This window comes from Saccopteryx leptura, chromosome 1 (assembly GCF_036850995.1).
Source record: "Saccopteryx leptura isolate mSacLep1 chromosome 1, mSacLep1_pri_phased_curated, whole genome shotgun sequence".
Classification (NCBI taxonomy): domain Eukaryota; kingdom Metazoa; phylum Chordata; class Mammalia; order Chiroptera; family Emballonuridae; genus Saccopteryx; species Saccopteryx leptura.
In genome coordinates, this window is record NC_089503.1 from 290,175,531 (window position 1) to 290,236,478 (window position 60,948).

Sequence of the window (60,948 nt, forward strand, 5' to 3'; positions counted from 1 at the left end):
TGGCAGACAAGTTTAACTGAGAATTTGCAAGGGTGTGTGTGGGTGCGGGGCTGCCAGAAGGGGTGGGTCTAAATTTGGTTGAGCCTCCCTTATAAATCTACAGCCTCCTAAATCCTCAGTTTTTGCTAGATTGGGATTTTTGGCTCCTGTTACTGGGAAGATGACTCCCTTTATCCCATCTTTTTGATATTTTGGTATTTGGAGATCTTTTTATTTCCCTAAGCTCTTCTATCTAGGTATTTAAGCCTGGGACTTTCTTACAGTTTTGCTCTTTGGGTTTTTCCCCCTCTCTCCTTGTATCCAGCAACATGAGTGTGGGTTCGGCTTGTCCCCAAAATGGACTCTGCCCTGGAGCATTTAATTCTAGGGAATCTTCACCAGTGCCCAAGATTTATGAGCCTGGAGAAAACTATGCATCCTTGGGAATATCTGCTGAGAAACGTCGCACGGAGACTGGTAAGAAAAAAATGGAATTCTTGAAAACCTGAATTCCTTAAGGGGGGGGGTGTGTGATAAAGGTCATCCTTTTTCCACTTGAGCCAGTACAGCCCATTAATAGAAGCAGGTATCCATTATCTACACTGCTCACAAAAATTAGGGGATCAGGGAACATGCAGATACTCCAGTACTTTCAGCCTTTTGTATAAGTGCATTTTCACTAATGAAATGAAAGTTGGTTTTGCATGTCAGTGCATAATCAAACAACTTCCTTTGACTTGTCATTTGCTTTTCTGATGTTCTTGTTTAATAAAAATCAAATGCTGCTTTTTTATCACTTTATATAATTTTGAAATATCCCCTAATTTTTGTGAGCAGTATATTAATTCTCAAGACACCTCATTATTTTTTTGGGGGTGACAGAGACAGACGGACAGCTAGGGACAGACAGACAGGATGGGAGAAAGATGAGAAGCATCAATTCTTTGTTGCAGTTCCTTAGTTGTTTATTGATTGCTTTCTCATATGTGCCTTGACCGGAGCGGGGAGGGGGGCTACAGCAGATGGAGTGACCCCTTGCTTAGGCCAGTGACTTTGGGCTCAAGCTGGTGAACTTTGCTCAAATCAGATGAGCCCGGGCTCAAGCTGGCGACCTTGGGGTTTCAAACCTGGGTCCTCTGCGATGCTCTATCCACTACGCCACCACCTGGTCAGGCTCATTATTTTCTTAGTGGCACATGCCCTTTCACGAATGTCCCAGTTGATAGACTCCCACATGTGCCCCTAATGGTGATGCTTTACCCATCTGGGGCATTGCTCCCTTGCAACTGGAGCCATTTTTTAGCGCCAGAGGTGAGGCCAAGGAGTCTTCCTCAGCACCAGGGGCGAACTCACTCCAATCGAGTCCTGGCTGAAGGAGGGGAGGAGAGAGAAAGAAAAAAGCAAGACGGGAAGGGGTAGAGAAGCAGATAGGTGCTTCTCCTATGTGCCCTGACCCGGAATAGAACCCAGGACATCCACATGCCAGGCTCTACCACTGAGCCAACTGACCAGGGCCTAATGTATAAATCTTAATGCTGTTCCTGACACATAGTAACAGTAAATATCGCTAAGCCAGAAGTGATAACATCACAGCTTGGAGGGTGGGGTAAGGTGTTGGTGGTGAGTGGCCCCTTGCTGGTCAGTCTCTACCAGAAATGCCACAAATGGTATGAATAATTACAGGGGTTTCACCTTGTTGAAATGTTTGATCTTTCTACAACAGTAGCAGTTCATTCGCTTTTCTCCCCTTTGGATGTATGGGTGTTAATGGAAAGCTGTGTGAGCTCATGCTCAGATCTCCTAAATATCAAGGAGAAGCATTCACTCCGCTTTATGGTAGATAATTCCAGAAAGTTTAATCTGCTGACAGCCCTAGTGGCTAGAACTCGGAATTAAAAACCAGTTTGGCTTCAAAGCCTGTACTCCACTCCAGTGTTTAGGCTTCTAACCAACTGGCCCGGTCTGTGGTAGTACAGTGGATAGAGTGTCAACCTGGAACTTTGAAGTTGCTGGTTCTAAACCCTGGGCTTGCCTGGTCAAGGCACATACCACAAGCAATTGATCAATGTACAACTAGAGTGAAGCAATTATTAGCTGATGCATCTCGCTCCCATCCCTCTCTCCTCTGTCTGTAAAATCAATAAATAATTTCTTAAAAATAATTGTGGGTGTGGGTCATGCTTTGGGATACGTAAAGGTAGCACCACATTTTGTTTGTTATTTTTCAAAAACTATTTACATTATTATTACAACTATAAAACTAAGTTGTGGCAAGGGAGTTACTGCTGTGTTTGAGTGTTAAATATTAATGTTTCCCTGTTTTCCTAAACTTTGTTAATGTCCTTCGATAACTGCAAACGTCAAAAGTACGGCGCTGGATTGTGAGAGCAATAGCTTGGGAAAAAGCAGGTGAGCATCCCTTCATAGCTAGCCAAGTGCAAGTGTGTCTAGATGGTGAATTGGTATAGATGTAAAACACACCCTACTTCTAGTCTTTAGTTGAGGACTTCCTTTTTAGAGTTACTTGCAAGAAGCACCAAATTGTGAAGTTTTGCTTTTTAAAGCCTGTGTATTTGTACCATAACTAGCGTAGAATTAGAGTGCAAATAAGAATTGAAGTGCCTATTCAATCTAGGTAATACAGTAAATTAAATTTCCGTCACTAAGTCGATATGTCCAGGTGCTGTGCTAGAGAGGTTTTTTTGTTTTGTTTTGTTTTTTGTTTTTACAGAGACAGAGAGAGTCAGAGAGAGGGATAGACAGGAATAAAGAGAGAAAGCATTAATTCTTCATTGCGGCAACTTAGTTGTTTGTTGATTGCTCATATGTGCCTTGACTGGGGACTACAGCAGTCTGAGTGACCCTTTGCTTCAGCCAGTGACCTTGGGCTCAAGCTGGTGAGCCTTGCTCAAACCAGATGAGCCCGCACTCAAGCTGGTGACCTCGGCGTCTCGAACCTGGGTCCTCCGCATCCCAGTCCAATGCTCTATCCACTGCGCCGCCGCCTGGTCAGGTGCTAGAGAGCTTTTTTTTATCTACAGTGTGTCCATAAAGTCGTGGTGCACTTTTGACCGGTCACAGGAAAGCAACAAAAGACTATAGAAATGTGAAATCTGCACCAAATAAAAGGAAAACTCTCCCAGTTTCATACCTATTCAGTGCAGTTTGATGTGGGCTCACGCACAGATTTTTTAGGCCCCTTAGGTAGCTATCCCGTATAGCCTCTACAGACTCGTCACTGACTGATGGCCTACCAGAACGGGGTTTCTCCACCAAATTGCCGGTTTCTTTCAACTGCTTATCCCACTGAGTAATGTTATTCCTATGTGGTGGCACTTTGTTATAAATGCGCCTATATTCACGTTGACACTTTGGTCACAGATTCGAATTTAGCTAGCCACAGAACACACTGAACTTTCCTCTGTACCATCCACATCTCGACTGGCATGGCCGTGGGCTGGTCTGCTGTATACACGGTGTTACATCATCATCTGCCCATGCGCACATGCTGCCACATCATCCTACAGAAACTGGGAGGGTTTTCCTTTTATTTGGTGCAGATTTCACATTTCTATTGTCTTTTGTTGCTTTCCTGATACCGGTCAAAAGTGCACCATGACTTTACGGACACACTGTATTACCTCATTTTAAGCAATGGAGAAACTGAGTGAGGGAGGAAGAATTTTGGAGATGAGGTCACAGAGCTAATAAAGGCAAAGTCAGTACTGAAACAGAAGCCCATTGAAGTTCATGTGTCCTTTTAGTCCCCTTATTTAGAAATGAGCAATAAAACTTAGTTTTATAGGATTCCCTGAGTCTAATTATAAGTTTATTTTTTGTTTTATTAGAATAAACACCTTTATTACATGAACTAAAAAAGGAGGGAAGAGAATTTTTAAAACTCTCTTTAAAAAGTTATTTCTTGATTTTAGAGAGAGAGGAAGAGGGAAATATCAATCTGTTCCATTTATTTATGTACTTTTTGGTTGCTTCTTGAATGTGCCCTAACCAGGGATCAGACCCATAACCGTGGCGCATTGGGACAATGCTCCAACCAGCTGAGGTATCCAGCCAAGGCCAGGAGAGAAGAAGATTTCTTTGCCTTTCCAGGCCTTGGTTTCTCTCAGCTGAACTCCAGCTCCTTGCCCTCTAGCACAGAACCATCTGCTGGCCACACTGGCCTCATCGTGAAGCGATACATGCAAGAAGCTTGCCCTGCTGGAACTGCTCCTCTAGAAGACTGCTGATTTTGGTGTTCTTTTTTCCTTTCATCATATTTCTTCTAAAATTTTTTTGATCACTTTTTTGTTTTAAAATCTCTTCCTCTTCAGGAGTCAGCTTGGCCCACTTCTTGCTGCCCAGGTAACGCTGTGCTGTCAATGAGCACAGTGCAGTTCTTTATTAGGGTCTTGGTACAGATCAATTATAGATACATTGTAGATAACATCAGTCTTGTTTTGCACATACATCAGGAGTCCCAGGAGAAGTTGCACACTTCTAGTACTTCTTGCTGCCTCCTTGCATATAGACCAGGGGTCAGGAACCTATGGCTCGTGAGCCAGATGTGGCTCTTTTGATGACTGCATCTGGCTCACAGACAAATCTTTAATAAAAAAATAAATGTTAAAAATATAAAACATTCTCATGTATTACAATCTGTAAAGCCAGTAGCCATGGCCACTATCACAGCAGCCTGGCCCATGCAGGTTCGCATTGGATTGGGACAGTCGGTAAAGAAACAAAGGAACCAAAAACTGGTGGGCCGTCATCTTTAATCCTAGCTTGCACCCGGCGGGCAAGTAAAAACACACACTGGGCTCCAAAACCCACTCACATTCAGTGCTCACAAAGCTACTGACTTATCCGAGTTTCCTAGAACCAAAGGTTTCTAGCTCACCAGACTTATTCACCTCTGTTCCCCATCTCCTTCCTTCTCCCTGCACAAACTCTGCACAAACTGGCTTCTCACTCAACACTCCGCCATCTTGGCTGCTTCTCATGGTCTCCTCCACGTGGCCTTTCTCTGCTCTCTGCTCTCTGCTGTCTCCTCTAATGATAATCTCAGGAACTAAGAGCACAAGCTTCTGTTCTGCCCCCATTTTATAGTGTAGATTCATAACCTTTTATCCAATATACAAAACAGGGAAGTTTCTAGTACAAAGTCACTTATCTGGGGCATGATGGGATTGTACCACCCCACATCAAAACGGGTGGGAAAGGCTTAATCCTAAAACCAAGCCCCAGGCTAGAAGGATCCTGCCTGCCCACAGAGACACACATTAATATCACCTGGACAACAGCCTCTACATGGGCAGCGCCATCTTTAACAAAGTGAGCATAATACATTTTATCCGCCCAACACAATCCATTCATTTCCTACTGCTCATGTTCATGGTTGCGTGTGGCTGGAGCCAATCACAGCTGTCCTCTGGGAAAACACCAAATTTTTATTAGATAATGCATAACGTACATGGGTGGTTGTATGGCTCTCATGGAATTACATTTTAAAATATGTGGCGTTCATGGCTCTCTCAGCCAAAAAGCTTCCCGACCCCTGATATAGACTATGTGTATGCAGCAAAGACCAATGCTAGTATTGGCAGCAAGGTGTCTCAGCTGATATTTTCACTTTGTATGGGGGGCTTGTCCCAAGAGATTTCCCATGGCTTGGCACCAGCTGGAAAGAGCTAATCATCAATCAGTTTTAAAAGTTATGTAGGTAATAATTGAGATTACAAAAAGACGTGACAAAGGGACACACACGGTAGGTGGGAGTCAAGTAATCCATTTTGACCTTTATGAACAGCCCGGGTTTTGTCATTGATGTTTGAGTCCCATTGTGTTCTTCAGCAATAGCCATGTCCATTCTATTAGCCTTGTCAGTTATTATTAGCTATGTCCATTGCATGTAAAATGGTGACACTGGTACACTAACTATATTATACAAAAGTTGGCAAATTATTCAGGTTGCTTACTACCTAGCTCTGAGGTAGTGAGGACTTAAAAAATGTGTTGAAAATATACCTGACCTATGGTGGCCCAGTGGATAGAGCATTGACCTGGGATGTTCAGGTCCCAGGTTTAAAACCCTGGGGTTGCTGGCTTGAACATGGGATCATCAACATAATTCCATGGTCACTGACTTGAACAAGGGATCACTGGCTGGACTTGGGATGCAACTACAAATTGATGCTTCTCATCTCTCCCTCCATGTATCTGTCTTCTCAAAAAAAGGGAAAAAAAAGAAAAAGCTTTGAAAATAATACATTTGCACATTTAATATTTTAAAAGCTTTAGAAAACAATGTCGTTTTTATTCCCAACAGTCTCTCCTCTTCCTCCCTCCATGGACCTGCTTATTCAGAACAGCCCTGATTCTTCCACCAGTCCCGATGTAATACCACCTACTTCTGTAGATAGAGGCACTGTGAAGGAGAAGGTCCAGGTCAAGAAGCAGAAGATCAGAACCGTCTTCTCACAGACCCAGCTCTCTGTACTCAATGAGAGATTTCAGAGACAGAAATATCTCAGCTTCCAGCAGATGCAAGAACTTTCTAACACCCTGAACCTTAGCTACAAACAGGTAAGGTTGTTTTGTTCCTGTCTCTGCAATAAGAAATAAAAAATAGCCTGACCTGTGGTGGCGCAGTGGATAAAGCCTCGACATGGAAATGCTGAGGTCACCGGTTCGAAACCCTGGGCTTGCCTGGTCAAGGTGTTAAGCCAAATTCGGAGGAACCCAAAACATGAAAGACAGGAGCAAGGTCCCTCGTTTACACATCAAAGCTTTATTGTCTAGCTTGGCCAATCGGAGGCAGCTCCAACAGAAATCTGAGGGAGAGCGCACCGGCCCTTTGTTCTACCTAGTTTTTATAGTTTTGTAAGTGGGAAGTACAGAAGCAAAAATTGTAATTAGGAGCCCTTTACCACTATTGGTTATAGTCATATGTCCTTTAACATGATAGGACCATGTTCAGTTTGCAAGTCATACATCATTTTGGAGAAAACAAAATTTACAAGCCAACACAATGGTAGAAAGATGTCTCTTTACATATTAAAGGCATTCCTATATTATCTAGTGTTTATCTGCTATCTCTCTGTCCAGAGTCACACACGCATTTACATAGGAGAGGTAGTTTCGGTGGGGAGGCTCATTGCTATAAGAAAAGGTTTATTTTGGCTTTTCTCTCCCTGTACCTGGCTAGCCATTCACCCTTTTCCCCACAGGCATGGTGGAATGTCTGGGAATCCATGTTTTCCTCCCCTCTGCATTTACAATACAATGCCAAGGGCCATCCTGGTCATGCCAATCACACAGTACAGAGACTACTCTCACAATTTCTCTGCACACCTTAACCCAAATTAATAAAATGTCCTCCAAGCCTCTTAAAATATTAATTCTGTAGTTTTTGGTACCTTACAACACCTGCGGATGAAGTGGCTCAGTGGCTCCTCAAAGGCACATATGGGAGTTGATGCTTCCAGCTCCTCCCCCCTTCTCTCTCTCTGTCTCTCTCGCCTCTCTCTCTCTCCTCTCTAAAATGAATAAATAAAATAAAAAAAATTTACAAAGCATTTTGATCACCTAAAATGAAACATACTATAAAAATAATTATTAAGAAATAAAAAATAATAAGGCTAAATTGCATATAAACATTGTTACTGTTTTTCTCTATATTCTGCTTCTAATGCACCCCTCTCAAATACTTTAATATGAAAATGAAATGTTTCTGTAACATGTATCATAACCATTGTTCATGAAACAGTCTACTGTGTGAATATGTCTTAAATTTATTTAACACTTTTCTCTGTGCACAAACCCAAATTGGAAAACATTTCCAATTTTGCCTCAGTCAAAAGGGGTGTTTACTCCCATCTTCAGGTTAGGAAGGCCCTAGCCAGTATCAGTTCTCATTAAAGTAAAAATTGCATCTTTTGCTTTTATGTGTGGGCCTTCGATTACTACTGAGGTTTATCATTTTTCATACATCTTTATTTTTTTAAATAATTTATTGGCATTTAATTTTATGGTTTCTTATCATTGGTGCCATACTTAGAAAGTCTTCTATTCTGCGATATTATAATATATGATATATATTCTGTGATGTCATTGTTTTTTTCCAAGAGAGATAGCAACAGACAGGCAGGGAGAGAGATGAAAAGCATCAATTCCTCATTTCCTCATTTCATTGCTCATTGATCGCTTTCTCGGGTGTGCCTTGATGGGGGGTGGGGGGGTCGGGAGGGTGTTCCAACAGACCAAGTGACCCGTTGCTCAAGCCAGTGACAGACTGAATTTTTTCCAACAGAAGGCATCATATAAACCTGAATTTTTGGCTTTTTTTCAAAAATTAGATCTGGCAATCCAAAGCCCTCATTCTACTGGAAAACAGTCAGCTGTTCTCTGTGCATGGGCCATGCATTCTTCAGTACACACCCCAGACTTAACTGTCACTCATTTACATGTGGCCTCTGTAGTCATCTGAATTTGTGACCTTTGATGTAAAGCTTAGAAATACAGATGTTCCTCAATTTATGGTAGAGTTATGTACTGATAATCCATCCTAAATTGAAAATATTGTAAATTGAAAACACCTTTAATACACCTAACTTACCAAACTTCATAGCTTAGCTTAGCCTATATTAAATGTGATCAGAATTCTTTTTTTTTTTTTTTTTTTTTTTTTTGTGACAGAGACAGAGTGAGACAGAAAGGGACAGATCTGGGACAGACAGATGTGAAGGAAGGGAGATGAGACGCATCAATTCTTTGTTGAGGCTCTTTAGTTGTTCATTGATTGCTTTCTCATATGTGCCTTGACCAGGGGGCTCCAGCTGAGTGAGTGACCTCTTGCTCAAGCCAGCGACCTTGGGCTCAAGCCAGTTACCTCGGGGTTTTGAACCTGGGTCTTCCATGTTCCAGTCCAAAGTTTTATCCACTGCGCCACCACCTGGTCAGGCTCAGCACATTTTTAAAAAGTAAAAATTCATGTTTTGTTAGCTTTAGGTAGTTGTAGCTATCAGGGGAAAAAGATGTTAACACTCCTTGATCCCTAGCACATCTTTGTTACTACTATTTTATGTTTTCCTGTTACTGTTTTCCTGCAGATTAAGACCTGGTTCCAGAACCAGAGAATGAAATGTAAGAGGTGGCAGAAATACAACTGGTCAAAGAACAGCAACCGTGTGGCTCAGGTAACAGGAAACTTACTGTGCTCTTTCCTTTCAATGATTTTTTAGTTTTGTCTGTTGCTGAAGCACACAATCCCAGTCACAGACAATTCGGATTTTTCCTGTCCTCTTTCAGTGAACCCACCCTTCCCTTTGCAGGTGAGCTCAGCAACCACAGAGTACCAGAGCCTGTCTTCCTGTCACCAGAGATACCTGGTGAATGCCTCTGGAAACTTTTCAATGTGGAGCAACCAAACCTGCAGTAACCTAGCTTGGAGCAACCATTCCTGGAACAGCCCATCTTGGAACTACCATTCCTGGAATAATCAGACCTGGTGTCCCCAGGCCTGGAACAATCAGTTCTATAGTTTTGGAGAGGAGTCCTTACAGCCCCAGATCCAATTCCAGCAAAATCTTGTCAGTGATTTGGAGGTCTCTTTGGAAACTGCCAGAGAAAGCTATGATGTAATACTGCAAACCCCGAAGTGTTATTGTAGTGCTCATCAAACCGTGGATTTATTCCCAGATTACTCCATGAACACACAGCCTGGCTCCATGAACATACAGCCATGAACTTATAGCGTGACGATGGATTTATTTTCAGTCTCAATTTGGGCAGTGGCTATATTACCTCTCCTAGGATTTCCCTGGGTATCTCTGCCTTGATCATTGCTTCTCATTATGCCTGTGGTGCCAATTTGGAAGGGTGGGAGTGGGTTATGACCTGAATCTAATCAAAGAGGTTTCTATAGCCTTGCTGCTATAGACAAAAATAAAAGATGTCTCTGGCTATAGATAATTAGATGTAGTATTATTTTGGGTAACTCTAGAATCTTAACGTCAAGAATAGAAAGTAAGAGTACAAATAATGTGTGATAAAAGATTATTTTCTGGGGTTGGAAGGCTTGTTAAAAACCTCAATTCAGGTGAATGGTTAAGTGATACTATGCTTCACTGATTTCCTCTGACCCTTTTGCTGTTTTTACAACAACCCCTAATTTGTTACTTAAGTATTTGTAAAAGAGGTTTTATATTTTGCTCTATAATGATAATAATGCGAGTTTTGCTGATTGGTTTGTACATTTAAATACAAATAAATGTCTATTTTACTGTTAATTGACTCTACCCTGATTTTACCCAGTGGTCTAAAGAGTAAAAATTTGCTAAACATTGTTATTTATTGCATTTTTGATATGGGGGAGAAACGAACTGAAATCTTTCTTAGCCAATAGGAATATTGCTATCTTAGAAATGAGCAAAGGGGCCTGACCAGGCAGTGACACAGTGGATAGAACGTGGGACTGGGATGTGAAGGACCCAGGTTTGAAACCCTGGAAGTCACTGGCTTAAGCGCGGATTCATCCAGCTTGAGTGCGGGCTCATCAGCTTGAATGAGGGGTCGCTGGCTAGAGCCAAATGCCCCTGGCATGCGCAAGGGGTCACTTGCTCTGCTGTAGTTCCCCGCCCCTCAAGGCACATGAGAGAATGCAATCACTGAACAACTAAGGAGCCACAACAAATAATTGATGCTTCTCATCTTTCTCCCTTCCTGTCAGTCTGTACTTCTCTCTGACTCTGTCGAAAGAAGAAAGAAAGAAACAAATAAATAAATGAATGAATGAGCAAAGGGGTCCTGATCAGGTTGCTCAGTGAATAAAACATCTGCCCCAGCACACTAAGGTTGCAGATTCCATTCCTGGACAGGGCAAATACCAGAAGCATCTAGTGAGTGTACAATTAAGTAGAACAAGTAAGTGGTACAATGAGTTGATGCCTCTCTCCCCCCCCCCCCATCCCTTCCTCTCTCTCACATTAATGGAAAAAAAAAATTTTAAATGAGTAAAATAGCCCAACCTGTGGTGACGCAGTGGATAAAGCGTCGACCTGGAAGTGCTGAGGTCGCCGGTTCGAAACCCTGGGCTTGCCTGGTCAAGGCACATATGGGAGTTGATGCTTCCAGCTCTTCCCCCCTGTCTCTCTCTCCTCTCTCTCTCTCCCTCTCTGTCTCTTCTCTAGAATGAATAAATAAAATAAAAATTAAAAAAAAAAATAAATAAAAAGGGCTGTGCCCATCTTCCCCAGGAGCAGCCTTTAAAAAAAAAAAAAAAAAAATGAGTAAAATAAAAGTCACCAAAGATGGGATAATATGGTGCTAGGTGAATTAATTAGACCTGAACAAACTTATTTTTTCCTTGTGTGTAATATCACTGAAAGAATAAATTTTGGTTATTTTCAGGTACAGAAGAGTGACACGGGGCATCTGCAGGCCCAAATCGTACAATCCCAAAAATAGTTCAGGGGCTGTTTATATACCCTTGATCAGTGGTATATAACCTTTTGGGCCATATAACCTTTTTTGGGCCACGGACCGGTTTAATGTCAGAAAATATTTTCACGGACTGGACTTTAGGGTGGGATGGATAAATGCACAAAAAATTATGCAACCGGCGTAAAAACTGGTATTTTAAAATATAATTGTCGAACTTATGAGACAAGTGTCAACAGTGAGTCTTAGACGGATATAACAGAGGGAATCTGGTCATTTTTTAAAAATAAAACATCATTCAGACTTAAATATAAATAAAACGGAAATAATGTAAGTTATTTATTCTTTCTCTGCGGACCAGTACCGGTACTGGTCTGCGGCCCTTGATCACATGCTGGCGGGGGAGAGCATGACATCATGCTATGGGCTGACATTTGTGTAGGGGATACACAGAAACATTGAGACTTTTAAGGGAACACAATCAAAGATGTTTATAAATTTTTCAGGGTTCCTCTTCCCTCAGTGGCCTAGAGGTATTTTACTCTCAAGATTCCAGGAAGGGGGAGGAACTACCGTCAATGCAAGGTGGTATGTAAATTCTGTCTCCTATTGAAAGAGAAGAAGTTTCTAGGTTAACCTTTATTTTAGATTTAAAACTGAATAACCGGTTGTTCTTGCAAGCCAGAAACTTCTACATTCTTTTCCCTCCCCTCCCTAAAGAAGGGAGGGGACAGGAAAGCCTGACCTTCCCTCCCAGAATATCAATATCAATTTTCAGCTTTTTGGTACCTTATAACAGTTGTTACTTCCAATGTCATATTTTACTTTATTATATAGTGTGGGGCAAAAGTAGTTTGCAGTTGTTTGTATGGAAAATAATGCAAGAATAAGTTTTCATGTACTCAAAACTGTAAACCTACCTTTGCCTCACCCTGAATTTTAGTTTGCGTGTCAACTTCAGTTTGTACCTGAAGGAAAGCAGCACACTGGATTGAATTGCGTGTGTCTTCTGAATGCCAGTCTGGTTCAAAGCTCAGAAGTGGGAGGAGTACACAACGGAGCACACCTCCCTATAACTGTACTCAACGTCCATCTTCCCTACTTTGAGAAATAAAGAACAAGAACATGCAAAAAAAAGAAGTGGGAGGAGTATGTGCTTTGCTTAGTAAATTTCAAGCACCCAATTCTTGTGCTAAAAGACAACGATTAATCCTGTTCTGAAAAATTGTACTATTCAGAAAAGTTGGTGTCTACAGGGAAGAGTCAGGACATGACTACAAGCCCAAGGTAACAGCAGACAACAGCCAGACAGAGGCAGGAAAGTGGGGAAGGGCCTTCAATAAAGTTTGCTCCCAGGGACAAGCGAGCTATAAAGGGAATTTGTTAAATAAAGAAGCCAGTAGGGACTGACAAAACCTTCCCACACAGGAAGTTGGTTGACTAAGGATACCAAAATGTAGGCATTTGAATAGGTTCCTTGGTGTGAGGATGAAGTGTAACCTCATTGAAAAGAAGTAGCAGCTGGTGGTCAGTTTCTCATTAAACTATTCCTGATTTCTGGGAGGCTATCGGCTCTAGTCCTAGAAGAAAGTGCCCTTGAGAATTTTAGAAGGTTAAATGCCTGGTGTAAAGCCAGTAGTCAGGGCTAGGGCCACCATCACAGCAGCCCGGCCCATGCAGGTTCGCATTGGATTCTGACAGTCGGTAAAGAAACAACGGAGCCACAAACTGGTGGGCCATAGTCTTTAATTCTAGCTTGCACCCGGCGGGCAAGTAAAAACACACATTGGGCTCCAAAACCCACTCACATTCAGTGCTCACAAAGCCACTGACTTATCCGAGTTTCCTAGAATCAAAGGTTTCTAGCTCACCAGCCTTATTCTCCTCAGTTCCCCATCTCCTTCCTTATCCCAGATACAAACTCTACACAAACCGGCATCTCACTCAGCACTCCACCATCTTGGCTGCTTCTCCTGGCCTACTCCACGTGGCCTCCTTCTGCTCTCTGCTCTGCTCTCTCCTCTAAGGATAATCTCAGGAACCAAGAGAGCAAGCTCCTGCTCCGTCCCCATTTTATAGTGTAGAAATCCAAACTCTTAATCCAATATACAAAATAGGGAAGTCTCTAATACAGTCACTTCTCTGAGGCATGATTGGATTGTACCGCTCCACATCAAAAAGGGTGGGAAAGGCTTAATCCCAAAACCAAGCCCCAGGCTACAATGATCCTGCCTGCCCACAGAGACACATTAATATCACCTGGGCAACGGCCTCCACGTGGGCAGTGCCACTTTAACAAAGTGAGCATAATACATTTTATCTGCCCAACACCTGGAAAATGACTTTAATGCAAAGGTAACACTACCCCCATGTACCCTACCACTGTAGCTATCGAACAAAAATACCATGCAGATCAAATCAACACACTAAAAGCAAATGAATTAAACACAGGACTTGAAGCATGGGGAATGAGATGGTCATGCTGATGTACTCAGGGTACAAGTGGGGTGTAAAGCCAGTAAGCATGGCCATCATCACAGCTGCCTGGCCCATGTGGGTTTGCATTAGATTCGGACAGTCGTTAATGAAACAACAGAGCCAAGAACTGGTTGCACCTGGCGGGCAAGTAAAAACACACACTGTGTTGGAATCTATGAAAGTCCGAAAGACCAGAGTAACAGGCTTTATTGAAAGGAAGAAAGGAACCTGCCGGGCACTTCTCCTGGGGGAGAAGAGCACCAGTTACAGACTAGCAGCCAGTTATATAGTTTTTGGGAGAGCCTGAGGGGATACTGAGGCAAAAGTCCTGGTATGTCCAGAATGCTCCTCCTTGGAGGGCTTTCAGCATATGGGTGTTGAATCAAAAGTCCTGGTATGTCTGGAGCCCCTCCTTGGGGAGGCTTATCAGCTTCCTGGAATTCCTCTGTCTTAGGGGCCATAGTCCAGTAAGGGTGAGGTCTGACAGATAAGCGGAACATCAAGAGGGCATTTTGGAATACACATACCTATCATTTCTCAACTCTGTGGTTACATATAAAAGAAAGGCAGTTATTAATTTTATAATATACGGTAAGGGGTTGTTGGGCAGATAAAATGTATTATGCTCACTTTGTTAAAGATGGAGGCCGTCGCCCAGGTGATATTAATGTGTGTTGAGAATCCTTGTAGCCTGGTGCTTGGTTTTGGGATTAAGCCTTTCCCACCCATTTTGATGTGGGGCGGTACAATCCAATCATGCCTTAGAAAGTGACTTTGTATTAGAGACTTCCCTATTTTGTATATTGGATTAAGAGTTTGGATTTCTACACTATAAAATGGGGACAGAGCGGGAGCTTGCGCTCTTGGTTCCTGGGATCATTAGAGGAGAGAGCAGAGCAGAGAGCAGAAGGAGGCCACATGGAGTAGGCCAGGAGAAGCAGCCAAGATGGCGGAGTGCTGAGTGAGATGCCAGTTTGTGTAGAGTTTGTATCTGGGATAAGGAAGGAGATGGGGAACTGAGGAGAATAAGGCTGGTGAGCTAGAAACCTTTGATTCTAGGAAACTCGGATAAGTCAGTGGCTTTGTGAGCACTGAATGTGAGTGGGTTTTGGAGCCCAGTGTGTGTTTTTACTTGCCCGCCGGGTGCAAGCTAGAATTAAAGACTATGGCCCACCAGTTTTTGGCTCCGCTGTTTCTTTACCAACTGTCCGAATCCAATGCGAACCTGCATGGGCCGGGCTGCTGTGATTCTTCTAGCCCTGGCCCTGCCTGCTCGCTTTACAGGGGTGATGAGGAGAAAAAATTCGAAAATTATTGCTTCTTCTGGAGAGAACTCAAGAAGGGAACCTTGCCAAGCCAAGTTCCTCCTCCAGTTAAGGAGGTCGTCAATTTCCCTGCTGTGAGGTCTAAACCAGGCGATGTCCTCAAAAACCTGAGGAAGTAAAAAAAAATTGCGAGGTAATAATTGTGAATTGCTTGCTGCGAGTTCCGAGTGAACAGAGTGACATGGTGATACATGGTCTCCTGGCTGAGCCTCACGAGACATGCTGGTCTGGTTCCTCTTGAATGGGAGGACATGTGGAGATTTTTAGAGACAGGGAACCTGTTGGTATAAGTTTTAGAAGGACTGAGTATGTGTGGTTTGAAAGGAAGGGGGTTTGGAGAACATTCAGGAGGGAACTACTCGGGCTGAGGGGCAGCTTCTTCCTGCTGTCATCCCTACCTATTTGATATTTCTTTTGTGAAGTTCTTCTTGGGGTATTGGGGAATAGGAGTGTAGGAGCATTGGATTGTAGGTAATCCTAGAGATTTCTCTCATCTGAACCTGTAGGAACTTGATAAAGAAGGGACAAGTATTTGGAGATCAGGAATGCAGAGATAAGGAGGGTTGTATAGCGGGGGTGGGGGGGGTGGGGGGGGGTGAAAGTTCTTCCATGGTAAAGATAGAGATATTCTTTCCAAGCAGCCCTGGAGAGAGCAGTTAGTTTGAGTTAAAAGAAATGTTGTATGTCCATTTGTAGGCTCTTCTTCAGCCAAGAAGACCCAGCGATCTTGTCCCCTTACTATGTGAGGGGTAAAAAGACTGAGAAGCGTTAAGAGGTGAATGCTATTCATTCTCCTAGTTCTTCAGGGATATGGGAGAGCTTTAGGGTTAGGGGACCTGTAAGGGTTGAAAGATAGGATTTAGGAGGTTTGCAGATATAGGGTTTCAGATTTTTCTGTTTTACGAGGGCAGGTTTCAGAGTTGGTGAGTAAGGTTAGGTAGATTTTTCCAGTTTTCTGATTGGCGAAGATCTGCGTGCAGTTCTGTAAGAAACTAGTGAACAAATGTAAGAGGCAGGGTCTAAAAGTTAGAAAAATAAATAGTCAGTGGACCAATGAAAGGCAATAGTCAGTTTGTGTGAAACCACTGATTCGATGTTTATGAATTCACTGGGCTTCAGAGAGAGAGAGAGAGAGAGAGAGAGAGAGAGAGAGAGGGAGAATAGGAATAAGACAGGGAAGGGGCCAGTCCTCCTGCCCCTAGACCTACTTTTGTAGAGATTTCTAAAGCAATAAAAAGAGGGATTACTTGTACAGCTCATTTGGTTCTTAGATTGACGGGTAGTGTACTAGGAATTGAAAGAGGCTCATGGGGTGGGATTAGGTTGATATTTGGGGTGAGATAGATTAGGGTACAGGTTTCTGTCCAGTTAGTAAGAAGACACATATAGGTGTTGGTCTCACATGAGTAGAAAGCCCCTGATTGGGTGAGGCAGGCTGAGAGGTGAATAGAGAATAGGACAAAGTGTCAGTTTTGTTTCTCTGTTTCTGAGCTCCAGGGTGGAGGAAAGAGTCTTCCCAATAAGTGGGGAGAGTAGGGTATTGTTAGTTAGGGTGACTGATTAAAATTTCTTTGAAAACCAGTTTTCTGACTGTACAAATTATTTTTTCTCGGTACAAACCTCCTACAACCTGCACAAACCTTCTACAACTTATATAAACTTTCAGCTTTCATGCACTTTCTTACCCAGAAATAACTGGCCTTCATAACAACTTGCTTTTCCTTTTTCTTTCAAAAGTATTTCCATACCTTATACCTTCTATTATCAAAACCATACAATTCCTTTCTAATCAGAACTCTTGATTTAAAAATCTTTAACCTTTAGTGACAATTAAGTTGACTTTCTTTTTACCTTAGTTTCCCTTTTTCAAAAGTCTAATTAAAAGAGTCCTTAGTTTTTCATATATTCACCATACATAGACCAACCTGCTTCAGGTTTGTGGTTAGAGTAGGGCATGCTGTTTTTCTATTTTAGTAGCAGTTGGAGTTGTCAGGATCACGGTGTGTGGACCTGTCCACGTGAAAGTCAGTCCTGGGGTGATGTACTGCAGGAAGTGCCTCTTGGAAAATCTTTGAACAGTTTGCTGAGTAACCTATAAATCCTGAAAATACTTGGGGAAAGGGTGGTTACATTTCTACACTTTGCAGCTAGAGTTTAAGTCCTAGTGAGCACTGCTTCTAGCTGGAATTAGCAGCAGATTCCAGCCTACAATAGGCATGGGGCATTGAGATAAGAGGAATAAAGGTGATACTATACATTAAATAAAGTAACAAAATCAGACTGTCAATACCTACAGTAGAGATATTTGAGGTATAAATAAAATTCAAATATTCAGGCAAGGCATAGTAGATGGCCCTTGTGTTTAAAAGAAATGAGATCAGCTTATTTGCTATTTGGAAGAAATACCTTACGCTCGTGAATGATGTCCTTAGGCCTTCAATGGTAATTCCCAGCATGCTGGGCAAGGTCAGGACACAGGTAGCTGGAGCAGGGCTAGAAGAGACTGAACCCTCCCTCCATGGAGCAAGGGGGAAGCTTACCTTCTCGTGTCCCTCTTTCCACAGCACAGATGTGTCAACCGGTGGGGCTGGGAAGCCGGGTAAGCTTCAGTTCAATGACCTTTCTTTCCACTCTGGAGCAGGGCCCTGATGGAATCCTATGAAGCCCTTTAGGGCACTGGAGCCTTTAAAAGCATATGCCAAAAGCTGGTATTTCTTGACTTCTTTTTGATAGATACATGAATTCCAAACTGCCCTTTTGCTGTTCCACTTGGCTGCCTGACCCCACCCTTAATTACCAGACAATCACCCATGGGACAAAGGGATTCCAGGAAGCTGGTCAATCACCCCAATGAAGAGTATTACAGAAAGCCGAACATACCAGCACACCCTTGCTCGAGGCTATCCCCAACCCTATAAAGTTTTACCTCAGTCTATTTTCAGTGTTCTTCTCCCCAGGAGAAGTGCCCAGCAGGGTTCCTTTCTTCCTTTCAATAGAGCCGGTTACTCTGGTCTTTTGGACTCCCATGGATTCCAACACTTTTGGGCCTTATTTGTCTTTTCTGTTACTTCCTTGGTCATTATAGGCCTTAATAACCATGCTCAGAAGATCTCACTGAGGGGCTTGACTAAGAGCAAAATTGGGAATCCAGTGTCTAAAGAAGCCTAATAGACCGAGGAAAGAAAAGATTTGATCTGCGGTGGTAGGTGGTTGGAGACTGCAGAGGGTCTGAGTTTGATTTAGGGTGAGACTTCAGGTAGTGGAGGTTAAGGTGATGCCCAGCTAGACTAAGAAATGGACTGAGAATGAAGTTAAGCCTTAGCAGAGAAGACATAATATCCCTTCACAGAGAGGAAGTTAAGAAGGGTGGCAGTGTGTCTTCTTGAGGCAGGCAGGGAGGGACTGCAGAGGTGTAGGCTATTTACATATTGTATGAGAGTACTAGTTTTGAGATTGCATGCTGCTAAATCCTGAGCTAGTGCCTGCCCAAACAGGTGTGGGCTGTTTTTGATCCCCTGGGGTAAGACAATCCAGATAAATTGCTGGGCTGCTTTAGTGTCTGGGTAAAGGCAAACAGAAAGTAAGAGTCAGGGTGTAGAGGAATGGTAAAGAAGGCATTCTTGAGGTCTAGGACTATGAAGTGAGTGGTGTTTGAGGGAATGTGTGACAGTAACTTGTAGAGATTAGGGACTACTGGATGGAGGGGAATTACTGCCTCATTGATTAGGTGTAAGGCTTGTACGAGGTGATAAGCTCCTGAAGGTTTTTGAACAGGAAGGATGGGGGTATTGCAGGAAGAGTCCATGGGGATGAGTAAACCTGGCTTAAGAGGTGGGTAATTATTGGTTTAAGGCCTTAGAAACAGACACAGTAACACATTAAACAAAGACTTCACATATTATGAATTAAGAAATTTAAATGAGCATGCTTTGCTTGTTTCAATTAAAATTATACTAGAGATATTTTCTGACAAACAAAGGGACAAGACGGATTACTTACTCACATAGCTTAATATACAATTCTGCTTTTTTAAAGCTTTTCGAGATGGCAGGGAGTTGCCAGCATAGAGGAGAGGAAGAGAGAAATAGATGAATGGACAGTGTGAGCAGCTGGATGGAAAAAAAGGAGGGTCAGAATCTGCAGAAGGAGGAGGAGGAGGAGGAGGTTAAAGTACTGGTGTGGCGCCACATGGTCAGAGGAGTCAAATGATTTAGAGCTCTGAGGAGAGGGGAGAGGACGAGGGGTAGTGGAAAGCACAGTCAGTCTCTGAGGAGGGGTAAGGATGCATTGAAGAAGAAAAAGACAGCCGAAGCCGGTGGGGTGGGGGAATGGGTCAGAGAAGAAAAAGGGACAGAGCTGTCCATCTGTAAGGAGGGAGGAGGGGTTTAAGAACACTGTGGAGAAGGGAGGGGCCCCTGGCCAGCAGGGGAGGAGAAAGAGAGAGTGTGGTATTGCAGGTAAATGAGAAAACAGGTTTCTGCGAAGGGAGAGGGCTTTCTGAGGGGAGAGACTCGAGTGGAAAAAATTTGCAGAGGGACCAGAAAGGGGTCCCGAGAGAAGGGTGCCCTCAGGGGTCAGGCAGGAGAAGGAGAGTTTGGAGTCCGTGGAGAAGGAAAGATTACGAGCAGAGGTTTTAGGCGAGGTTTCTTTGGCCAAAACAGCCTGCATGTAGAACAGAAGGCACAGAAATTCAGGACAGGAGAGAAGGGAGAAGAAAAGCCTGCACGTAAGGAATTTCTGATGCTCTCCCCGTCCGGTGGCAGAAATTGTCAAGATCTCTTAGGTATTGTAAGGGTAGTAGAAAGCAACCTGGCTGGGTGCTTAGACTTTTGAGGAAGTCCGTAGAAGCTAGCCACTCAGAGTAGAAACCTCCCAAACTGTGAACCTCAGAGCGTAGGGTGAGTCCCGAAGGAGTAGAGGAGTCCTGAAGGAGTAGAGGAGTCCTGAAGGAGTAGAGGAGTCGTCTCTGAGGCCTGAGATTGGGAGGAGCCCGTGTTCTGAGGGGAGTCTGGCTGGACAGTTTGGACTGGGAGGAGCCCACAGTAGAGGAGACTGGTGAGAGAAGGGGGCATCTCCGTCTTCAGTCACAGTTCCGAGAGGAGAAAATCTCCGTAGAAAGAGAGTCTTAGACAAGAGGTCGTCACCCCAAGGCCGAGATCCCGGGACATAGGAGAGGGGCCTGGCTAGGCACGCCTAGACTTTCATAGAAGTCCATAAAGGAGTAGAGGCAGACCACTCATAGATATGGGGTCCAAAGTCAAAACTGTCCAACCAGGAAGGGGTGTTTTTAGAGAGAAATTTGGAGGCCAACCGGGGAAGGGGAGGGAGAAACTCCTTAACTTTCTCTGGTCCAGCAGGGGATCAGGACAGGGTTAGACTGCCAGCCAATCGGCCTACAATTACACGTCCAAACAGAATCAGGGAGTAAGCCTGGGATGAGCTGCCGCTGCCCATTGCTTCCTTGGTTGTAAGTTTGGACGGCAAAGAGGGATCGTCCAGGCAGTTAGTACCCTGTCCTGGGTTTCGGTACCAAATGTTGGAATCCATGGGAGTCTGAAAGACCAGAGTAACAGGCTTTATTGAAAGGAAGAAAGGAATCCTGCCGGGCACTTCTCAGGGGAGAAGAGCACCGGTTACAGACTAGGGGCGAGTTATACAGTGTTTGGGAGAGCCTGAGGGGATACTGAGGCAAAAGTCCTGGTATGTCCGGAATGCTCCTCCTTGGGGGGCTTTGAGCATGTGGGTGTTGAATCAAAAGTCCTAGTATGTCTGGAGCCCCTCCTTGGGGAGGCTTGTCAGCTTTTTGGAACTCCTCTGTCTCAGAGACAATAGTCCAATAAGGGTGAGGTCTGACAGATAAGCGGAACATCAAGAGGGCAGTTTGAAATACACATATCTATTACACTGGGCTCCAAAACCCACTCATTCAGTGCTCACAAAACTACTGACTTTTTCGAGTTTCTTAGAATCAGAGGTTTCTAGCTCACTAGCCTTATTCACCTCTGTTCCCTGCCTCCTCTCTGCACAAACTGGCTTCTCCCTCAGCACTCCACCATCTTGGCTGCTTCTCCTCTCCTCCACATGGCCTTTATCTGCTCTCCTTTCTCTATTCTCCTCTAATGCTAATCTCAGGAACCGAGAGAGAGCCCCCCGGTCTGTCCCCATTTTATAGTGTAGAAATCAAAACCTTTAATCCAATATGCAAATAAGGAAGTTTCTGATACAAAGTCACTTTTCTGAGGCAAAATGGGATTCCTCATGAGAGCGCACCATCCCACATCAAAAAGGGTGGGAAAGGCTTAGTCTTAAAACTAAGCCTTAGGCTATAAGGATGCTGCATGCTTACAGCCTGTTCCTCACATCCAATGCAAACTATAAGCGAGCAAACATATATATTTTCAAACTTATTTGACCAACATGGGGTAGAAAGGGTCACAACGTTCATATGACCCACTTCTCTGACACATGATGTGGTGACAAGAACTAAGGGCAAGTACTGAGGCCCAGAACTTGAGGTTGAATAGGGCCAGGCCTCTGCAGAAGGAAGGTGCCTGGACACAATCACACAGGCTTGCACTATCAGAGACTCTGGGGGCAAGTACTTCTACCCACAAAGTAGCTCTCCTTCACCTGAGGAGCAGTGGTGGAATTTATTTCCCCTAGTTGGTCAGGATACATGTGACATCAGCAAAGGATGGCCAATATAAAAGTGATGGATTTTAGTGTGTCCGTCAAATAAGTCTGTAAATATGTTTATGTTTGCTCACTTATAGTTTGCATTGAGTGTGGGAGACAGGCTGTAAAGCCCACGAAGTCATTATAGCCTAAGGCTTAGTTTTAAGACTAAGCCTTCCCACCCTTTTAATACTAAGATCTTTTCAAAACTAAGCTTTTCCCCACACCCTTGACTGTTGCATGATGTGGGGTGGTGCACTCTTATGAGGAATCCCATTTATGCCTCAGATAAGTGACTTTGTATCAGACTTCCTTATTTGTATTGCAGCCAAGATAGTGGAGTGCTGAAGGAGAAGCCAGTGTGTGCAGAGTTTGTGCAGACAGAAGGAGATGGGGAACAGAGGTGAATAAGGCTGGTGAGGTAGAAACCTTTGATTCTAGAAAACTCGGATGAGCCAGTGGCTTTGGGAACCCTGAATGGAAAGGGAAGTATTTTCCCACTGTGTTTATTTCTCGCCCACTGGGTGCGAGCTAGGATTAAATATAATGGCCCACCAGTTCTTGGCTCCGTTGTTTCACTACTGTCTGTCCAAATCAAATGTGAACCTGCACGGGCCAGGCGGCTGTGATGGCAGCCACAACTATTGGCTTTACAGAATGCCTCTGGTGTATAAGGATATTTAGTATTAAGTGCCTCTTTCTCCTTCCATCTTTCTGTGGTGTGTGCACGTGTATCTACTTATTTAAATCTAAAGTCTTACCAATGACTAATTACTTATAATTAATGTGCCTTTTGTGTTACATAAATTGTATTGTTTTCTCATCTGTAGTCAGAGTGTGCATCTTCAGGTAATATAGTCAATGCACATTGCACTATTAGCCACACAGTTCTTTTTTTACATATAAAACTAGATTAAAAAAATTATTCACTTTTAGAGAAAGGAGAAAAAGAGAGAAGTGGGGAGGAACATGAAGCATCAACTCTTATATGTGCCTTGACTAGGCAAGCCCAGGGTTTCAAACCAGCGACCTCTGTGTTCCAGGTCGAAGCTTTATCCATCGTGACACCACAGGTCAGGCCCACAAAGTTCTGTCCTTTCTGCAACTCTAAATCTTCTATAATTCCTATCCTCCCCTAGATTCTGCATCTTACTTAAGTTTCTTACCCTTCATCAGCCACTTATCCTACAATCATATTGTATGGCCAGCAGTCACTTCCGTCCTGGCCATTGTAGCCATGCACATGCAGGTTCTCAGTGGATTTGGACAGATGGTAAAAAAACAGTGGAGTCAAAAATTGGTGGACCATTCCTTCATTAAAGTCTCACACTGGCCGACAAGCAAACACACAGGGCTCCCAAAGCCACTGACACATTCTCCAGTTCCAGAACCAGGAGACTCTTCTGCGGTTCTCTCCTCTGCAAACAAGGCTTCCTCCCTCCCTTCTCCTTCTCTTTTCAAAACTTTCTGGAGCAAAGACCCCCCCTCCAGCAAACATTAGCAAGACAATGGCCCTTCCCAAGCAGGAAGGTAATTTGCAATTTCACAGATCACATACCCGGTGCTGCCCAGCACCATTTTTTAACACTAAATGTGAGCAAATTAAAAAAATACAAATTTTACAAACTCATTTGCCCAACACATACCCACTATTCCCTGAAACTACATCAGGCTTTGCGGATGCCATCCAGTGTTCAGTGAACCACTAAACACGAGTGTTAACTTCCACCAGTTCCCTGATCAATTGCTATCTCATTAGGTCAATAAAATCTACTGAGATTCTACCCTCTGGGACAAAAAAGCCCTTGTTTAAATATCTGCTACATCAGCCTTCATCAGGGTTAGAGAAATATGATTATTCTTAACTTTGTCAGTGGCTCTTTCCCATGTCTTTCTTTACACTACTGGCATCATCCAAAGGGAAGTGAATAATAAAGTTTCTTTTTATTTTTGTTTACCGAGACAGACAGAGACAGAAGAGAGACAGATAGGGACAGACAGACAGGAAGGGAGATGAGAAGCATCAACTCATAGTTGCGGCACCCTAGTTGTTCCTTGATGGCTTTCTCATATGTGCCTTGATTTGGGTGCGGTGGTGGGGAGGTGGGGGACTACAGCCAAGCCAGTGACACCTTGCTCAAGCCAGCAACCTTGGACTTCAAGCCAGTGAAACTGCTCAAGCCGGTGATTGCGAGGTTTTTAACCTGGGTCTTCTGCATCCCAGGCCAACACTATCCACTGCGCCACCGCCTGGTCAGGCTAAAGTGAGTTTCAACCTGGAGAAAAACACTTCCAAGAATACTTTACATTTTTATAGCACTCTCTTACATGGGAAAATATAAATTGTATTTCTTGTGGTCCTTAAGCTGCACTCCCACTCCAAAGTTAACTATCATTTATATGTAAAAAGGCTAAAGCTCAGGAAATTGATTTTTCTCAGTCTATCTCTTTCTTAGGAAATATTTTTTCTTGAAATGGAATTTTATTATCCATATTATTTTTTAATTGAATTTATTGGGGTGGCATTGCTTAATAAAATACAGGTTTCAAGGGTACATTTCTATAATACATCACCTGTATACTACATTGTGTGTTCACTATCCCAAGTCAAGTCTCCCTCCATCACCATTCATCCTCCCTCCACCCTTCTGCACATTCTCACCCCACTCCCCACCCTCTTTCCCTACTGTAATCACCACATGGTCAGGAGGTTTAAATAACACATCTAGTGTTGTTATGTTACCTTCCCTTCAGTCTGAGCTGACTATAACCCGACTTCTTTGAGAAACTGCTCTATCCATCCTCTTTACTGACAGAGGGTCAGAGAAAGGGACATATAGGGATAGAGAGGAGAATGAGAGGCATCAATTTTTTGTTGTGGCATGTTAGTTGTTCATTGATTGTTTTATCATATGTGCCTTGACAGGGGGGCTATAGCAGAATGAGTGACCCCTTGTTCAAGCCAGCGACCCTGCACTCAAGCTGGTGAGCCCGTGCTCAAGCCAGCAATCTTGGGGTTTTGAACCTGGGTTCTCCACTTCCTAGTCTGATGCTCTATCTACTGAATCACCGCCTGGTCAGGCTCTATCCTCTTAAATGTAACTCACTTTCTTAATTTTTATTTTTTTATTTTTTTTTTTGTATTTTTCCAAAGCTGGAAACGGGGAGGCAGTCAGACAGACTCCTGCATGTGCCCGACCGGGATCCACCCGACACGCCTACCAGGGGGAGATGCTCTGCCCATCTGGGGCGTTGCTCTGCTGCAACCAGAGCTATTCCAGTGCCTGAGGCAGAGGCCACAGAGCCATCCTCAGTGCCCGGGCCAACTTTGCTCCAATGGAGCCTTGGCTGTGGGAGGGGAAGAGAGAGACAGAGAGGAAGGAAAGGGGGAGGGGTAGAGAAGCAGATGGGTGCTTCTCCTGTGTGCCCTGGCTGGGAATCGAACCCGGGACTCCTGCACACCAGGCTGATGCTCTACCACTGAGCCAACTGGCCAGGGCTGTCATTTTCTTAATTTTTTAAAAATTTATTTTATTGCCCTATTCGGATAGTTCGGTTAGTTGGAGCTTTGGCTGGAAGCACAGAGGTTAATGGTTCGATCCTGGTCAGGGCACATACAGAAGCAGATTGATGTTCCTGTCTCTCTCTCTCTCTCTCTCTGCCTCTCTCTCTCTCACACACACACACACAAATAAAATTATTGATTTTAGAGAAACAGGAGAGAGAAAAATGTTGATTTGTTGTTCTACTTAATTATGCATTCATCGATTGATTCTTGTATGTGCCTTGACATCGAAGGCACAAGCCTTGGTGTATTGGGATGAGCTCTAACTAACTGAGCAACCTGGCCAGGGCTTGTAATCCATTTGTTGTCCTTAATAAGCCATTGTAATCAAACCAGTATTTTTAAATCACTTCAAAATTCATCCTTCATTAGTTCATTAAAAAATATTTAGCCTGACCAGGCAGTGGCGCAGTGGATAGTGTCGGACTGGGATGCAGAAGACCCAGGTTCAAAACTCTGAGGGTGCCAGGTTGAGTACAGGCTCACCCGGCTTGAGCCTGTGAGCTCAAGGGTCGCTAACTTGAGCATGGGGTCAAAGACATAACCCCAAGGTCGCTGGCTTGAGTAAAGGTCACTTATTCTGCTTGCTGTAGCCCTTCAATCAAGGCACATTTGAGAAAGTAATCAATGAACTACTACGATACCGCAAGAAAGAATTGATGCTTATCGGTCTCCCTTCCTGTGTGTCTCTCTCCCCCTTGCTAAAAAAAAAACCAAAAAAAACCCCAGAGATAACTCTGTCACCTATGAATACAAAAATTCAACAGTTAATGTTTAACTTCTTCAAATAAACATCGCAATACCTTCGTAAGATATACAATATTATATTCTGCTTTATTTTTCTAAGCAGTGTTATTCTTTTTGTTTTCAAATGTATATTTGACTGTGTTTCTTTTTTTTTTTTTTTTTTTATGTGTCTGAGACTGTCTTATAAGAAACTTGCTGAAGGTTACAACAGGTATCAAATGGCCAAACTAGGATTTAAAGCAGATTTTGTTAGAGGAAGGACAATAATGAAAACAAAAAACCAAGCCTGTGTTGTCATATGTACAATCAGAATTTTTATTTTATTTCAAAACAAAGAATGACAGTAACAATAATACAAACCTATTTGGAAATATTCACATCTGGTCACTGAGAAATGGGAGAACCTCCACACTGCATTAGTGGCCATCCAGTTTGTGAAGAGCCAGAGGTGGAGGTGCAGTTGAAGGAAAGTCACCCGCAGTGCACATACATTCATACTCTCAAGTGTGGGCTAACCTGGACATTTACTCAGACTGTCTTAAATGTGGGCTACAGGGAAGGCTCAAGTGCCCTTAGCGCATTTGACATAACACTATGGTAACATGGTAATGAGTAAATTGACATGGTAACAGGAAAAAAAAAAAAAGGAAAGAAAAACAAAGTATGAGCTGACCATAAATTGATTATGTACTTCAACTAGAAAATAATCGTTCAGGAAAAATCCTCTTCCAGTAATGAGGTTACAAATTCCAAGTTAGCTATGAACATTCTCCTCTGAATTTTTTTAAAGCTATGGCTTAAACAAAATAAAAAAAATCTAAACATCTAAAATCTCCGAAAGAACAAAATGGAGAAAGAAAACCAAAGCTTTACCAAGAGCCAATATTTTAAGTTGCTCTCCCACCAGTTGAGTGGTAGGAGCACTTAAAAAAAAGAAAAAAGTGAGCCCCCTATAATAGATAGAAGTTGTTTGGTCTAGTGAGGGGAAGAGAGGATTGATTTCTGCAAACAACCTTCCCTTCTCTGGACTCCATCCAAAATCAGAACCCATCAACCACCTACCATTAACTACAATACCCAACTTAGAAATAATCCTAGATTTTAAGTAATACTACAGATAAGCTCAAACAAAAAAAATAGTTCCAAAGGAAACCAGTAGCTTCTTTACACAGGCACATGACTTTTCTGAGAAACTGAACTTGAGAATTTCCGTCCGAAGGACAGACACTGTTAAGAGGTAGTGCAAACCTCACACACATCGCACCCCCTCCCAAACGCATTACCTGATGCCTGAATTCTCCCCTCCTGAGACTGACCTCTCCAGTATCAAATCTTCCATCCTTGAAACTTTTTAAGCACTTCCCTTCCAACCTCAATTTCCTTATGTTTTCATTATTTGGTAAAATTATACTTAAAAAAATAAATATTTATGCAATAAAATAAGATAAATAAATAAAACTCAAATTAATGTGCTCTGCAGAGCTGCATGGAAGTGAGGATGGTGCCCGTGAGTGACCCCTCTCTGTCTTCCACACTCACGTGTATCTGGTTCCTGGGGAGTCTGAGGTGAGAAGCTCTCTCCCCTATGTGCCCCCATGAAGAAATGTTAGAACTTACGGAAGGAAGAGCTGGCAAAGTTGTGAAATGCCAAGTAGCTAATCCTTCCTGAAATGAAGGTAGGTTTACTCGGTTTCTCCTAAAGGAAGAGAATGTCCAAGAAATAATGAAACGTATAAAAAGCCAATAAAGATACAACTAACCCAGCACTGGGTTTCCCTGAGTGCTCACGGAGTGTGGGGGTGAGAAAAGAATCAGCTAGCAGCATTCACAAGCAGTCCTGGGTCTCTCCCCTGGTCAGGGAGATGCTGCTTTTCCACGTTGGGAGGGAGGTGGGAAATCATGGCTTAGGAATCGGCGGAAGTCTCCTTACTAGGCTGTGCTCTGTTCATCTCCACAGCGGGGCCTCCCTGGGCTCTGTCAGCCTCCTGTGCCTGCCCTTCAAAGCTCCGGGTAATTTCCTCAAAAGTCCTGCCACGAGTTTCAGGGACTTTGAAGAAGGTGAACATCAAGAAGGCCATGAGGAAGCCGGTGAAGATAATAAAAATGTAGGGTCCTAGGTGGGACTACCAAAGGATATAAAATAAAAAAGCATTGATATAAAGATCTGGTCTCTGACAAACTCCAGTTTCCCTTACATCTATATGTCCAATAGACTTTAAGCCATAAACCTTTTATAGCAGTGGTCCCCAACCCCCGGGCCGCGGACCGGTACCAGTCCGTGGGCCATTTGGTACCAGTCCGCAGAGAAAGAATAAATAACTTACATTATTTCTGTTTTATTTTTATTTAAGTCTGAATGATGTTTTATTTTTTAAAAATGACCAGATTCCCTCTGTTACATCCGTCTAAGACTCCCTCTTGACGCTTGTCTCATAAGTTCAACAATTATATTAAAAATACCACAGTTTTTACGCTGGTCGCATAATTTTATTTTGTGCATTTATCTGTCCCACCCTAAAGGCCGGTCCATGAAAATATTTTCTGACATTAAACCGGTCCGTGGCCCAAAAAAGGTTGGGGACCACTGTTTTATAGTTAATGAGAACAGTAAGGTTTCTGCACAGGTCTGTGTATGATTCCATCACTAACTTCCTGTATTGTTCAGCACTTTTGTCACTCCTTTTCCATTCATTAAATTTAGCTGTTTCCAAATACCTAGAGTGTTTTAGGATTTTTGATTATCACTGTTCAAATCTAGGTTTATTATGAAGTACTCACAGAAATAGGAAATGCCTTGCAGATGTCCACTGCAAGTCCCTTTATCCAAATCGGCTCCAGGTCATTTTATAATAGGACCCATGTCATTCACTAACATCCTATACTTTGTGAGCCTTTAAGATCATGAAGCCAAAATGCTAATTCAAATGATGGCTTTTGAGTATTGGTTTGAAATCCTTTGAGGCTTGATTTATTACTATCATTCTTTTTCTAGGTAAAACTGTGCCTTTATCTTTTTAGACCAGTGGTCTTTTAGAAGTTCCCTGCTTTATACTCCTCCTTCAATCTTTTCTGTTCTCATTACTTCTTTTCCTATGTCATTAGAAATAAGGGTGAGGGGGGTCTGGTGTAAAGCCCTTGAGATAGAATTCTTCCCGGTGTCAGTAACCATATGGTAAACATGGCGTAAGTGGCTGATTGCAGTATGGGCTATGGCTTCTGCTTTCGTTCACTTACTTCAGCGAAGGGGAAGAGCAGTGCAATAAAGAAGTTGGAGGTCCAGTTGGAGCAAGCAGCCACTGCCATTGCAGCTGGGCGGGGCCCCTGGCTGAACAGTTCGGCCACAATAAACCAGGGAATGGGGCCTGGGCCAATTTCAAAGAAGGCCACAAAGATCAAGATAGCTCCAATTAAGATAAAGCTCATCCAGTTATATGAATTCTATAGGGGAAGGAACAGAAGAAAAATCATTATTAAATAGAGCATGCCCTTGGCAGGATCCAGCTTCCCACAGATGAGTACTGACTGATACCAAAAGCTTCTCCTTTCCTATGGCATAGTGGGGTTACTGAACTTAAGAGTAAAAAATTTTGGGGTTTTGAATCCTAGCTATGTTATCACATATATATCATTTTTACAAAAATCATTTCATCAATTGTAAAATGGAAATAATTGCGTCAAAATTATTAAAGTTATTTATTGATTTGAGAGAGCAACAAAAAGAAACAATTTGTGTGTGTGTGTGTGTGTGTGACAGAAAGAGAGAGGGACAGACAGACAGCAAGGGAGAGAGGTGAGAAGCATCAATCTTTGTTGCAGCACCTTAGTTGTTCATTGATTGCTTTTTTTTTTTTTTTTTTGATTATTAATCCTTTATTATTATACAGCTTAACAGTGGAGTAAATTACTGTTTATGGGCAGCACATGTATGGAAATTTTGATGGTGGCAGTTTAGATTAAATTTGCAGATGAAGTTGAAAAGCCCCCCTTTTTCCTTGAACATCAATCAGTGTTTGGTGGTTTCTTCTAGCAAGTCTTTTGCTTCATTTATTTTGGTTGCTAAGTATGGAGATCCACCTTTATCTGGGTGATTCAAAATCATGATTCTCCTGTGAGCTGTTCTAATCTTGGCCTTGCCAGCAGATGGGCTTACACCCAAAATAAGACTAGCTTCTCGCCTACTCATTTTCTGTTCAAATCCTCCTTTATAGTAGGATGAAAGGCTAGAAGTTGAAATCTTCTTTGCAGCCTCTGTGATTACTTGTTCTAGAGGTTTCCAGACCTGAAATATATAGCGACCTGCAAATGCAATCGCTGCAACACCCAGTCCTACAGCTATCAGGCTTCTTGCCAGACCCTGGTCGATCTCCGCGTCTGGCCATTTGGCCGCCGGCGGCGAGTACTCCGCGTAGCGCAGGCCCTCACCCACGGGGGCCACGCCGCCAAAGGCAGCCATGGCAATACGGCCGAGGGAGACGCCGTGCTCCTCCGATTGCTTTCTAATATGTGCTTTAATGGGGGGGGGGCCTACAGCAGAGCAAGTGACTCTTGCTCAAGCCAGTGACCTTTAGGCTCAAGCCAGAGACCATGAGGTCATGTCTATGATCCCACGCTCAACCCAGCGACCCCATGCTCAAGCTAGCAACTTTGGGGTTTCGAACCTGGGTCCTCTGCGTCCCAGTCCGAAAGGCTATCACTGAGCTACCTGGTCAGGTGAGAAACATCAATTTGTTGTTCCACTTATTTATGCATTCACTGGTTGATTCTTGTACATGCTCGGACCAGGGATCAAACCTACAACCTTGGCATGTCGGGACAATAACCAACTGAGCTACCTACCAGGCCAGGGTCAAAATTATTTTAAGAATTAAATAGCCTGACCAGGCGGTGGTGCAGTGGATAGAGCGTCAGACTGGGATGCCAAGGACCCAGGTTCAAGACCCTGAGGTCGACAGCTTGAGCGCGGGCTCATCTGGTTTGAGCAAGAGCTCACAAGCTTGGACCCAAGGTTGCTGGCTCGAGCAAGGAGTTACTCGGTCTGCTGAAGGCCCATGGTCAAGGCACATATGAGAAAAGCAATCAATGAACAACTAAGGTGTTGCAACAAACAACTGATGATTGATGCCTCTCATCTCTCTCCATTCCTGTCTGTCTTTCCCTATCTATCCCTCTCTCTGTCTCTGTAAAAAAAAATTTTTTTTTAATTAAAAAAGTTTAAAAAAGAATTAAATTAAATAATGAATTTTATAAGCTATAGGTTATATAGATGTAAAGATTATAGCAATTTAATTACCTCTTCTTGGCAAACTACTTTTTTTTTGTTTTAAGTTTTATTTTTTCACTTTAGAGAGAAAGGAAGGGAGAGAAAGAGACAGAGAAACATTCATCTGTTCCCGTATGTGCCCTGGTCAGGGATCAAACTGGCAACCTTTGTACTTCAGGATGATGCTCTAACCTAGGGGTCCCCAAACTTTTTACACAGGGGGCAGTTCACTGTCCCTCAGACCGTTGGAGGGCTGGACTATAAAAAAAAACTATGAACAAATCCCTATGCACATTGCATATATCTTATTTTAAAGTAAAAAAACAAAACGGGAACAAATACAATATTTAAAATAAAGAACAAGTAAATTTAAATCAACAAACTGACTAGTATTTCAATGGGAACTATGGGCCTACTTTTGGCTAATGGAATGGTCAATGTCCGGTTCCATATTTGTCACTGCTAGCCATAACAAATGATATGACGCGCTTCTGGAGCCGTGAGGTGTGCATCCTGCATCACCGGAAGAGTACTGTACGTGAGCGCCACCGCACTTTGCGGCACCGCCACATACAGTACTCCAGGAGCACAGGATGTGGATAAACCAATAAAAGAGGTGCCCCTTCTGGAAGTGCAGCAGGGGCCGGATAAATGGCCTCAGGGGGCCACATGCGGCCCACGGGCCGTAGTTTGGGGACCCCTGCTCTAACCAACTGAGCTATCTGGCCAGGGCAAGAACTACTTTTTCTTAAAACTCTGCGCATGCTGCTGCTCCTAAATCTGGCTTTATTGATTGCAGCCTCAACTATTCACCCACCACAGAGAGTCAACTATAACCTCTCTTTCCTTCCTCCCTTTAGTTTACTCAAAGAACACTCACCTTTAATACCAAGGAAACAGACATGAGGGAGGTACAAAAAGCCATCCCGCCAAGGCCAGTCATAAGTAGAGTCCTTCTTCCTGCTTTTTCCACCAGAAACAGCTAAAAGAAGAAATATAACATGACATTTCTGCTTTCCTTTTCATGAAAACACTGTGAGCTACCGGAATCTGCCTTAACAATAGCAAGGTACTTGCTATAGTCACACTTTCCCTTTTTATCTTATACAATCCCTCCTATAACCTCCCTCTTTCCCATCCATTCCATATGTGCTTGAAAAAAGTGAAGACTACTTACACCCATTATTCAACATCTCTTTTCCCCCGGAAGAAGAATTGAACAACAACAGTAGGCTTAAATAATGGAAGTACATACAACCCATCTTTGAACACGGGTAGCAAGAAGTCCTCTTCCCCCTAACCCGTCCCCACAAAATGATCAAACCATCCAACCTACAGACACTACAGTGAAGATGGTATTAACCACACCAGCACCAATGGTGGCATAGATGGGCTCCTCAACACCTGCATCTTTAAAGATTCCTGTTGAGTAATAGAACACCTGGGAGGAAACAAAAGAAGATGCAACTTTAAAGTAGCACTTGTGCATGGCAGCTGAAAAATAGGCCCTACTTGCTATTTTGAGTACGAGATGTATTTTGCAAAATGCTTTGTTACAAAATGATTTAATTAGATCGACCAAAGATTGATGAGGAAACACCAGGGCATAAATCAGTATTTAAAGAGGTGGGACAACGGTGTTCTTCAGAACCAAATATTTTATCAACAATGGATAGGAGGTATAGCAATATTCTCTCTTTTCACACCAAGACTCAAAAGCAGAAAGCTGATATTTGCATAGAATATAAGAGCTACCCGCAGATTACTAGCTTCCCGTCTAGCCCCTGCTCTCAACTGTCATTGTTTTGATTCTAGATGGAAAAAAATGCATAGAACGGTATGATTATATCAGTTTCAAGATGCCAGTGTGCTTTTGGACCTCATATTTCCTGACTGTTCTCCAGGACTTTATACTGATTTTATTTATGTATTTATTTATTTACTTATACACTGATTTTATAATGTAAAGTCCCAGAGAAAAGCCAAGGCATATAAATTCTTGGTTATCTACTTTGGGTTGTATGACTTAATTATCACTGGTGACATCATATAAGACAGATCAGAGTTAAAGAGGGCTGGAAATTAAACAGTGGTAAAAAAAAATATCGTGTTGCCCTATATATTGAAAAGTCTAGAACAGGATGTTAACCATCTCTTCCAAGATTAAAGGTGAAAAAATTTTCATTTTTATTTATTTTTGCATTTTTCCTCATGGAAAACAAGTACTATCAGTATCATTTTAAGAAATAAAACTGACCTGTGGTGGCACAGTGGATAAAGCGTCGACCTGGAATGCTGAGGTCACTGGTTTGAATCCCTGAGCTTGCCAGGTCAAGGCACATATAGGAAGCAATTATTGTACTACAAGTTGATGCTTCCCACTTCTCCCTCCTCTTTCTTTCTCTTCTTCCCTCTTTCACTCTCTCTCCTCCTCTAAAAATGAATAAAAATCTAAAAAAAATAAAAAATAAAAACGCACAAACAAATAAAACCAAAACCTAGATAATCAACATTTTCTGAGTGGCTGCTACATAGCAGGCGTTGTGAGGAACTCTACGTAAGAAGGTGAGCTATTCAGCTCAGGTCAGGGGTTGTAACGGAGGTATTTCAGAATGCTTTGGACACAAACGCCAATACTCACGGCATTGATTCCAGAGAGCTGCTGAGCGAGCTGCAGCATGATGGAGATCAGGATGGGCTGCTGGTAATTCCGGACCCTGAAGAGCTCCAGCACAGTGACTTGCTTCTCTTGGGCCATCCTAGCACTCTCATCTTTCATCTCCTGGAGCTCCTGAGTCACGTCCTGGGTGCCCCACAATCGCTGGAGGACTGGTGAAGAGAACAAAGAGGAAAGGAGACAGATAAGGCGCTGTGCCCACATCCATTTTTCTCATAAGACAGCTGGGGAGAAGCCACCGGAGATGAGCCCTGGACATGAGCTAATCAATCAACATCCATGTCTTATCTTCTCATCTCCTTCTTTAGGAGTTACAAGTCCCTGATTTAGTAATCAGAAAACTCCTCACTTGGGTCTGAGGGGCAGGGAAAAGAGATGACAAAAAATAGATCCATCCAATATCATTATCCTAAAATAATCCAGAATCCTACAATTTCTGTAAGTGAAACTGTGAAGGATACTCACTCTTCTTAGCCTTGTCTTCTTCCTTTCTGATAATGAGCAAGAATCTAGGGCTTTCTGGGCAAAATAAAAGGGCTATGCATTGTAGGATAGCTGGAAGGATGGGGAAGCCCAACAGCACAGGCCAAAGATCATCAGTCCCTAAGATGACGTTCAGACCAAAGACCTAGAAACCAGAAAAAGATAATACTATAAACCTCATATTTTATAGGCCACATATTGATTAAAAACAAACAAAAAAGTTCAAAAAATTATTCATTCTTTTATCACAGGAAAAGATAAATGCTTTTTCTTTCTTTCTTTCTTTTCTCTACCCTGCTTGCTTCTTCAGCTTGTCTGTGAGCTATAATAATAATACCTGAAACATATATAGTTGAATATGCCAAATGTGCTTTTGAGTACATTATGTTAACTTTTTTTTTTTTTTTTTTAGTGAGAGAGACAGAGAGAGGGACAGATAGGGACAGACAGGCAGGGAGAGAGATGAGAAGTATCAATTCTTCATTGCAGCTCCTTAGTTGTTCACTGATTGCTTTCTCATATGTGCTTTGACGGGGGGGGGGGGACTACAGTAGAGCGAGTAACCCCTTGCTCAAGCCAGTGACCTTGGGCTTAAGCCAGCAGCAACCTTAGGCTTCAAGCCTGTGACCTTTGGGCTCAAGCCAGCGACCATAGGGTCATGTCTATGATCCCACACTCAAGTCAGTAACCCCGTGGCTCAAGCCGATGAGCCCAAGCTCAAGCCTGAGACCTTGGGGTTTCGATTCTGGGTCCTCTGCATCCCAGTCCGATGCTCTATCCACTGTGCCATCACCTGGTCAAACTTTATGTTAACCTTTTTAATGGCCCTTGACACTAAGACTCATAATACTCCTTAAATTTAAGTTCCAAATAAGTACCTGGGATACCAGAATCCCAATGACGATGGCCAACTGGTGGAGAGTGCCAAAGGCCCCCCGCAGGGCAGTAGGAGATACCTCTCCAATGTATACAGGCACAAAACCTGTGCTGAGTCCGCAGAAGAGGCCAATAACCAACCGGCCCAGGATCAGCATTACAACGGACTCCACTAATTTGCACAATCCCATAAGGCCGCCACCGATGATAGCCAACAGATTGACAATAAGCATTGAATTGCACCTGAAAGTTTAAGCAAAGGCAAGGCAAGTTAGAAAAACAATTCTGGTCTTTCCCCTTCTTTCCTTATTATACTGTTCCCCAAGCCCAAGCTCATAAATCTCTTTTGATTTAACTTTTCCACTTTTAGTGTGTGTGTGTGTGTGTGTGTGTGTGTGTGTGTGTGTGTGAGAGAGAGAGAGAGAGAGAGAGACAGAGACAGGTAGAGAGGGACAGATAGGGACAGACAGGAAAGGAGAGAGATGAGAAGCATCAATTCTTCATTGCAGCTCCTTAAGTCTCTTTAGTTGTCGTATGTGCCTTGACGGGGGGGGGGGGGATTGGGGGGAGCATGGGACTACAGCCGAGCCAGTGACCCCTTGCTCAAGCCAGCGACCTTGTGCTCAAGCCAGCAACCATGGGGTCATGTCTATGATCTCATGCTCAAGCCAACGACCCCAACCCTGAGCTCAAGCAGGAGACCTCAGAGTTTCAGACCTGGGTCCTCTGCATCCCAGTCCAATGCTCTATCCACTGTGCTACTGCCTGGTGAGGCCAAAAAGGAGAATCTTAAACAAGTTATCTAAGTGACTTTTAGGCATGTAGAGGTATGAGAACCATTGATACTGGTTATCTCAACTAGAAATGTTCTGGGATAGAAAGTGGAAAAGTTAGGCCTGACCAGGGAGCGGATCAGTGGATAGAGCATCAGACTGGGATGCAATGGACCCAGGTTTGAAACTGGCTTGAGCGCAAGCTCATCTGGCTTGAGCACAGTCTCACCAGCTTGAGCAAGAGGTTGCTGGCTTGAGCGTGGGATCATAGGCATGACCCCATGGTAGCTGTCTAGAGCCCAAAGTCGTTGGCTGGAGCAAGGGGTCACTCACTCTGCTGTAGCCTCCTGGTCAGGACACATATGGGAGAGCAATCAATGAGCAACTAAGGTGCTATAATGAAGACTTGATGCTTCTCATCTCTCTCCCTTCCTGTCTGTCTGTCCCTCTCTCTGTCTCTCCGTCTCTGCCGCAAAAAAAAAGATTCTCCTCTTTTAAGTTGTAGTTATAGCCCAGCATTTTAGAAAGCAGTTTATTTTTAATTGAATTTATTGGGGTGACATTGGTAAATAAAATTATATGGGTTTCAAGTGTACAATTCTATAATACATTATCTGTATACTGTGGTGTGTATTTAGCATCCCAAATTCAGTCTCCTTCTACATATTAGCTGTTTATCCCTCTTTTACCCTTCTCTGACTCCCCCCACCTTCCTTTACCTCTGGCAATCACCATGCTAGATAGTCTGTGTCTGTTTATTGATTTCCTTTTTTTTTTTCATTTTGGGTATTTTTTTGAAGTGAGAAGCAGGGAGGCAGAGACAGACTCCCACATGTACCCTACTGGGATCCACCTGGCAAGCCCACCAGGGGGCGATGCTTTGCCCATCTGGGGCATTGCTCCGTTGCAATCGGAGCCATTCTCGCACCTGAGGTGGAGGCCATGGAGCCATCCTCAGCATGTGGGCCAACTTTGCTCCAATGGAGCCTTGGCTGCGGGAGGGGAAGAGATAGAGAGGAAGAAGAGGGGGAGGGGTGGAGAAGCAGATGGGTGCTTCTCCTGTGTGCCTTGACCTGGAATCGAACCCGGAACATTCACACACTGGCCTGATGCTCTACCACTGAGCAATCTAGCCAGGGCAGTTGATTTACTTTTTGCTTAATCCTTTCTCCTTTTTCACCCTAGCCCCCCAAAACCCTTCCCCTCTGACAACTAACAGGTCATTCAATATCTGTAAAATCTATTTCTATTTTGTTCATTAGATTTCACATATGGGTGAAATCATATGGTACCTAGTCTTTCTTTGCCTGACTTATTTCATTTAGCATAAAGCTCTCCAGGTCCACCTATGCTATTGCAAAGGGTAAGATTTTTTTTTTTAATTTATTTATTAAATTTAATGCAGTGACATTAATAAATCAGGGTACATATGTTGAAAGAAAACATCTCTAGATTATTTTGACATTTGATTGTGCTGTGTACCCCTCCCCCAAAGTTAAATTGTCTTCTGTCACCTTCTATCTGGTTTTCTTGTGCCCCTCCCCTCCCCCAACCCCTCTCTCCTTCTTCGTCCCCTCCCCCCTCCCCCCACCCCCCACCCCTGTTGCCATCACATTCTTGTTCATGTCTCTGAGTCTCATTTTTATGTCCCTTCTATGTATGGATTCATATAGTTCTTAGTTTTTTTCTGATTTACTTATTTCACTCTGTATAATGTTATCAAGGTCCATCCATGTTATTGTAAATGATCCGATGTCATCATTTCTTATGGCTGAGTAGTACTCCATAGTATATATGTACCAAAGCTTTTTAATCCACTCGTCCTCTGACGGACACTTGGGCTGTTTCCAGATCTTTGCTATTGTGAACAATGCTGCCACAAACATGGGGGTGCATTTCTCCTTTTGGAGCCATTCTATGGTGTCCTTGGGGTATATTCCTAAAAGTGAGATAGCTGGGTCAAAAGGCAGTTCGATTTTCAGTTTTTTGAGGAATCTCCATACTGTTTTCCACAGTGGTTGCACCAGTCTGCATTCCCACCAGCAGTGCAGGAGGGTTCCCGCAAAGGGTAAGATTTTAGCAAGCACTTTAGGCCAGTAATTCTCAAAGCAGTACATTTATAAACATATTTGACTAGAAATTTTTTAGGAATAAAAATTGTCCTACCTAGCCCTGGTCAGGTAGCTCAGTTGGTTAGAGTGCCATCCTGATATTCTAAGGTTGCAGGTTCAATACCCAGTTAGGGTACACACATGCAAGAATCAACCAATGATGGTATGAATAAGTGGAACAGCAAATCAAAAGTTTCTCTCTTGCTCTTTCCCTTCCTCCTCCTCTTTAAAAAAAAATAGCATGACCTGTGTGGTAACACAGTGGATAAAGCATTGACGTGGCATACTGAGGTCACCAGTTTGAATCCCCAGGCTTGCCCGGTCAAGGCACACAGGAGAAGCAGCAACTACGAGCTGATGATCCCACCCCTACCCACTTCTCGCTCTCTGCCTCTCCTCTCTAAAAAATCAATAAATAAAATATTAAAATAAAATTGTCCTACCTCATCCTAGATTTATTAAATCATTAGGTGGGGTGGGGCCGAACAATTCCTGTTCTAAAAAGTCCTGTAGCCACTGTGGGAAGCAGTATGGAGCTTCCTCAGAAAAATTAAACACAGAACTGCCTTTTGACCAGTGATTACACTTTTGGGAATATAGTCTAAGAATCCCAGCCCTGGCTGGTTGGCTCAGCAGTAGAGCATCAGCCTGGCGTGTGGAAGTCTTGGATTTGATTCCTGGTCAGTACACACAGGAGAAGCGACCATTCGCCACCCCTCCCCCTCCTTTTTCTCTTCTCCTCCTGCAGCCATGACTTAAATGGTTCGAGAAAGTTGGCCCCAGGTGCTGAGGATGGTTCCAAGGCCTCGTCTCAGGCACTAAAACAGCTCAGTTTCTGGGCACCAGAGCAATGGCCCAAGATGGGCAGAGCATCAGCCCATAGGGGGCTTGCCAGTGGATCTGGCCAGGTACATGTGGGACTCTGTCTCTCTGCCTCCCCACCTCTCACTTAATAAAAAAAAAAAATCCCAAAACACTAATTTGAAAGAATATATGCACCTTCATGTTTTTGCAACATTATTTATAATAGTCAGGATCTGGAAAGAGCCCAAGTGCCCATCAGTGGATGAATATATAAAAAAGCTGTGGTACATTTAGACAATGGACTGCTATGTGGCTGTAAGAAAAAAAAAAGGATTGCCTTTTGCAACAACATGAATGGAGCTGGAGATTATATGCTAAGAGAAATAAGCTAGTCAGAGAAAGGTAAATACCATATACTCTCACTTATATGTGGAATCTAATAAAATAGAAACAGATGCATGGACACATGGAACAGACTGACAGCTGTTGAATGAGGGGATGGGGGATAAAAGAAGGTAGAGGGATTAGCTAAAAACATACATAACACATAAATACAGACAACAGTGTTATGATAATTAGAGAGAAAGCAGGGTGGGAAGGTGGAGATGGGCAAAAGGGGGGAGATGGGGATGAAAAGAAACTTTGCTTGTGGTGGTAGGTGCGCTATACAGTGTGCAGACAATGTTTTATTGAGTTGTACACTTGAAACTTGAATGATTTTTGCAAACCAATGTCATCCCAATAAATTCAATTAATAAAAAGAAAATAAAAATACATAAATTTAGTGTTGCCAAATAAGTAAATAAATGAAATCATGTAATATAAATTCTTAGTTTTTCTAATGTCTTGGTCAACCACTACTGTTTGGTTTTTTTATTCAGTCAGAGGAGGGGAGGCAGAGAGACAGACTGCTGCATGCACCTCAACCAGGATCCACCCGGCAAACCCACTAGGGGTGTTGCTCAGTTGTTCAGCAACTGAGCTCTTCTTAGTACTTGAGGCAGAGGCCTTGGAGCCATCTTCAGCGCCCAGGGTCAACTCACTCCAATTGAGCCATGACTACAGGAGGGGGAGAGAGAGAGAGAGAGAGCGCGCGCAAGAGAGGGAGGGGTGGAGAAGCAGATGGGCACTTCTCCTGTGTGCCTTGTCTGGGAATTGAACCTGGACATCTACATGCCGGTGTGACACTCTACCACAGAGCCAACCGGCCAGGGCCAATTATTATTTATAGTTCTTTTTTTCATTCTTTGGTTTTTTTGTTTGTTTGTTTGTTTTTGTGACAGTCAGAGACAGAGAGAGGGACAGATAGGAAGGGAGAGAGACGAGAAGTATCAATTCTTTGTTGCAGCACCTTAGTTGTTCATTGATTGATTTCTCATTGTGCCTTGACCAGGGGGCTACAGCAGACCTAGTGACCCCTTGCTCAAGCCAGTGACCTTGAGCTCAAGCTGGTGATCCTTGCTCAAACCAGATGAGCCCACGCTCAAGCCGGCAATCTCGGGGTTTCAAACCTGGGTCCTCTGTGTCCCAGTCTGACGCTCTATCCACTGTGCCACCACCTGGTCAGGCTCGTTCTTTTTTATTTTTAAGCACTCGGCCACTTGCAATCTTGTGACTTGTAAAGTTCACTTAAGGAGGAATTTCAAAATTCTTGAAAATATAAAGTAGTATTTAGTTTGGGGAAAATAAATAGAAAGCCCTCCAGGTGATTTAATATAAGCTAAATTTTGAGAACTATTGCCCTAAGCACTTCTGACATATATAGCTGGTCCATGAGCACACTCAAGAAATAATTTTGGACAAATGCTTCTTACTGCATTTAGTTATTTATAATGTAGTTGTTTAAATAGATCACCAACATACTCATGATGATAGATTATTATTTTTTTTATCTTTTAATTAATTAATTAATATTTATTTATTTTTTTACAGAGACAGAGAGTGAGTCAGAGAGAGGGATAGACAGGGATGGAGAGAGATGAGAAGCATCAATCATTAGTTTTTCATTGCACGTTGCAACACCTTAGTTGTTCATTGATTGCCCTCTCATATGTGCCTTGACCGCGGGCCTTCATGAAGCAGACCGAGTAGCGGGCCTTCAAGCAGACCGAGTAGCCCCTTGCTAGAGCCAGCGACCTTGGGTTTAAGCTGGTGCGTTTTGCTCAAGCCAGATGAGCCCGCACTCAAGCTGGCGACCTCGGGGTCTCAAACCTGGGTCCTCTGCATCCCAGTCCGATGGTCTATCCACTGCGCCACCGCCTGGTCAGGCGATGATAGATTATTTAAGATAAGTTTTTCTACATCACAAAAACAAATTCATGCAAAATGCAGTCAGTTTCAGCTCTCCTTTTCCAAGCTAGACTGTGGTGATGTAATTAACAATTAGTATTGATAACTAGCATCAAATAACAAATTATTGCATTTATGCTCTAAAAACATGGCAGAGCCACTGAAACAGTTGATAGAAGACTAAAATAAAAGATTAACAGTGAAAAATTACTAAAACTGTTGGGAAGAACCAGCACTCTGAGACTTCCATGGTGATTCTTGACTGAGGTGGCCTACTGGAATTACTTGGGAGCTGTGTGTGTGTGTGTGTGTGTGTGTGTGAGAGAGAGAGAGAGAGAGAGAGAGAGAGAGAGAGAGAGAGAGACAGAGAGACAGAGACACAGAGAGAGGGACAGATAGGGACAGATAGGAAAGGAGAGAGGTGAAAAGCATCAGTTCTTTGTTGTGGCACCTTAGTTGTTCATTGATTACCTTCTCATATGTGCCTTGTCTGGGGGGCTCTAGCAGAGTGAGTGACCCCTTGCTCAAACTAGTAGCCTGAGCTCAAGCCAGTGAGCTCAGGCTTCAAGCAAGCAACCTTTGGGCTCAAGCCAGCAACCATGGGGTCATGTCTGTGATCCTATGCTCAAACTAGCAACCCTGCGCTCAAGTTGGTGAGTCCGTGCTCAAGCCAGTGACCTTGGGGTTTCGAATCTAGGTCCTCTGCGTCCCAGACTGACACTCTATCCAGTGCCACCACCTGGTCAGGCAGTTGGGGAGCTTTGAAAAATACTGATACATAGGTCCTGGGTCTGGCACTGGGACTTACAAAAAGCTCCCAAGGAGATACTAAATGTGCAGCTACAGTAGAGACCCTTTAAAGAGAAAAATCTCATCCCTCATTCTCAATTTTACCTTTCTCTTCATTCTTTTCTTTGTTTCCCCCTTCCTCTACTGGTTCTTTGGATAATAAAATGATAGGAAGAAGCCATGTTAGTCCTGGGAAACCCACATTAAAACTTTAATGATTTTAGTAGAAAAAACTTTAATGCCTTAAAAACCAAAACCAAAATCAAACATTATCAAATATGTTGCTTTCATTTTTAAGAAAACTTGAATTCCATTTACATTTCTAGAACATCCAATTAGCTGGTTCCTTCATGAGTCATTAATGAAAGTATTCTACCCTCTAAAGTATTTATTTTATTAAACCAACACAGAGTGAGAAGATACAGGTTTCATTTTTCAGGAATAAAAGAAATTTCAGCTTAGTTATTTGGCCATTATTCACATGCCAAAGACTAAGGATTATAAAATATTTCTTCTCTATCCTGCTGTGTAAAATAATGAAAGCATTGTAAATAAAGTATATTTCTGGGAAACTCTATGGTAAACTTTACTAGAAACTGAATTAGCTTAACCCGGACGGCAAAGGCCAATCATTCATAAGGCCCAGCTCTTGCTGACCGAGTGGAAGCTATGCAAGGCAGGACAGCCCCAAGCAAGTCTAGTCATATTCAGTGTCAGCTGGACTGTTTTCCTTGATGAGAATTTGAGGTGCTCTCATTCAAATGCACCAACATCATCCCATCCTAATTCTCAATACCTGTCCTCAGTGCAACCAGAATAGCCCCCATTCCTTGCCCAGTTTCTGGTCAATACCTGCCAAAGCGGTTGAGAAACAGTCCAACAGAAAAGGATCCAATCATACCACCAACGGTGAAGATGGCCACAGACAAGGACCAGAGGGTCGTTAGTAACATCTCAGAAGGAAGGTCTTCTAAGCTCTTCTCCATAGTGTAATTGATAAAGTCATTTATGATCTGCAAATTAAAATGGTTGGTGGGAAGGCAGACTGTTACAGTTGGATAAGAAGAGACAAATACTGGAGGTCTTCCCTTCCTAAGAGAATAGCAACTAGATGGGGATAGAAGAGAGAACATGTTGGAGTTAATGTGGTGCTGAAAAGAACAATTTTTTATTTGTCCCGAAAATCTCAGTATGTAGCACTGATATTGAGTACCCCAGCCTTCTTCTAAGAGTCTTCTCCTTTCTTTGTAACTAACCCCTAAGGGACAATAAAAGAAGCTTATCACCATAGGATGAGAGAAAGAAAGGGTAAAGTGCGGGATATAAGAAGCAACTGAGTTTTGTTTTAATGATCCAAGTAGACTTCCCTGCCAATATGATTCTCTCTTTAGCCTTAGCCAAGCTTGATACAAAGCTTGTCTGACATTCTTAATTCTTGAAACTCTAAAGGAATCATTTCCCTATTCCAAATTTTAACTCTAGTTGCCTGGTACTCACCGCTTCAGGGGCATTGATGACTCCAATGTTGTAGCCAAACTGGAAAGAGCCTATTACAGCAGTGGTTATGGCAAAGATCAGAGATGCGGTGACCTGGGAGGGAGAAGAGGAACAGGGTTTAAAACTTTTTTGTTCTGTTTTTATTGGTTTGTTTTACAATTTTAATTATTGATTGATTTGGGGGGGGGGGACAAGGATCTGCTGCTCCATTGATTTTGGCATCCTTTGGTTTCTTGTATGTGCCCTGAGATTGAACCCGCAACCTTGGCCTATAGGGACAATGCTCCAAACAACTGAGCTATCTGGCCAGGACAGTCTATAAAACTCCTGATAATTGTCTCTTATTACTTAATTAAGGAGATGTATTAGGATAACTGTGGCCTATAAGTGGCATGAAAAGAACAAAAACTTAATGAGCTTTAGGTAATGAATTGGAAACACAAAAGAACAGCTAAAGTGGCTGTTACCTTAGGTTTCTATCTCAAATTAGCTTAATATTTATGCCTGAGGACATCTATTGTACATCCATTCTCCATCCTCCATTTCCCCACCCCAACCCCATTACCAACACCACCATTCTTTAAACTCCTCTCTCCAGTCAGAAAACTGGCAGGCTGAGAATTTTAGTTCCCCAAATTAACCTTGCCTCCTAGGCAACTAGGTATAAGGATCCTGGAGGACCTGGCCAGTGCATAGCTCTTCCTGTTTGATTTTTTTCCCTTCAGTAAAAACCTTTTTCCCCCTTATCATACTATCTTTGAGGGCCTTTTCCTCTTCCTTCCCATTTTTTCATTTCTCCTCCTATCTTCTTTTATTTTCAAATAAGTTTACCTTAGTGAAAATGCCTTTCTCCCTACAAATACTGCACACAGAATACACAATGGTATTATTATATCATGCACTCACAATCATAACCACAGTAGAAAGGACAACTGAAAATCTCTCCTCAGTATGCAAGAAATCCCATAGAACAGACAGCTGGACACCTGGCCCCCATACCAACCTCATATCTTTTCAGGGTCTAATGCTTCCAGAGAAATCCTCATACTGAGCCTGGACCCGCACTTGTAATCAACATAACTGAGCAGCCCCTGATCCCCTGTATACGCGACAGGCTCTTCCTCAGTGGAGAATAATTATGTAAAAGAAACCTGAGAAACACACACAACTTCTCCCGGTGACCTTCTTTAAGACAGGAAGGTGATGGAACTGGAATAAGTCCTTTGTAGCCTATGACAGTCAAAGCGAACTGTAGCGCTGCAGGCTGGAAAGGCCTGAAGGTGGCTGGGCGACTTGGAATAGCTTAAAACACAGCCGTCACCATAATGGTTTGCCTGGCAGAGTGTATCCCCAAGAAACAAAAATTACTGGTAACTGGATCATTTTTACCTTCTGGGTCCCCATGGCTCTAATTTAATTCTTTTTGAATCTTCAAGAAGAAAGATCTAGAAGTGGGATGCCAGAGAAACCTCTTCTAGGCAACAAAACCTGCAGTACGTCCTTACCTGGTAGCAAGTTTTCCTTCAGGTGCTCAGAAACTTACACATCTCACATTCATCCTCATTGGCAAAGAGTGCACTGGGCACCTACTTATAACCCCCGCAAAGAGTGGAACCAGGGTGGAGCTGAGCCCCCAGCCCTTCCCCTGAACCACCCCAAATAATCTCGTGACCTGTTGGAATTCTGTTAACATCAAATTCAGACCCCACCTTAGGTAACAAGTCCCTCCCTGACCTCCTTTTAAAACCACATTCTTCTCCCAACCCACTGTTTTTTTGAGCTTGTTCCTCCTTCCCTTTTTCTTTTTTAAGTGAGAGGCAGAGAGGAAGGGAGGTAGACAGACTCCCACATCTGCCTGGACCAGGATCCACCTGGCAAGCCCCCTGTAGGGCGAAACTCTGCCCATCTGAGTCCACTGATCTGTTGCTCAGAAACAGAGCTATTTCAGCAACTGAGGTGAAGCCTGGAGTCATCCTCAACTTCCAGGGCCAACTTGCTTGAACCATTTGAGTCATGGCTTGCAGGAGAGGACTAGAGAAGGGCGTTAGAGGGAGGAGTGATGAAGCAGATGGTTGCTTCTCCTGTGTGCTCTGACTGAGAATTGAACCCAGGACTTCCACATGTCGAGCCAATGCTCTACCACTGAGCCAACTGGCCAGAGCCTCCTTCCCTTTTCTAAAACAGCTACAGCCTTTTAGTTTCACAGATAAAATGCTTCCAGAAAAGCCTGGGGGGGGAATTCACTTTATTTTTTGCTCTTACATCTGCTCAGAATTGAATCAGTCTATAAGGAGGTGAGAATAATGCTATCTACATAAGGCCAAGTCATATGGATGCTGCGATCTGAGAGTTAAGGTTGTTTGAAGGATTTTAAGCAGAATCAATGAGCCTATAAAACAGACAATCAGCTGTTTTTTGATTGTCAACTTGGTCTACAATCTTGAAGGGAAGGGGAAGACAATCTGGGAGAAAAAAAGAGAGAGACAAACTGGGCCAATTTGTGGCCTTGTTATCCTCTCATTGGCATAATTGCTTCAGGTAGGAAGGAAACCTGAACATCAAGAAGGCAGACCAACTTCCTTAAACTGCAAGAAGGAGAGAATCAACTACCTATGGGGTAGCATCCAAGCTCGTTAGTATTGCGTCTGCCCAACACCCATTCTGACTTCTACCCTTTCTGCAAGCTTGGCCTCTAATCTCAGATTTATAGCATCCAGAGATGGGACAATGATCAAATTTAGTTAAACAGGTATTTGCTGAGCACACACTATGTATCAGCTACCTCCAAGGAGGTGGGAATTCATCAGTATACAGTGGGTTCTCGGGTTACGACACAGTTCCATTTCTACTACAGTGACGTAACCCAAATTCTGGTGTAAGTCTAAACACACCCTAGCCCAAGTCACTTACCTATCCTAACACAATTGTAAAATCATAATCTAGAACAGAAAAACACAACTAAGCTACCGAAAAAAGAAAAGGACATAAAGAAACTGTACTGTACACTGTACTGCATATTCTTCTGACGCGCACAACCAAACCGGTCCACCCACGTAGTCTGTAAGTTCAGTGCTAATGGCGTAAGCTGAAACACTCATGTCTCAAATTTTTTAAGCTTTTATGAGAGTAAATGTTAACTCAAAATGTTGTATATTGAGCCCTGGCTGGTTGGCTTAGTGGTAGAGCGTCGGCCTGGCGTGGAGTCCTGGGTTCGATTCCCGGCCAGGGCACACAGGAGAGATGCCCATCTGCTTCTCCACCCCCCCTTCCTCTCTGTCTCTCTCTTCCCCTCCCGCAGCCAAGGCTCCATTGGAGCAAAGTTGGCCTGGGCGCTGAGGATGGCTCTGTGGCCTCTGCCTCAGTGGTTGCAACAGAGCAACGCCCCGATGGGCAGAGCATTGCCCCCTGGTGGGCATGCCGGGTGGATCCCGGTCGGAAACATGCGGGAGTCTGTCTGACTGCCTCCTCATTTCTGGCTTCGGAAAAATACACAAAAAAATATATGTTGTATATTGACACTGTAGTAACCTGAGGACTCCCGGTATAGAACAAACAAATTCCTGGCCTTTGAGGAATTTATAGCATTTCCCTTCTTCCACTTAAGGAAAGGGGAAAAAAGTCCAAGTGATTCTGACATGACTGAAAAGAATCATCACTACCTTATTAATTATGGACTGTGAATTCTTTTATTTTCTTTAGCAAGACAGACAGAGAGAGGGACAGATAGGGACAGACAGGAAGAGGGAGAGATGAGAAGCACCAATTCCTTGTTGCAGCTTGTCTCCTTAGTTGCTCATTGATTGCTTTCTCCTATGTGCCATGATAGGCAGGGGGGAGGGGATAGAGCTGAGCCAGTGACCCTTGCTCGAGCCAGCAACCTTGAGCTTCAAGCCAGTGACCTTTGGGCTCAAGTCAGTGACCATGGGGTCATATCTACGAACCCGCGCTCAAGCCAGCGACCTTGGGGTTTCGAACCTGGGTCTCTGTGTTCCTGGTCAATGCTCTATCCACTGTGCCACCTCCTGATCAGGCTGGACTGTGAATTTTTCTTAAAGAAAAGTGTGAGATAAATATCCCATTACTAAGCTATATAAGAAAATCGAACAAATCAGTAGAAAAAACAGGTAAGAAAAATGTGGAGAGGAAGATGAAGGATAACAAAAAGAGAGAGAAGCAGCTCCAGTGTGGGAGTTAACAAAGCAAAACAAACAAGTTGTGGTTAAAGAGGTGGGTGAGAGAGAGAAAACATCAGGGATTTGAGGGAGGTAAATATCCCTGGTCAAATTCCTAGCACCCATTAATTTGTGGTCCAGCAATCCCTTAAGTATGCGGGAAGAGGGTGTGGGTTGAGAGACATTCAGTAAATGAACACAATCTTCCTAAGTAAAGCAAAGGAAGTGTATATTCCAGTGGAGTTTTTGTGGAGAGATTTGAGTTCTAACTCAAACTACTGGAACTGAAACAAACCAAATTGTATTTTCTGATTTCTCTAAATAAGAATATTTTCTAAAGCTGAGAGAACTGAGGACAAGCTAAACGTGATGTCCAAGGAAATCTTCCCTGAAGGCACACCTCCCTTCCCTATCGCATCCTGTCTTCCAGGAAACACTGAGTCTAGAGGCCCCTTTAGGTACCACAGCAACTGAATTAGCAGCCAAAGAACAAAGAATATCTTGTTTGGCAGCGCAGTCTAATAGAAATACAATTTGAGACACTTACATAATATTACATTTTCTAGTAGTCACATTAAAATATTTTAAAGAGCCTGACCAGGCAGTGGCACAGTGGATAGAGCATCGGAGTGGGACGCGGAGAACCCAGGTTCGAAACCTGGAGGTTGCCAGTTTGAGCGAGGACTATCTGGTTTGAGCAAGGCTCACCAGCTTGAACCCAAGGTCGCTGGCTTGAGCAAGGGGTTCCTCGGTCTGCTGAAGGCCCGCAGTCAAGGCACATATGAGAAAGCAATCAATGAACAACTAAGGTGCTGCAATGAAGAATTGATGCTTCTCGTCTCCTCCCTTTCTGTCTGTCTATTTCTGTCTCTGCCTCTGTCACAAAAAAAATAATTTTTTTAAAGAAAGAGAAATTAATTTTAATATTTTACTTGACCTAATATATTCAAAAGAATACTTCAGCGTGTAATCAATATAAAAATTACGCTAGTTTTTTCCTGCCAAGTCTTCAAAATTCAGTGTACAGTATATTTTACATTTATAACACATCTCCAGTTTAGTCTCTAAGCTTTCTACACTCAAAGTAAAATGTGTTCTATCAAAACAATAAAGTTGTGGTTAATGGGAAAATATTTTTAATTTCAATTTTAAAATAATTAAAATTTACAATTCACGTCCTTAGTTGTACTGGCCATGTGTAAGTACTCAATAATTACGTGAGGTTCATGACTGGATCTTACAACTAGCAGTAAGACAATCAGGATGCCCTTAGCAGTAAGACAATCAGGATGCCCTCTTTCCTCTAGTCTTTTCTTCAATCTTAAAAAAAACCCAAACTGATTGATTTTAGAGAGAGAGGAAAGCAGAGAGAGAGACAGACAGAAACATGGAGCTGTTTCTGTATATGCCCTGACTGTGCATCAAACTCACAACCTTTGCGCATTGGGATAATGTTTTAACCAACCAGTTGCCTGACCAAGGCTCAACATTCTTTTTTATCTTTGTTTTTACTGTATGTATTATATGTCTCATACTGATTCTTGGCTCTGAGTCACTTTTTCTTTTTCCCTCTCTCTCTCCCTAGCTTTAGAATAACGATTCTTTAATGTTTTCAAGAACAGATGGCACCAGCCTGACCAGGCAGTGGCGCAGTTGATCGAGTGTCGGCTTGAGACGCAGAGGACTCAGGTTCAAAACTCCGAGGTCACTGGCTTGAGCGCAGGCTCACCTGGTTGAGCATGGGGTCGCTGGCTTGAGCATGGAAACATAGACATAATCCCTGGGTTGCTGGCTTGAGCAAGGGCTCAGCTTTAGTCCTTCAGTCAAGGCACATATGAGAAAGCAATCAATGAACTAAGGAGTTGCAACGAAGAACTCATGCTTCTCATCTCTTTCCCTCCTGTCTGTCCCTCTCTCTGTCTCTATCTTGCTTAAAAAAAAAGAGAAAAAAAAGTGGATCTGTTGTACCCTTTTCACTTCCTCAGAGCAGGCTCCAAGGTAATTCAGAACACAATGTTTGCCCCCGTAATTATTTTCCCAGTATTTATTGGAAGAATAAACAAAATAATAGTGAAGGCCCAGGATTATAACTGTCCCAAAATAAGTTGTGTAAAACCACTATGACATCTGTAGAATATTTTTTCTTGGTAAAAAGCAGACAAGGTTAAAGGGAGAGAGAGATCTGAAACCTGTTTTCTCTGGAGAAACTCAGTCTAAGAAAACTACCTTTAAAAAAGCTGGCTAGGAATTTTTAAGAGAAAGACTACTTTTTAACAATATATATTTGAAAGGTTACAATCGGAATTCAACTGAGATCTCAAGAATCTAAAACTGTGCTAAACATATTGAGACAAAGCCTTGTTAAACAAGCGGGATGAGAGAAAGTCCTCTTAAGTAAGTGGGAGCTAATCATCTGATGCTCTGAAACCAGTTCAGTACAGAGTTCAGTACAGAGGGGTCCAAGTTAGGCAATCCTCACCGTGGACAACAGATAATACTTGCTCAATACAACTATTTGATGATGTGTTTGGTGGAGACTGGGGTCTTCAGTAAACTTTGAAAGTACGACCCACTAGATTCCAAGTTCCACTCAGGAGTCACAGCTCTGGTGATAGATCTAGGGGAAGTATGTTAGAGTAGTAGGCCAGCAATGTAAAAGTCCTAAAATATGTAGCCTGTGTAATTTAATTCCTGGGAGATGTTCTTCCATTTTTACTGAAAACAAAAGAGGAGGAAATGTGATGGGTAAATTTCAAAATGGAATAAGCTGGGAAAGAAAGTTATGAAATTCCTATCTAAGTGTAATGTTGGGTTGAATGGACTAATGGTCTGAAATCTCTTTGATCCAAATATAGGTATCTGCCAATGTAAATCCTTTTTTTCTTTCTTTTTAAAAACTTTTTTTGCTACAGAGACAAGAGAGAGAGGGACAGGTAGGGACAGACAGACAGGAAGGGAGATGAGAAAAATCAAGTCTTTGTTGGGGCACCTTAGTTGTTCATTGATTGCTTTCTCATATGTGCTTTGACCCTGGGGCTACAGCAGAGTGAGTGACCCCTTGCTCAAGCCAGCAACCTTGGGCTTCAAACCAGCGACTTTTGGGCTCAAGCCGGCAACCTTGGGCTTCAAGCCAGTGACCTTTGGGCTCAAGCGAGGGGCCTTGGGCTTCAAGCCAGCGACCTCTGGGCTCAAGTCAGCGACCATGAGGTCATCTCTATGATCTCATGCTCAAGCCTGTGACCCTGTGCTTAAGCTGGCGAGTTTGCGCTCAAGCTGGTGACCTCGGGGTTTGGAACCTGGGTCCTCTGCATCCCAGTCCAACACTCTATCCACTGCAACACTGCCTGGTCAGGCTAGTTTTCACTTTTCTATTGTCTCTCTTACAAATCTCTTTCATATTTACTTGTAAAAACTAATCCCATCATTTGAGGTAAAATTAAAATTCTTACAGTCAAAGAAAATTCACTTGAAGATTATATCTGCCTTATAATATGCCATTCTATCTTGAATTTTAGATATTTAGGCTGGAATTCTGTGGATGCATGATCTGGTTTGGTTGATTTTGTCTGACACAGAACAGAGTAGTGTTCTAATACATGTTAGTTGAATGAATATAGCAAGGTTGCAAGATACAAGGTTAATATACAAAAGTTAACCATGTTCCTATATACCAGCAATAAAAACATGAAACTTAAAATTAAAAACATAATACCACTTATATTAGCCTCCAAAAAAAGGAAATGTTTAGATACAAATGTAACAAAATATATACAAGATCTATATGAGGAAAACTACAAAACTGATGAATGAAATAAAAGAGCCAAACATTTGGAGAGGTAGTTCATGTTCACTGGTAGGAAGGCTCAATATTAACATGTCAGGTCTTCCTAACTTGATTTGTAGATTCGACGCAGTCCCAATTGACATCCCGGCAAATTATTTTTTATTCTAAAGTTTACATAGAAAAGTAAAAGACCCAGAAGTCCAAAAAATATTGAAGAGCAAAGTTGGAGGACTGACACTACTTTAAGACATACTATAAAGTGTCAGTAATCAAAACATTGTGGTTTTGGTGAATGAATAGACAAATAGATCAATGGAACACAATAGAAAACTCAGAAAGGCCATTACGAATATAGTCTATAGATTTTTTTTTTGAGAGAGACAGGAAGGGAGATGAGAGGCATCAAGTCATAGTTGCATCATTACATCACGTTAGTTGTTTGCTGATTGCTTCTCATACCTGCCTAGACAGGGGGTGAGGGTTGGGCAACTCTAGCTGAGCCAGTGATCCCTTGCTCAAATCAGAGATCTTGGGTTTCAAGCCAGAAATTATGGGATAATTTCAATGATCTCACACTCAAGCCGGCAACCCCACACTCAAGCCAGCAACCTCAGAGTTTCGAACCCGAGACTTCAGCATCCCAGGCCAACACTCTATCCTCTGTGCCGCTGCTTGGTCAGGGTTTCTAAAATAGCCTTAATTGTCATGTAAAGGTATCATTTTAAAAAATGTGTTGACTTTTTAGATTTTCCAAAGGAAGTATCTTTTGCATTTTGGAAAATGTGCTAATGAAGAGCAATTGTACCTCCTAAGCTTCCCCCCAGCTCTGCTTCCCACGGTATAGACTGCAAAAAAGTTCAGGAAAGGCCTGACCTGTGGTGGCGCAGTGGATAAAGCGTCGACCTGGAATGCTGAGGTCGCCAGTTCAAAACCCTGGGCTTGCCTGGTCAAGGCACATATGGGAGTTGATGCTTCCTGCTCCTCCCCCTGTTCTCTCTCTAATAAAAATGAATAAATAAAATCTAAAAAAGTAAATAAATAAAAGTTTAAAAAAAAAAGTTCAGGAAAAAAATCAGGCAATCTGAGAGGCCAGTTATTCAAAATACCAGTGAATTCTCAAAGAACAAGCTTAAAGTCTTTCTCAGTGTGATTGTGTTGGCAAACCATTACTTCAAGTGATAGTCATCTAGCTACCAGTTGATGCTTATCCCATCCTTCTCTCATTCCAAAAGCTCATATACTACTTAATACCTTTTTGTGGATCTTCATCACAATGCTTTGTAAGTTATGACTCACACTCTAGACTCTGTAAGAATAGTTATTGTGCACAATTATGTATTACTTGATACTTTTTCATACTTATAGACCATAGCTCTTTTCAAGGAGATTTCCTCAAGACCACTTATGTACAGTTTAAATGAGGCCTGTGTACAATTATAATAATGAACATGGCTATTTTGTCATTATCCTTCTTGATAATATTAAGGCACAGAACACCACAAAATGGCAAATACTAATTATAAGTGAATAGAAGTGTGGGGATGTAGAGTCTATTGACTGCAATAATAGTCTCTCCCACCACCATTTATGTATGTCACATATTATCAAGACAACAAAATTTAGGGGGGTTATAGGCATTGTGATTATTAACATGACCATGACAAAACAATTTGATTTCAATCTGACATACATTCTTAATACTCACATGCTGTTTGTTGCTCTCCATCTCTCTTCTACATTAAGAATTGACTCTCCCTCCAATTCCTCTTCAATGTACTGCTGTGTATAAATTGTGTCTATTTTCTCTACTTAAGCTCCTTAAGAGGCTGTAACTTAGTCCCCTAATCAATGAGCACACAATAATTCTAATGTTGTCTCAGATGAACTCAATTCTGGGGTCCTCAGCAAAGCTCTTCCCACTTGTTCAGTAGTCAGTGCAAAGAATTTTATCAAGTTAAGGGTTCTGAGGAAAGAAAAGGGAAAGAGCTGAATATGTTAAAAACAGAGAACCTCTCTCTATATTTTTTATTTTAATTGATATTTTTTGAGAGAGAGGGAGAGGAACATTGATTTGTTGTTTCACTTATTTAAACATTCATTGGTTGCTTCTTGTATGTATGTGCCCTGACTGGGGATTGAACCTGCAACCTTGGATAGGTTGATGGTCTAACCAACTGAGCTAATTGGCCAGGGCATAACCTCTATGTTATGAGGTTCTGTCACCAACTAGCATAGTCTCCCTATTAGCAAAATAAGCAGGGTCTGGATTAGGTACCTGCTGTTATAATATTCTGTGATTTAATGTGGCTTATTCCGCCATATAAAATTTAAACTATTTGAAATAAGCCATCACCTCATAGCTTTACCTTAGGCAATACTGCTTCAGTGAGCTGCAGTGAAGTGGGAAATCATGATTCTCAGTAATCAGTTATCACATCTGAATCTGTTTCCTCTACCAGCTCTCCTGGCTTGGAGAAATAGTTTTGAGATCAGCTGTTTATTGAAACACTAGTATTATAACCTGAGTTTATTTGCAGAAAAATTAGGACAGATCATTCCTTTGATTATTCCACAGCCTCCTTATCACCTTTCCTTTCTCACTATAACCTTCGCATTTCCAGTTCCATCCGTCTCCTTTCCTTTGCTACTTCTTTTCTTCCAGGTCATCCTCATTTATGAAAAATACCAACCAGAAAAAAACAAAACCAAAAAACCCACATCTCTTTTAATTCAAATAAATATACCTTTCTTAAAAAGTGAGACACTACTTAGTTATTTGTAAAATTAACTCTGAGAAACTCTTCATGAAAACCAATGGAAATTCTAAATTTAGTCAACATATTAAAGGACGACAAAATTAAGAACAATATTTTGCCAAAAGCACTTTGGTTACTCCCCTTCTCTCACACTTCAGTAATAAAGAAACGAATGAATTTAGCAATGAATGAATGAATGATTCCTAACTTTCTAAGAAAATTTCAATTTTCATCTTGCAAAAACCTACAAAGCCAGTTTCATCTGCACAGCAATTGCACTCCGGGGAGTCACCTCTCAAGGCCAGCAGAGTCCCTCTCCCTGGACGACTGACTCTACGGGCTCCCCGCTTCCTTCACGTCCCGTCGGGAGGCTCTTCCTCAGGGGGATCTTCTCAGACCCACCACTTCTCCTCTCCCCAGTTTAAATGACTATTGAATAGTACTTCCTTCTTAACATTTACCACTGTCGGGCGTTTTATTATATCGACGTACTTACTTGGCTGCTCCTTCCTTAGTGAGCCTCAGGAAGGCACGGCCACTGTCCACCGTCCACCTCGGTCCTGGTGGGGCCCCGGCTCCTAGACCCAGGCTTGGGACCCCGACGGCGCTCAGGAAACACTGACACCCTGCGGCTACCGGCCGGCTTCTCTGCAGCCGCAGGGCCCGTGCCCCTTGGCCCGCCCGACACAAGGTCACCACACACGTCTGCCCGCACCTGGCTCGGAGGATCGTCCCGCCACCTGCCAGCCGCAGGGACGAGGGACAGCGCGGCTCCCCGACCACCCGGACCCGCCGACTACGGTTGGGCCCTCCGACTCCGCTCAACCGCCCACCTCCGAGGCCACCCACACCTCTCGGCTGGTTCCAGGCCGCTGCGCGCGGCAGTGACAATAACCGCGCCGCTGCGCTTCAGCCGGCCGGCTCAGCAGCCGTTGGGGCGGCCGTTGGGGCCCCGCGCGGCCCCGCGCCGCCGGCTCCCTCCGCCCGCGCCCCTGAGGTCCGAGCGCGTGGCGGCTCGCGAGGCCCCGCCCCCGCAGGCCCCCCGGCTTCCCGGCGCCTCAGCCGGCTGACTCCGCCTTCTGTCCCATCCGCCGCCCCCACTGGGGTCTTGAGACGGAAAGAGCGGGGGTGGGGCGGGGGACCCTTTACCGGAAACCAGTGCTGGGCCCCACCATCCTTAACGTCGCTGATAAGAGGGGGTTGGCATTTCCACTTTAAGATACCGGGCTCTATGCGCCCCTAGCGGGCTTGCCGGGTGGGTCCCGTCGGGGCGCCTGCGGGGCGCTGTCTCTGTCTCCCCTCCTCTCACTGAATAATAATAATAATAGTAATAATAAACCCATAGGAAAAGATACCCAGCTCCCTCACCGCCTTCCCTGAGTTAGTGTGCTCCCAGATATCGCTGCCAGTGGGCTAGAATCGGGCTGAGAGGGCCAAGGGCAATTACTGGTAGCTTTTTTGGACCCAGTAGCTCTTTTGTGATGAAAATCCCAAAGCCTTTCTTGCCACTTCCTTGAAGCGCTTTTTTATAGAGTTTTGGGGTGCTGTCCAGGGAAGAAGAGGACCCCCAGAGACAGAACTCAGGTGCTTTAAGGGATTGTTTTTCTCTGAACCTAATTTTTAGGAGCCTCACCGTGAAAGTCTGGCCTTTAGTAAAGGGTTGAGTAGATAGTGACAAGGTTTTTTTTAAAAAGTCTACATTGCCTTTCTGAAAAGAGAATATCCTAGTGAACAATACATGAAGAGCTGTGCAGCTGAATTGGTCAACAGGAAACTCCAAATCAAAACCATAGGAGTCTGTCTGCACACCCACCATGAGGGACAGAATGAAGGAGGAGGAGCAGAGAGAGAACAAGAAACACAAGAGGGGACACGGAGCATCCCAAACTCTCATACACTGTTAATGGGAGTGTAAACTGATAAATTGGTGCTATCACTTTGGAAAACTATTTAGCAATATTTCATAAAACAGAAGATATGCTTACCCTATAATCCAACAATTCCATTCCCAGGTATATACTCAACAGAAATGTATACACATAATAACTTTAAACAGGAAACAGTCTAAATCAGGAGTCTCAAACTCGCGGCCCGCGGGCCGCATGCAGCCCGCCGAACAATTTTGTACTGATTTTTTTTTTTTTGTTTTCAACTGCAGTGAGAAAAGTGTTGAGTAACAGTTGCCTTTTGTAGACCTAGTGCGGCCCGCCGAATGGCTGTGATCTTGCTCTGCGACCCACATGCTGAGTTGAGTTTGAGACCCCTGGTCTAAATGTTCATTAAGAGAAGAACAGATATCCTGACCAGGCAGTGAGTGGTGCAGTGGTTAGAGTGTGGGCTAGGAATGCTGAGGACCCAGGTTTCAAACCCTGAGGTCTCTGGCTTGAGCAACAGATCACTGGCTCACCTGTACCCCCCCCTCGAGGCACATATGAGAAAACAATCAATGAACAACTAAGGTGCTGCAACAGAGAACTCATGCTTCTCATCTCTCTCTCTTCCTGTCTGTCTGTCTGTCTCTCTCTTAAAAAAAAAAGAGAGAGAAGAATGGATAAATATATTGTGATGTATTCACACAATGGAATATAATACAGCAAGAGTGAATATAGTACAGCAACATGCAACTATAAGGATGAATTTCACAAAACTGAGTGAAAGAAACCAGGTGTAAAAAAGAATATATTGAATGATTCCATTTTTATAAAGGTCAAACATAGGCACAACTAATCTATGGTGTCAATCAAGATTGTGGTTACATTTTTGGGTGCTGTGACTATGAAGGGACATTAGAGTTTCTGTGGTATGTTCTGTGAGTTGGCCTGGGTATTTTCAGCGCTGTAAAAACAATCATCCAACTGAACATTTTTCTATATATCTTTTTACTTTAAGCAGTTTTTAAGGGGATAAAAATGCCTAAAGTATTAATTTCTCTGAGTTCCCTAATACTCAAGATATATTCATTTTAGAGTACGATATATAAGGCACTGGTAGGCATTATGGAGGTTTGGAAAGATGTTTCTGCTTCCAGGAGATTGAGGAGGTGGCACAAACAAAAAGGTCATTGTTTGGAAATAGTCTTTGATACTATGCTAATTGTTAGGGAAGTTCAAAATAATTTGGAAGAAAGGGAAAAGAATATGCATCTAGGAAATTTCTGAGAAGGAATCATATTTATTTCTTTATTTTAGAAGGGATCATAAGGTCATCATAATTACTTATGGACAAGGATATAAGGGTAGTCAACTGTCTTAGCTTCCCAGGACTGAGGGTATTTTTCAAGATCTTATTTATTTTATTATTATTATTTTAATGAGAGTGGGAGAGAGACAGACAGAGACAGATAGACGATAAGGGAGAGAGATGAAAAATATCAACTCACAGTTGCATCATTTTCGTTGTTCATTCACTGCTTTCTCATATGTGCCTTGACTGGGGGCTCCAGCCACACCAGTGACTCCTTGCTCAAGCCAGTGACCCCGCACTCAAGCTGGTGAGCCTGTGCTTAAGCCGGCAACCTTAGGGTTTTGAACTTGGGTCCTCAGAATTCCAGACCAACATTCTATCCACTGCACCACTGCCTGGTCAGGCAAAGATCTTATTTACTGATTTTAGAGAAAGGAGTGGAGAGAGAGAGAGGGAGCGAGAGCATAGTTGCTTCACCTTAGCTATTCATTGATTGCTTCTCACATTTGCCTTGAACAGGCAAGCCCTGGGTTTCAAATGGGTGACCTCAGTGTTCCAGGTCAATGCTCTATCCATTGCGCCAGCATGTGGATATACTATAATTTATTATTCAGTCTAACATTTATGAACCTATGGGTCCTTTTCTTTCTTTCTTTTTTTTTTTTTTTTTTTTTTTGCTGTTACAAATAGTAGTGCTTGAACACTCTTGTCTCCTGGAGCACATGTGAAAGAATTCTTTTTTTGTTTGTGACATATATATATATATATATATATATTTTTTTTTTTGAGAGAGAGAGAGAGAGAGAGAGAGATAGGGACAGACAGGAAGGGAGAGAGATGAGAAGCATCAATTCTTTGTTGCAGCACCTTAGTTGTTAATTGATATCTTTCTCATATGTGCCTTTACTGGAAGGGTACAGCAGACCGAGTCACCCCTTGTTCAAGCCAGTGACTTTGGGCTTAAGCTGGTGAGCCTTGCTCAATCCAGATGAGCCCACACTCAAGTCAGTGACCTCGGGGTTTTGAACCTGGGTCCTCCGCATCTCAGTCTGAAGCTTTATCCACTGCTTTATCCACCTGGTCAGGCTGGAATTCTTAATGCATATAACTAGTGATGAAATTGATGGATTTTACTGGTTTAATTTTTTTTATAAAGAGACAATATGAATGTATTGCTTGTATAATTAAATTTCAATTTAGAAAAAGAAAAGAAAAACAAAGAAAGAAAATGAAATGGTTTTATATAGCAAAAGGGTAGGAAATAGTCTCTGTGAGACAGGTAAGCAAAAGATACAGGAAGAGCAGCCAAGACAAGTCTGCAGTCTGAGCTCAGAAGGTATTGTCAAGTATAAACTCAATCTAGCACATATACTCAGCACCCAGTATGTGTCTGGCTCTGTAAGTGCTATAGTTGACAATGGACTGGGATTCAGGAGAAGGGTTCTCTCTGAAGTCTGCAAATCAAAATCATGGACCTACTTCCCAATAGCAAGATGACTATGATAAAACAAATAAAAAATAAAAAAGCAATAATTATCTACATATCCTTTTTCCTACAAAGTGACTTTTTAAAAAATCAGGTGCCTGCTGACCTGCAGTGGCGCAGTGGATAAAATGTCAACCTGGAACTTTGAGGTTGCTGATTCCAAACCCTGGGCTTGCCTGGTCAAGTCACATATGGAAGTTGATGCTTCCTGCTCCTCCTCTCTTCTTTCTCTTTTCTCTCCAAAATGAATGATAATGAAAAAAAAATCTAAAAAAATCAGAAGCCTAGATTTGTATATTAGGATTTCTGGTACCAAAAATTAGCCAATCAATCATAAGCAACCTTATGATGCCACGTGACCAATAAGATGAAACTATTATATGACCTATACATCAATGGTTCAATACAGGACATTCACACAGGATGGACATTGTGTTGGCTGTTGTCATGTTTTTATTCAACAATCTAAGGGAAAAGAGTTCAGTGCTCCTGTCTGGTTCTGAAATAAAAATGAAAGCTGGAAGGCATTAGAGTGGGATAAAAGGGCTGTTTTAATTGCCTGAGGGAGTCTTTTAACCAATTTTTATTTTCCTCATTGGTGTCCTTGGATAAAGGAGAATGAAGGAGAATACAGAAAAAAAATGAAAGCCTGACCAGATGGTGGTGCAGTAAATAGACCATCGAACTGGGACACGGAGGAACCAGGTTCGAAACCATGCGGTCACTGGCTTGAGTGCAGGGTTACGGGCTTGAGCATGGAATCATAGACATGACCCCATGGTGACTGGCTTGAGCCCAAATGTTGCTGGCTTGAGCAAGGGGTCACTTGGTCTGCTGTAGCCCCCTGGTCAAGGCACATATGAGAAAGCAATCAATGAACAACTAAGGTGCCACAACGAAGAATTGATGCTTCTCATCTCTCTCCCTTCCTGTCTGTCTCTCGCTCTGACTCTCTCACTGACTGTCAAAAATAAAAATAAAAAAGAAGCTAAGAAACTTTTAAGAAGTCATGTGGAAAAGGCAATACAAAAGCAGAAATCTGAGGAACTTAAGAGAAGTTTCATCATAGACAATGTTGAGGTTCTGTTATAAAAATGCAATAATTGTGTACTCTGGCTTCATGATTTTATTTTACTTTTTTTGTGGCAGAGACAGAGAGAGTCAGAGAGAAGGAAGGGAGAGAGATGAGAAACATCAATTCTTCCTTAGTTGTTCATTGATTGATTTCTCATATGTGCCTTGACCTGGGGGGCTACAGCAGACTGAGTGACCCTTTGCTTGAGCCAGTGACCTTGGGCTCAAGCTGGTGAGCCTTGCTAAAATCAGATGAGCTCGCGCTCAAGCTGGAGACCTCGGGTCTAGAACCTGGGTCTTCCACATCCCAGTCTGACGCTCTATCCACTGTGCCACTGCCTGGTCAGGCATGATTTTATTTCTTTATTGCAGTAGGTACAAAAAATCCAACCCTCCCACACTTTTCTGGACACATGGACAATGTTATACAGAAGTCTGAATACCAAAAACATAGAGACTCAATTACTTTGGAGGAATCGGAGCATAATGTATACACCATCATCAAGTCAGTCAGAAATTAGTGTTCTTTTGTGTGCATAGTAATGACTTAAAACCTGGAGAGGCCTTCCTCACCTCCATAGCTGGTGGAGAAGGAATAGTGTACGCTTCTTTCCAGAGGCTGATTTAACAGCAGGTGTGGGCCCTGACTTCTGAAGGGCTCTCAAAAAGTTTTACACTTTTTTCTAATGACACCAAGTTTGATTTCATATGTGCAGTTTTAACATTAAT

The 60,948-nt window shown here is 42.9% G+C and overlaps 2 protein-coding genes and 1 pseudogene across 2 annotated transcripts; 1 reads left to right on the forward strand and 2 right to left on the reverse strand.

Moving 5' to 3' along the window:
• Nucleotides 1-308: 308 nt before the first annotated feature.
• LOC136388365 (homeobox protein NANOG-like) lies at nucleotides 309-9,722 on the forward strand. The gene is made up of 4 exons (XM_066360258.1): nucleotides 309-456; nucleotides 6,305-6,561; nucleotides 9,087-9,173; nucleotides 9,309-9,722. The coding sequence occupies exons 1-4, from the start codon at nucleotides 309-311 to the stop codon at nucleotides 9,720-9,722; spliced, it is 906 nt and encodes a 301-aa protein (XP_066216355.1).
• A 16,823-nt stretch (nucleotides 9,723-26,545) lies between these two features.
• Nucleotides 26,546-55,455, reverse strand: LOC136384999 (solute carrier family 2, facilitated glucose transporter member 3-like). The gene is made up of 11 exons (XM_066355717.1): nucleotides 54,973-55,455; nucleotides 53,426-53,683; nucleotides 43,765-43,857; nucleotides 43,120-43,280; nucleotides 35,504-35,744; nucleotides 34,608-34,770; nucleotides 34,107-34,294; nucleotides 32,802-32,906; nucleotides 32,346-32,447; nucleotides 29,440-29,643; nucleotides 26,546-28,328 (listed from the first exon to the last, which is right to left on the reverse strand). The coding sequence occupies exons 2-11, from the start codon at nucleotides 53,444-53,446 to the stop codon at nucleotides 28,110-28,112; spliced, it is 1,497 nt and encodes a 498-aa protein (XP_066211814.1). The 5' UTR covers nucleotides 53,447-53,683; nucleotides 54,973-55,455; the 3' UTR covers nucleotides 26,546-28,109.
• Nucleotides 30,045-30,685, reverse strand: LOC136389383 (dnaJ homolog subfamily C member 15 pseudogene; annotated as a pseudogene).
• Nucleotides 55,456-60,948: the final 5,493 nt, after the last annotated feature.

Coding starts and splice junctions, on each gene's coding strand:
- LOC136388365 (XM_066360258.1), top strand. CDS start 309: ATGAGTGTGGGTTCGGCTTGTCCCCAAAATGGACTCTGCCCTGGAGCA. Junction 457..6,304: donor GAAACGTCGCACGGAGACTG/GTAAGAAAAAAA, acceptor TATTCCCAACAG/TCTCTCCTCTTCCTCCCTCC. Junction 9,174..9,308: donor ACAGCAACCGTGTGGCTCAG/GTAACAGGAAAC, acceptor TTCCCTTTGCAG/GTGAGCTCAGCAACCACAGA.
- LOC136384999 (XM_066355717.1), bottom strand. CDS start 53,446: ATGGAGAGCAACAAACAGCAT. Junction 43,281..43,764: donor TCATCAATGCCCCTGAAGCG/GTGAGTACCAGG, acceptor TTTAATTTGCAG/ATCATAAATGACTTTATCAA. Junction 32,448..32,801: donor CCATCTTCACTGTAGTGTCT/GTAGGTTGGATG, acceptor TTCTTCTTTTAG/CTGTTTCTGGTGGAAAAAGC.